Source organism: Haliotis rubra, unplaced genomic scaffold (assembly GCF_003918875.1).
Source record: "Haliotis rubra isolate DU_JTF1 unplaced genomic scaffold, ASM391887v1 Scf366, whole genome shotgun sequence".
NCBI classification, from domain to species: Eukaryota; Metazoa; Mollusca; class Gastropoda; order Lepetellida; family Haliotidae; genus Haliotis; species Haliotis rubra.
In genome coordinates this window covers 69,980-142,068 of record NW_025767042.1, presented here as the reverse complement: position 1 = coordinate 142,068, position 72,089 = coordinate 69,980, and the positions used below count along the sequence as shown (strand labels likewise).

Genomic DNA, 72,089 nt, shown 5'->3' with positions numbered 1-72,089 from the left:
CATGCTGTTGATCACTGGATTGTCTGGTCCAGACTCGATTATTTACAGACCGCCGCCATATAGCTGGAATATTGCTGAGTGCGGCGTTAAACGACAACCAAACCAAAGACTTTTTAATGATATATTTAGCAGGGATGAGTGTAACATGGTTGCAATAGTCCATGCATTCTGTGACAGGGGAACTTTCACGCACTGTAGCAACGCACTGTAGCAACGAAGCCTGTGCTGAAATGGCTAATCCACCTAATACTCCATTGCTATTTCAACGGGCGGAGGGTAGCCTCGAGCTTATAGTGTTGACTCATCACCTGGCGGACCCGTCTAGGATCTGATCCCACTATGGGAATGTCATGTGTACGTTGGTGTTCACAATGGATACTTTGCCCTGGACTTTCAAAACCAACTTAAAACAAGGGCATCCTGCAAATTATTAACGTGAATCTGTGTAGCTTTATGAACACGAGAGTTGAGTTGAAAATCTATATCTGTCACAAAACCGACGTTATTTTCCCTATCTCCATCAACAATCTTGTTCATGGTTTCCTTTGAACTGAAATCGGAAATACGTTTTGAAGACCACCCAGCAAGAGTTGTTTGGTTGGTTTGTTGTTTAACGCCGCACCCAGCAATATTCCAGGTCTATGGTCTGTAAATAATCGAGTCTGGACCAGACTATCCAGTAATCCACCATCCAACAAGAGTGAATGAGTGAGTGAGTGAGTTGGGAGTCAACTTGTCAGCTCAATTTAATCTTTACAGTTATGAGACACCGGATACGATCTTGCAAACCAACAATCTTAATTAGGTAGGTTCGGGAGTCGAAGATCGAATCCTGGTACTACTAAGAGATGCAACTCTGCATAAATCAGAGGCCTCTAGACTAACCGTGGCCCAAACGAATAAGGGAAGTTGATAGCTGATATACACAAGCCGAATAAAAGTCTACATCGAGGTTGTATTTGCGAGATCAAACGCAATGCCTTCGATACAATATTGACAGTCACCCGAGCAGCAAGAGAGACGGGGTGGGAAGTGAATGATATAGGTAGCGACAAACAATATTAGTGACAGACAAGTAAAGGTACAGTCATGGACAGACATACCTGAAGAGACACAGACATGGAAAGACAACACATCAGAGAAACAGACATAGAAATACATAAAGTAAGAGGCACAGACATGGAGAGCCACATATCGAGAGACACGGGCATGGAGAGAACACACCTAGAGACACAGACATGGAGAGACACATAGCGAGAGACACGGGCATGGAAAGAACACACCTAGAGACACTGACATGGAGAGACACGCAGCGAGAGACAGAGAGACATAGACATGGACAGAACGCAACAAGAGACAGACACGGAAAGACACACATTGAAAGACACAGACGTAGAGAGACATCCTTAGCGAGAGACATCACCATGGAGAGAGACAATCATTGGGAAAAGCGCAATGAGAGACTAAGCCACGGAGAGACACCCAGACAGGGACATCGGCCTGGAGAGACGCGCATTGAGACACCAAAATCAAACACATGAAGACATATAGGGAGACGCAGTAAGACAGGCAAACAAGAGAGACAGCCATCAAGTGGAGAGAGTAAGTGTGGTTTTACGCCACGTTTACAATAATCCAGCAACATCACGGCAGCTGACCCCGAAATAAGCTTCATACATTGCACCCATGTGGGGAATCGAACCCGGGGATTAGGTATGACGAGCGAACACTTTAACCACTAGGCCACCCGACCGCTCGAGAGAACAAAAGGAGGATGTGAAGGAAGACATTTAGACCCATTGGTCACGACTACCAGGAACTGTGTTATCTAAACTACACATACATCCGCTCACAAAGCCTCATCACCATGATCCGGTTCTAACGAAGCCTTGTCCCGCACAACAGATATCTACGTTCCCGACCTCAGGTCGTCTTTATTGTAAGTATGTACCTATATTCATATTCCTAAGTTGCATTTGCACGTTGTAAGTGTTGTAATCATATCTCAACGAACGCTGCAAGACGGATTATGCCACGTTGTAAATTGAAAATAAACTGACCATCTCGTGGGTTGGTAATGTATTCAGCATCAGTGTTGCAATGGATGAAATTAGCTCCGTCAGCGTGGCTAAATACTTGCTGTGTTTGACAGCTGGTTGATGAAAAAATATGATGTTAATCATGAGGTTTATATAATATATATATGTGTGTAAATATATCAATCAGTTTGTTTATACAGCATGTGTGGTCTCCGGCCCATATACAGATCATACAAGCAGCAGGTTGGAACTTGCAATTTACAAATTTGACGTCTCAGATGCATGATGCACATAAAGTTACAGATTAATGATAACATTTGTATCATTATATGCCTTTAAGTTGATGAAACTAGTTTTTTTATTATGGGATATACAGACGAACGGCATGTATTTAGATCTTAGGCTTTCATTAGCTCTTAGGCTTATCATAACAAAATGATATTCATCTTCGATCATATCTAACTTAATACTTTACACAGTCGCAGTGTTCTCATCACGTTATAATATCGCCCAGGTTCAACTTGTAATCTGACCATGCCAATACGCAGCTTCGTCAAGTCGCGACGATATAAGGCCGATATATAACAGTCACCATGTGTTAAATACAATCCCGGTTGTAAATTAATTTTAATGAAGAACAAGAATCATATCTGCTACTACTATAGATTTCCATTCCTGAGTTAAGATATCAGTAACACGTTGCTTAAATTCTGACAAGAATACTGCAACACTGCCATAGGAATATAGGTAAGGCACAAATATTACCTTAAATTATGCAGCTACATATGTGTGTGTGTATGTATGTGTGTGGAATCTGCGTGATTTAAGAACACATTTGTGCCTTACCTACTTTGTTACACACACACACACATATATATATATATATGTATGTGTGTGTGTGTGTGCGAATGTAGGTAAGGCACAAATGTTTTCTTAAATCACGCGCGTGTGTATTTATTTATTGAAAGGTTAATCTCAAAGATTTTCATGTAGCTCTTTTCTAATATTTCAACAGGAGTTTGATTACCCACTTGCTCGTACATGTAGTTTTAAAATATTCCATTAGTCTCTTCTAAGAGTAGTTTGTAAATTTAGAATATCCCTACATAATTTTAGAATTGTTACTTACAGGAGAAATAAAGACAGTGGTATAACTAGTTGTATCTGTATAAATTGTAATCTTGGAGCGATTGAAGATGAATACCATGTTTTTATGCGAATGTACAGAATATAATGAAATTCGGCAAAAGTACTTGCCACAGCTGAATGCCATGCCTCAATGTAAACAAAGCATGATAAAAGTATTGAACTCTAAATAAATGTTTAAGCATTATGTATGAAAATATCACGTGGCATTGTAAAATATTGTATCTTTCAATTGTATTATATGCCGTTAGGCCCGAATTACTGAATAAATATGTCTGTCTGTATGACTGTTATAAGACTGTTGAGAGCATAGAAAATTTGCCCCAAGAATTACATCGTTATGAGGTATAAATACTTATTTAGTGGCACAGTTTTAATTACAATTCTTTTTCGGTTTTAATATCAACATTTGCATAAAACATATATTTGTATAAAATATACCAGCGTGCTGACCGCGGTTTTAAACAATATTCATTCACTCCAGCTGGAGAAAATATTGATGATTGCGTTTTTAAAACGCAACAGAAATAGATAGAATAAATAAGTGTTTCCAACAAGGCGTAAAATTCCACAAGGAGGTCAAAATATAAATTCTGTGTATATAGAAATGAATTCACTGGTTGTACGAAAGCACATGGTGACAATTCACTTCCAAATCATTGTTAGTGTGTCACCGGAGAGCCATGCTGTTGTCGGCTGCAGTCGACCGCTTCGTAGAAACACGAGCAGGAAAACCTACTTGTGGGTCAGTGAATGCCGTTGGTTTCGTTTGTCTGTCGGGAATAAGTGTCATGGAACACAATATACATGTACAGTGAAACCCTTGAAATCCGGACCTCCTTTGTGCGGACCCCCGTTAGTCTGAAAACCCTTTCTTCCGGACAATCCCTGTTGGGAACGTTTGTTTCATGTAGTTGTGGTGCTGTGTGGTCCTGTGCATAGAGCCCAGTCACACATCAGCTGAAGTTAAGCAACGTTGGGCGCGGAGTGTCTTTGGATGGGTGACTGTGTTTGGCAGCTTGACTCCTGAGAGTTTCTAGGACTGCCCCACAGTGACACATGTGGTCTCACCTTAGGCAAATGAATTACTTCAAAACTGCCTCTGTTCACCCAGCAGAAAATGGTTACCCGGTGTTATATGTAATGTGATTATTAACCTTCTAGCGCCTCACAGGCAGCTCAGGTTATCTGGGGTAAAATTGTGCTGCGCTTTGATTGTTAGCACTATGATGGAGTTTAGTGCATTATAAATGCACTTGTTATTAGTTAAGGCCTGGTGACATTGGTGATTCCTTATTTTTTCGCATTTTTATTGAGAATACTGTACAAGTAAACTGTCGGAGAAAGGGAAGTGTGCACTTGCAAGTTTCACTTGTAAGCAACTACAAACGTTGTCAACACGTTACAGCCACCGACACACAGCAAACTATAGGTCCAAAATACACTTAGAAGCACACCTTCGATTAATCATTTTCCATTTGTGTCGATTATTATAGCCAACTTCAAGCTTTGGTGTATACTTTCGTTTATATTGGCAGTACGGAATTGCAAGAAAACAGGTTAGGAGAAAATATAAATTGAATCATTTATCTGTATTTATCTGAATTTTCTGTCCCTTTTGACACCGGTGTGATTGGCAAGTCTCAGGTAAAATACATGGCAAATATGCGGACCTCATCAAGAAAATGTCATGGCTGCGCGCCAATTACCAACTATTTCCGAATAAACTCTAGGAGCAAGAGGATCTCCTTGACGACAACCACGATGTATTTAACAGAATAATGAAGAAAAACGTTTTTCCAAAATGCCCAATTCAAGATCAGGATAATCGAGTTTTGTCCATGGTTTAAAAGAAGTACCGTATTTGAACAAATTCAGTACATCAACAAAAACAATTCAAAATGTATATTTCTGTGCCACATTTTAGTGAGTGAGTATGGTTTTACGCCGCTTTTAGCGATATCCCAGCAATATAACAGCGGGGGACACCAGAAATGGGCTTCACACATTGTATCCATGTTGGGAATCGAACCCGGGTCTTCGGCGTGACGAGCGAACGCTTTAACCACCAGGCTACCCCCATACGCCTCTGTGATTTACTTTAATATTGCTGACTACAGCCTAATTGGTGGGGACTATTTTAGTGGTCAATTTTAACGATTTGAGTGGAATGGAATCGTATCGCTTTGCATCAACATAATACGTTATGCTGTATGGTATTATATATGCACGTGCAATATTGTTAAAAACAAATGTCTAAGGTAATATCTCTAAATGGTAAACTGTTCAGAGTTAAGTCCCCTACTTGTATGTAGGATCCCAGTTCGAAACCCAGTTATCCCTAAATATAACCATTGATTTGTCAGAACAAAATTCGTGCTCACAGGCTTCACCAAAGAGATACAAGTATAACATCACTTCCTTGATAAGATCACTTGCTTGATAATGGTGTTGGTACCTACACCGAAATGTCGCACTCATTGCAGTAAAGAAGTTGACTATCCATAGAACTTGGTTTTCCCTAAGATCTGTAAAAATTTAAACGTGAAACTGACACACAGTGTTATGACTAAAATACTGTTCAATGTTAAACTCATGAATTACAGGTAAACTGTTGTTCTAACAGTCATTTCTGCTTTCAGGGTTAAAGGGCCCCGTGGACATCCTCTTGATGGAGGCAGAAACCGCCATCAGCAACATGACACCTTCTGAGCCTAACATATCATCAACAACGTTATGGACCAACGAGAACCCCGACTACTCGATCTCATCTATGAACACGACACCACAGACAGTTGGATCCTCCGAATATATGTTTGAAAGACACGGTGCAGAGATAATATTTCTTTTATCCATGTTCTTCTTCGCCATATTTGGTAACATCCTTGTCATCTACATCTACCACTTCCGGTGGAGGCGTTCCAACTTCAGCCTGTTTATTGAGGTGCTCGCATTTCTGGATCTCATCAACGCAAGCATTACCATTCCCTTGTTCCTGGTGATCACCTTTGACGAGAGTCGGGGCGATTTCGCTCAGCTGTGTCAAGGGGCGTCCTTTGTAGCGATTATGACTGCTATGGGATCGGGGGTGATTCTTGTTATCATTGCTTTTGATAGAAATCGTAAAATATGCAAACCTCTGAAGAGAGAAATCAGCCTTAGTCTGACTCGCAGATGCTGTCTCTTTGCCATTTTCCTGGGCATCTTATTAGCAATGCCATCCATCTTTATATACGGGGAAAAGGATATGCCTTTTGAGGTCAACGGAGTGAGACTAAATATCACACAGTGCTACTTTACAAAAAGCAGTGGCCCCCTATTTTGGTCATTCATGTCGCTCCTTGGATTTGTGTTCACAGTTGTCATGTTTGCACTGGGTGTGTTGTATGTGTCGATGTACAGGGCACTGAGGGTGCATCTAGCTCGCCGTGAATCTCTGGGGAGCTCCAGACGCCCGTCCACCACCAGCTGTAAGCCGAACACCATGAGATCGCAGAAGACGTCGGCGAAAATATTTTTCGCGGTGACAGTTGCTTTTTTCAGCAGTTACTTCCCTTTCTTCATCGCAGTGACAGTGTTCCTCTTCGGCTATCATGGCAGCGATTTGTCGCCTGGCGTAAAGGCTGTCGCTGACATCGCTAAGTTATCTCCACTCATGAGTAATGCTATCAACCCCATCATCTACAGCGTGTCTTCCCAACGTTTCAGGAAGGAGCTGGTCGATGTGTTCCGATGTGCAGCTCTGAAGCGAACACCATCGCAACGTGCGCGACAGATGGTGCATATCAAGACGCACACGTCATCAACAGTAGACTGAGGTTATCAACAATGGGAGCAACATGTGTGAAGTGCTACTGAGACTTTAGCTTAGACCGCATTGTCATCCAGGGCCCCATTGCACAAAGCGATCTTAACGCTAATGCCGTCTTGCGTCTGTGTTAGAGTATGTGAGTTACGATCATCGTTGATCGCTTTGTACATGATAGTCCAGGCCCCGATTTCTCGGAACAAATTTAAGTTTTTTCTCAAATTTTGACAATTTTGAAACAGCTGAATTTTTAACTCAACTGCATTTTTCAAATAAAACATCAAAACAACTTAAGTAATCTATCCACAAAACTCAAATTGACTTCTATGTTTAATATCACGTTCAGTTCATTCTGGGAAATGCAGTTTCTCAAATTTGAGTCAAAACTCATACTTAAGTTTGTTTCGAGAAATCAGGGCCAGATCAATTAATAAACTTTCAGGACAAAAGGGAAAGCGCACCCCTGCACCCCATCCCTCCCCCCACTTCCCCTCTCTGGATCCGCCTATGCCCAGAACCTGTGTCTTTGTATATAGTGATATTAATAACTGTATATTATAACTGCTTAAAATGAAACATTGAGGACTGAATAAATAAAATTGATGCTTTTCATATTGACTTTACCGCAATTTATGTCTTGAACTCAAAACTTTAACAAGGCTATCTCACTTCATTATTTAAGGGGTCAGTTGGATAGCCTTGGGGTTGAAGCGTTGGCCCAGTACGCCAAGGAGCAATTTTCTATTCCCAACATGGGTACATATGAAACGCATTTCTGGTGTCATCCCTTTGATTTGACTAGACTAGCGGGATCAGCACGCAATACCAACTCAATCCATTGAAAGTCTACTCAATAATTTAAAATATCTTGTTTCTAATATGTGGGCGGTGAGGTAGCCAAGTGGTTAAAGTGTACTGTCACGAATCTGACGACCATGTAGTGTCCAAGTAGGGGTACTGACGAACTATTGCTGAATACACCGAAGTTCCGGGTTCGAATCCCCACATGGGTACAATGTGTGAAGCCCATTTCTGGTGTCCCCCGCCTTGATATTGCTGGAATATTGCTAAAAGCGGCGTAAAACTAAACTCACTAACCCATTCACTCACACAACTGAGCGTTGTACACATTCTCGGTTTCTAAGAATTCTGTGTTTCCTAAGCACTTAATGGCGTGGCCTGAACGCCCTGCCTCTATGACATAGCGGAAATGGTGTGAGAAACGACTTCCGAATTGGGCTCTTATGCTAGGCGATTAGCTGCTCTTGATGCACAACGCTGTATTTCGCTCCTGGGAACCTTTGAATATTTCAATAGATGAAAAATACAAATGAGTTCAACGCCGCCTGTATGAACAATATTTCAGTCAACTCACCGCCGTCTGCTGAAGGGGGAATCATGCTTGTTCCAATTTTTGGTGGAACCCTAGATTAATGGTATGCTGGGATAAACCTGGAAACAATGAAATAAATTAGAGAGTATTAAGCATCTTCTGATTGTTCCATCTGTAAGTACGAGTACCTTTGAAGAAAGAACTTTCCAATTTGTTGCTCCCACACTGTGGAATCCACTACCAGACCACATTAAAATGGGACAATGTGTGAAGCCCATTGCTGGTGTCCCCCGCCGTGATATTGCTGGAATATTGCTAAAAGCGGCGTAAAAACTCACTCACTCACTTAACTAAACCCTGGAGCTACCACCACGGATCTACATGAAAGTCATATTATGCATCTGAGTCACCACAGATTTAAGTTCTGCTACGAATCTACATCCTACCATAGTTCTGAGTCTCAAATGAATTCGAGTCCACTAGACCAGAGTCGACGTCCAACCGTGTATCCAAACCCTGCCGAGGATCTGAGGCAAAAGACAGATCTGGTCCTACTCTGGAACTAACACTCACTACATATCTTGTTCCAATTTAGTCCCACCATGTAGTGAGTGAGGGAGTATGGTTTTACGCCTCTTTTAGCAGTATTCCATCAATATCATGGAGGGGGACACCAGACATGGACTTCACACATTTTACCCATGTGGGGAATCGAACCCGGATCTTCGGCGTGACGAGCGAACTCCATTACCACTAGTCTATCCCACCGCCCGTCCTATCTGAGCCCTTCTATACACCACATTGGCTTGTCACTCTAAACAACGTAAGACATTACAAAAACATCAAATTGAGCACTAAAACTAGTAAACTTATCATAAAGATACTCCTCATATAGTGATATTTCGTCACTGCCTTGTTCAGGAGCCAAACAGTCAAACAGACGTACATCAGTTCGGTAACAGGGTGAAGCGCTTCCCGTTAGGAAGGAAGGGTGAAACAGAGATAGGGACGTTGCCCTGCCGACTGAAACTGTGCTTTGTTTTGGAACCATGATATATCTGAATTGTATGATGACAGCTTTATAACGTTCAACAAAGTAAACATAATTGACTTCCTGTGACATTTCAGCATCTCTAACACGGAGATGTCATTAATTTGCGGTATACATCATTAACAAACATTATGTCTCATCATTGTGTGGTATATATCATTAATGTGCGAGATAGGTCATTAATGGGTGGTATACTTCATTAGCAAGCAACATATGTCATTACTGGGTGGTAAATGTCATTGACAAGCAGTATACCTCATTAATGTGTGGTATACTTGATTAACAAGCAGTATATGTCATTAATGTGTGGTATACGTCATTTACAAGCAGTATATGTCATTATTGGGTGGTATACGTCATTTACAAGCAGTATACGTCATTAACAAGCAGTATACGCCATTAATGTAACCGCCTCCGTGGTGTGGTGGTTAGAGCGTCCGCCCGGAGAGCGCGCAAGGTCGCGGGTTCGATCCCCGACCGCGCCATACCAAAAGATGTTAAAATATGGTACTTGTTGGTACCATAATGCGCTCGGCATTAATGGGTACAACAAGGACTGGTCGGCTCGGATTCAGTATAATGTGTCTGAGAGGGGTATTCATGCTTCACTGCGGCATGGTATCTCAGTGGGATACCACTATCAAACAAGCGTAAATCTGGGCAAGTACAAGCAGCCGCACATACACATACACACGCATGCACGTCGTCATATGAGCGAATTATTCTCAAGCAAGACGTAAAACCCAATTTCACCTCACCTCATTAATGTGTGGTATACTTCACTAACAAGCAGTATACATGTATATCATTACTGCGTGGTATACGTCATTTTCAAGCAGTATACGTCATTAATGTGTGATATGCTTCACAACAAGTAGTATATGTCATTACTGGGTGGTGCCATTACTGGGTGGTATACTCCATTAACAAGCAGTATATGTCATTACTGGTATACGTCATTTACAAGCAGTATACGTCATTAATGTGTGATATACTTCATCAACAAACAGTGTATGCCATTACTGGGTGGTATACTTCCATTAACAAGCAGTATATGTCATTACTGGTATACGTCATTTACAAGCAGTATACGTCATTAATGTGTGATATACTTCATCAACAAACAGTATATGTCATTACTGGGTGGTATACTCCATTAACAAGCAGTATATGTCATTACTGGTATACGTCATTTACAAGCAGTATACGTCATTAATGTGTGATATACTTCATCAACAAACAGTGTATGCCATTACTGGGTGGTATACTTCATGATCAAGCAGTGTACATCATTAATGTGTGGTATACTTCATTAAGAAACAGTATATGTCATTACTGGGTGGTATACTTCTTTAACACACAATATATGTAATTACTGGGTGGTATACTTCATTGACAAACAGTATATATCATTAATGGGGGGTACACTTCATGATCAAACAGTGTACGTCATTAATGTGTGGTATACTTCATTAAGAAACAGTATATATCATTAATGAGGGGTACACTTCATGATCAAGCAGTGTACGTCATTAATGTGTGGTATACTTCATTTAGAAACAGTAAATATCATTAATGGGGGGTACACCTCATGATCAAGCAGTGTACGTCATTAATGTGTGGTATACTTCATTAACACGCAGTATATGTCATTACTGGGTGGTATACTTCTTTAACACACAATATATATGTCATTACTGGGTGGTATACATCATTAACAAACAGTACATGTCATTAATGTGTAGTATTCTTCATTAACAAACAGTATACATGTATCTCATTACTGGGTGGTATACTTCATTAACAATTGCAAGTTGTATATGTCATTAATGTGTGGTATACTTCATTGACAAACAGTATATGTCATTAATGTGTGGTATTCTTCATTAACAAACAGTATATATCATTAATGGGGGTACACTTCATTAACACGCAGTATATGTCATTACTGGGTGGTATACTTCTTTAACACACAATATATGTCATTACTGGGTGGTATACATCATTAACAAACAGTACATGTCATTAATGTGTAGTATTCTTCATTAACAAACAGTATACATGTATCTCATTACTGGGTGGTATACTTCATTAACAATTGCAAGTTGTATATGTCATTAATGTGTGGTATACTTCATTGACAAACAGTATATGTCATTAATGTATTCTTCATTAACAAACAGTAATATATCATTAATGGGGTACACTTCATTAACACGCAGTATATGTCATTACTGGGTGGTATACTTCCTAACACACAATATATGTCATTACTGGGTGGTATACATCATTAACAGACAGTACATGTCATTAATGTGTAGTATTCTTCATTAACAAACAGTATACATGTATCTCATTACTGGGTGGTATACTTCATTAACAATTACAAGTTGTATATGTCATAAATGTGTGGTATACTTTATTGACAAACAGTATATGTCATTAATGTGTGGTATTCTTCATTAACAAACAGTATATATCATTAATGGGTGGTATACTTCATTAACACGCAGTATATGTCATTACTGGGTGGTATACTTCTTTAACACACAATATATGTCATTACTGGGTGGTATACATCATTAACAAACAGTACATGTCATTAATGTGTAGTATTCTTCATTAACAAACAGTATACATGTATCTCATTACTGGGTGGTATACTTCATTAACAATTGCAAGTTGTATATGTCATTAATGTGTGGTATACTTCATTGACAAACAGTATATGTCATTAATGTGTGGTATACTCATTAACAAACATCATATGTCATTACTGGGTGGTATACTTCATTAAGAAACAGTATATATCATTACTGCGTGGTATATATATCATTAACAAGCAGTATATGTCATTAAAGCGTGGTATATATCATTAATGTGCGAAGTATGTCATAAATGTGTGGCATATGTCATTAATTCTGGTGTACATCATGCGTCACTCATATGTATAGTACACGAATTGACATAGGGTACTGAACACATGCTTTGAACGTAATGGATAATAGGGGAAGCACATCTGAGCGTGCACGTCACGACAAGAATTCGACGTCTTTGACTTCAAGGAAGTGTACAAGCTGGACTGTTTGGGGCCTGGCGTTGTCATGCTGATGTAGGATACTGATATTGTTTACGGCGCCTTTAGCAATAAGACTAAAAACTAAAAATGGGACCCGAACCCGTGCCTTGAGTCCAACCCCCGAATGCTTTTATCACTAGGCTACCCCACCGACCCTTTAAAATTACGAATGTTGATCAGGTGTAGGTGAACAGGTGAATTTGTTTCTTCAATGTGCCCACGTGTTATTGACAAGATGAATGTAACGGCATCCTGTATTGAGGTAAAGGAAGGACTTCCATAACAGGTCTCGGTCAGACTCTGATGATTTCCAGTTATGATGTCCTGTCAGAAGCCACGTGCAAAGTAAGATCCGTGCAGTCAACGGGATGTAACACGTGACACATATAGACAGTAAACAATAAGTTCACAAAACACAGGTTTTCCAAGAAAATATACTCTCGCCTTTCGAGTAGGTTCGACTTGTGTTATGATCATACATTGTGTCCGATAGATGATACCGTTTTTCATTCAGCAAAATGTATTACACACAAATGTAAACCAATGGTTTGATGAGGTAAGTGTCTTTATAAAGAAAGACAGACTAATAAAGTCTCGCATATAGCAGAAGGACTAATAGCTCGAAAGATGACATCAATGCAAGAAATAGACTGACGCACAGTAGAAAGTGCTCACCTGGTATTTGGGGATTATTTTTGGGAATATTTTGAAAAGCGTTTTGATTGTGACTTACAAGTCCCAAACATTGTGCACGTGTTGCCAAAACACCACAGATATTGTGGATATATCTGTACATTTTTCAGCCTGTATACCATTCCAAGGAATTAACTCACCTGTTGCATTTAACATTGTAAAATGTGAATTTGGAAGACACGCGCTTTAGGTTGATACTCTGAAACGAGACATAAAATACAGTGGCAAGATAATGTATGTGTTAGACCGCGAGTATATAACTAGCAAATGTTTTGATATGATTTGATGAATGCAAATGGTAAAAAACACTGGAAATTGTACCGATTTGTATGGCAAAAACAGTTGGAGATATGTTTTCAAAAGAATCCTTCAGTAGATTCTTTGTCAAAGAACTATTTGGATTGAAAAGTACAACCTTTCATTGACCCACTATAATATCGCAGACATAATACCCGGCTATTGATCTCCAACAACTGAAGGTGGATGTAGACCATCATACTAATATAAGGACCATGATGACTTACAGTACTTTGACAGACAGACAGACAGACAGACAGAAGTTTATTCGTAATATCGGCCTCATGGCCTATAATACAGTAACAACCTTTGGCAGTTTCGTGAAACAGTGGTCATAATTTGTATTGGGATCTTACTTTAAAAACATCATGTAAACATAGTGCTGTGCAGTATATAACTTGGGGGTGTTTGGATTACAAAATTGACGGCAGAGTGAGTGGGCCTTTGTAGACATTTTGTAATTGTTTGAAGTAACTGTCTCTGTACCGCTGATATTTGTCACATCGGAAGAATACATGATTCTCAGTTTCTGTTTCTGCGGCATGACAGAATGAACACAAGTAGTTCGTACGTGGGCCATCTTTCAGAATGTCTCAGAATTCCTCCGTTACGAAACACTATGATATTTGTTTTGTTAAGATTCAGTTGTAGTCCCCATTTGATACAGAATGATTCCAGGATATTTAGTTGGCGCTGAAGACCTTTTACACTGGGAGCAAAAAGGACGATGTCATAAGCAAACATTAGTAGCAATAGATCTTGTATATCTTGAGTAACAAAAAAATCCATTGTTGCCTGTTTGGTAGAGCTCTGTCACATATTCATTAATAAAGAGAAGGAAGAGGAGGGGGCTGAGAATACACCCTTGTCTCACTCCACGAGAAGTATCAAAAGTTTCAGTTCTTGAGTCAATGTTCACTCTTACACTGGCTTTCACCGATGCGTACATACTTTTAAGCAACATAGTTATCTTTCCGTGACAGCCGCGTTGAATCAGAATATATAGCAGTTTATCTCATGCCTTTTTAAAGTCAATGAAACCGCAGTACAAACGACCTTTAGGTTTGCACAAGGAACTGATGTTCAAGGAAGTGTTTTACTTGTTGGTCAAACTCTGAAGCAGTTACTTCTATTTCAGGATTTAACAAGTCAGTAAAGTAGGCTTGCCAGTCAGCTGCGGAAATACATGAATCAATGTTTGTTCGGAATGCCTGTTTTACTTTACTCCAGAATTCTTTACAATCCCCACGCGCTGCCGCAACGGTGATGTCATCTGCAATTTTTCTGTTGTATCTAATTTTCTTAAGTTTACAACATTCTTTGAAGGCATGCTTTGCATCAATATAATAATTTCTGTTTTTATCACAATTAAAGTTTCTGAACTTGTGGAGACACCTGTATTTCGCCGTTTTAAGGTGTTGGCACTCAATATCAAACCAGGGAGGTTGTTTAGGAGCTTGACTAGAGTTTGAATTACGTGGTAATACTCGTTTTCCTGTTGCTGCCACAACGTCTGATAATTTGCTAACTGCACGATTTATATCCAAGTTTAAATATTCCAGAAATTCAGATATCAGTACATTTATCTTGTCGTTTGCAACAACGCCAGATAATTGTTCTTTGTCCGTTTTGCTGCATTTGTATCTGGGCATCGTGTAGACTGGCATGTCTATTCCAGACTCTGGTGCAGTATCATTCCTTATGACGTCATTAAATGTACATGCTATAGACATATGGTCAGATTCTGATCTTGGAATCACAGTCATGTCACTGATTTTAGGAAATATAGTACTTGATATTAACACGTAGTCCACCACACTGGCTCCTGCCCGCGATATGAATGTAAAGTTACCATGTACATCTCCCAATGTCCTCCCATTTACTATGTGGAGGTTGAACACTTTACACAAGTTTAGAAAACTTCTACCGTAGTTGTTGATTTGTGTACCACATGAGTTTCTTGGTATATCAATTACATCTTCTCTATAATCATCGTTAAGCGGCAAATAGTTCGTGTCGTCATTTATTATTCAATCTGTTTCATCTGCAGTTCGGGCATTGAAATCTCCCATAAGGATAAAACTAATATAATAATAATAATAATAATAATAATGCACATTTATAATGCGCCTTTTCCACGCCCTTGGGTATGCTCAAAGCGCTACAAAGATGAAGATGGGTGAAGTTATGAGAAGTATACTGAGAAAAGGTGGGTTTTCAGTTTTGCTTTAAAACTATCAAAACTGTCAGAGTCTTTGATGTCATATGGAAGAACATTCCAGAGGGCCGGTGCTGTGTAGGAGAAGCTGCGGTGTCCGAAAGATTTCAGTTTGTAGGAGGGTATCACAAGAAGATTCTGAGAGTTGGAACGGAGACTGCGGGCAGGTACATATGGGTGAAGCAGGTCAGAGAGGTAGGAAGGGGCCAAGCCATGGAGACATTTGTACGTCAGGGAGAGAATTTTGAAATCGATTCTTGCCTTGACTGGAAGCCAGTGGAGTTCTTTAAGGACAGGAGTGATGTGGACACGTTTAGAAGTTCTACTGATAATGCGGGATGAGGTGTTTTGAATCCTCTGCAGTTTATCAATCAGATTGGAGTTGATGCCAGAAAGAACACTGTTACAATAGTCGAGCCTGGATGTTACTAGAGCTCGAACAAGGGCTTGAGTTGCTGCAGAAGTCAAGTACTGGCGAATGTTGCTGATCGACCTGAGATGGAAGAAGCATGTTTTGCTCACTTGGTTAACATGGGCATTGAACGTCAAAGAAGAATCAATGTGAACGCCAAGATTCCTCAAACATCTGATGGACGGATATCCGCATCTGCAACTTTGAGGGTGACAGCATCCACCTTGCTTAGTTGTTGTCTTGTGCCCACAAGGAGTGCTTCGGTTTTCGTGTCATTCAGCTTGAGCTTGTTTGTAGTCATCCATGACTTTATGTCTAGTGTACAGTCAGCGATGCGTTGAAGAGACTCATTCAACTCTGATGGGTGAAACGATTCCAGAAGCTGGGTGTCATCAGCATAAACATGGTGAGACATATCATGATCACTGACAATGTATCCAACATGCCCTGTGTACAACACAAACAGAACCGGGCCAAGAACCGATCCTTGGGGCACTCCACAGGAGACAGCCGCAGTTGAGAGCGCTCTCTGCCCACAAGGACCGATTGATGCCGACCTGTCAGGTAAGAGGAAACCCACTGAAGGACAAGGTCACTCAGTCCATAATGATGCTGCAATCTAGTCAGGAGTTTAGGGTGGTCAACGGTGTCGAAAGCCGCGGATAAGTCCAACATGACCAGAGCTGAAATCTTACCCTCGTCAGTGGCACGTTGAAGTTTGTCAGTTACATGAAGCAGTGCTGTCTCTGTACTGTAGTACTGCCGGTAGGCAGACTGGAATGAATCAAGGAGATCATGACTTAACAGATGTTCTTTGAGACAGGAGTGAACTGCTTTCTCAATGATTTTGGATATGAAAGACAAGTTTGACACAGGCCGAAAGTTTCTCAGATCTTGAGGATCCAAGCCAGACTTTTTCAATAGTGGTCTGACCACCGCCCCCTTGAAACTGTTTGGGAACAGACCGTTCTGAAGACTTATATTGACAATCTTAGTGATGGGTGAAATCAGTAGGTCCAGATTCTTTATTAGAAGTTTGGTTGAATGGGGTCAGAGTCACAAGAAGTGGGTTTTGATGAACGAATGAGTTGTTCTATTTCCTTGGGACTAAATGTTCTGAAATGTGACAGGGGGTCACCTGCAAACATTGGTTCACTGTAATCGCCATCACAGGCAAGACCATGACGAATTTTCTCAATTTTTGCGATAAAGAAGGAATTGAACGAGTTTGCCAGTTCCTTCTGTTCCTCTGCTGGAGACTGAGTATCTTGTTCTCGTCCCTTTCCAAGCAGTTTGCCCATGAGCCGATAAAGGGATGCTGGCTTACCCATCTCCATAGTCTGACAGGATAAGCAAGAGCTTCTTTTCAAGAGCTGAAATTCCATCCTCATCTGCATTTGCATAATCCTTCGAATATTCGGGATGAATGTATACAAATAAAACAAATATGGTGGTAGGACACACTTTTGCGTTCAGTTTGAAAACAATAACATTTGCCCATTGATCATAGAGTCTCTGAAAGTCAGAAGCTACTTGGTGGTTAATGAAAACACTGATTCCTCCTGAAAATCTACCTCGTTCACTTTCTCGTTTAGCATCTACAATGAAACATTTATAGAGGTTAAATACATTTTCCAGCTTATCATATGCATCAGTTGCCGGCGGACACATTGTTTCCAGAAAGCAGAATACATCAAAAACAATTTACACTGTCTATGAATATCGTAATTTTCCAATTTTGAATGTAAACCGTGAATGTTCCAGGAAAGAAAAAATAAGACAAGCGAGTTAGTAGTCAGTTCGGTTCTATCGTTCTCCGGCATTAATGGGTACAACGAGGACTGGTCGGCTCGGAGTCAGTATAATGTGTCTGAGTGGGGTATTGATGCTTTACTGCGGCATGGTATCTCAGTGGGCTAGCACTATAAAATCAGTTTAAGTCTGGGCTAGTACAAGCAGCCGCACATACACATACACATGCACGTCGTCATATGAGCGTAATATTCTCAAGCACGACGTTAAACCCAATTTCACCTCACCTCACCTCTATCGTTCTCAGTGTTACAAGGTTGAGTATGATTTGAGTCACTGAGGTCACGGCCGGTATCCTAGCAGGGGGACGAAGGGGTTGTGTCGATGACGTAGGTCCCGATAGCTGTCGTCGCTCCCAGTTCTTCCTCTGTCCGACCTGTCTGACATCATCGCTAGCTTCGTCATACGCATACACACTGCCTTCAATGATAAGCTTATCATAACTCATAAACGAAAATTTGGCTTCGCTTCGGCTTTCTCCATCACAGGTAACAGTTGCGATCTTATCAATGGTACCCTCTCTGTAAGGTCTTCCGATACCCGATTTTGTTTGTCGCCTTTAAGTTTAAGCCGGGTCGACTTAGTTACCATCTGCTTATCTTTAACAATTATCGGTCGGTTAGTGCCTTTAGAGTTCAGTCTATGAGCCTTCTCGATAGAAACAGTATCACTGTCATCAAGTATGTCTCTCTCCTTACAGAATTCTCTCACTTTGGTTTCTGTCTGTTCCCAGGTCTCACCTCTGCTCTCTGCCAACCCGAAGAAGATCACATTATTGCGTCGTGAATGTGCTTCAAGTGTATCTACTTTCATTTCAAGAAAAACGACTCGTTCATTCAAACTCACGTTTTCACTTTTCAGACCATCCAGATATTGTCCTGTATCGAGCTCATGTTGATCTGTATCGCCTTGAGCGTTAAACCGAGGTCGTCCATTGTTGTTGAAATTTCTAACTCACAGGTTACAATTTGACTCCATAACCTGGTCTGAATAGAAGATTGACTGATGTTGGGTATCGTTTAGGTGGGCCGGGGTTAGACTCTATATCGCCTGCACATATCAGGAGGGAAACTGCAAGGTATAAGATGACACACCTGTTGTACGTTTACCACCTGGTAGCGTTATAAGGGGGATCGGGCGTGGAGTTCGCCTGCCAGGTTGAAAAAATGTTCCAATCCTCTGTGTCCATGCTTCTACAGACACCGACATGAATGAAAGAGTGTTCACTGTACCTTATATTACAGGAATGTCAATTCAGTTTTGGGTATATATGCTTGTTCAGTCGTTTCAGGCAGAAATGACCATAGGTAAACACAGGTGGGATCGCTCAGGTACACGCCGGAAGTGTATTTGTACAGTACTTATGCTTCCTGCATGGATCCTACCAGGATTTACATCATCACTTCAGCCGTTGGCGATTGTGCTCCATACAAAATGTATTTACCCAATGTTTTCAAGCAGTTCAATTTCTTTAAAAGGTTAACATTTAAATAACACTTAACATTATCAAAACGATCTTTGACTATTTTCACACTGAAATATTTATCCTTTGTGATGGAAAAATCAACACAGTCATGACTAATCGTGATTCTTTCATCACGGGGAATACACAAAAGGCGGCTCCTCACCTTTAATTCATACGTATTCGTGTGCATATCGTGAATGGCCAATACGACATCGTCGCATTATGACCTCTTTAAACCTGGGCTGACAACCATAGTAAGTGTAACCGATAGTTGGTTTCATGTCATGAAGCTTATTGATACCTGCTTGAGTGTTCCACTTCTCTTATTATATCCCCGTTACAAATGAGGAGGAATGAGCCGGAATGCTGTCGGATTGAAAATTCCTTGAGATTCCTGGAAATTCGAACTGCATTCTAAAACGTGTTACTGCATTCGAAATGCATTCCAACTATTCGGGTCAATTCTTGTAACATGCCGAATGTTTTGAGCATGTTCAAAACTTTCGAGGTACATTCGAAGTGGAAAAATATCGAACGGTATCCTACCTGCGTATTATGAACGTATTCGAGGGAGAATGGAAAAGCAAACCACTTCAAATCCTGCCAGAACGCCCCGAATGCTCTTAAAATGAGCCCTGACGCCATCAGAACACCGCCGTATCGCATAAAAACGTGTAACGAGTCGCCAGTAAAACGGCAGTCTTACAAAGAGTGAAACAATTGTTTATTTTGACATTCTCTCCCGAATGCAGTTCGAATTTTGGAAATATTTTTTTCTGGCTGATTCTGCTTGATTCCTGTCAATTCGATATATGTGTAAAGAGGCTTTTAGATTTGTCATATATCATCTCATAAGTGGCTTATAGTTCGTGGAGGGGATGAGAAGTGGTGTCACAGATTGGCTGAGTGTTGTTTTAGCACCAGCATTAGCCAGATATTCCAACATGGATGGGTAACCGACAAAAATACAAAGTACAAACACGGATACTGAAGACCAATTTAAGCAAGGTCTTTATGGGTTGTGTCTCTATATAAAAATCAAACTGTGATTCAGGAAATCGCTATTATAACGCGACATTTTCCCACTCAACGTGAAGGTTTGTTTTGGTAATCTGGAACTATCGACTACACTAAGTGATGCCTCAGCATATTTGATTGAAGACGGGTCTGCCATGGTTGTCCTGCCTGATTTCTACAATGGACAAAGGTCCAACTTTCACTTTCTTTACATATTTTCCTCATTCGTAATGTTCTTAGATGAAGATAAGAGGGCCCATGTAACCAAAGGCATCAGGATTCCTGCTGCAATTATCTCACAATATCTGACAACAGGTAGGGGCGGTGGGTTAGCCTAGTGGTTCAGCGTTCGCTCGTCACGCCGAGAACCCGGGTTCGATTCCCCACATGGGTACAATGTGTGAAACCCATTTCTGGTGTCCCCCGCCGTGATATTGCTGGAATGTTGCTAAAAGCGGTGTAAACCTAAACTCACTCACTCACTGACGACAGGTCGTTATGTATCCCACACAATCCATATGCCTACAGACTATTGATCAGGCGGGGTTCACTACCAATTGTGTTGATGTTCATGCTGTTGATCACTGGTTTGTTTGGTCAAGACTAGACTATTTACAGACCGTCGCCATGTAGCTGGAATATTGAGATCGGCGTAAACCAACAAACCAAACCCAAACCAGATGGCGTTGGGCATGACGTGTGGTGTTACACGAAGAAGTAAATACCTTCCTGTTTATATGGGAAACACCACACTTGCTCATTTCCACATATCGTGGCCTTTCTGTTAAATATTCGATCACATTCTGGGAAATCAATTTTAGTTAAAATGCTCGTTTAAAGAAAATGAATCATCAGTCTTTAGGGGACGCCCAAGACTATGTAAATGCTGTATTTAGGAGTTTAACTTGGGTTTAGTTTTACGCCACACTCAGCAATATTCCAGCTATATGGCAGCGCTCTGTAAGTAATCGAGTCTGGACCAGATAATCTATTGATAAACATCGATCAGCATCGATCTACGCAATTGGAAACTGATGACATGTGTCAACCAAGTCAGCGAGACTGGCCACCCGATCCCGTTAGTCGCCTCTTACGACAAGCATGGGTTACTGAAGATCCCTGTGGGTTACTGAAGATCCCTGTGGGTTACTGAAGATCAATTATAACCCGGATATTCACGGGTCGTGGTTAAAACAAGTTATAAAATCATAATAAATAAATTTGAATTTTTAAAACCTGTCAACGAAGGACAGTAAAAACAATCAAGAATATCACATATATAGATAGAAGACTAGTATGAAAATCTAAAAACGTTTAACCATAGAAGACAATACAACATAAAAACCGGCTATAGATTGCCAACAACTGAAGGTAGATCACCATGCATATGGACTTATAGTACATTTGCTTCCTGCCTGGGCCCAAGCTGGATTTACAAAATACCTATAAATTTTAGCAATTTAGACAAATTTAGCCTTGAATTAAAAGAACACAAATTCTACGATTAAAAAAGTAGTAAGATTAAATATACTTTGAATGTTTTAGGACGTATCCAGAGCAACGCATTGATGCTTACAACACATATAACATGACGCTAGATTTTGATCATAGAACGCACCCTCCATTTCCATGTAACTGTTTATATACGTGTGTACTTCATCTGTATGATAACAGTATCGACATGATGCAGCTTAAAGGTTAAGTGGAAACATCCCTCCATCTGCTAAAGGAATCCGGTCCAGTGTCAATCCACGTTATACTGTCTTGACATAAACACCGAAAGACGTCAGACACCGTTGGAGACTATATACAGCGACATCAGTTACGACTCTACAGTATCTCTCTTCACTGTACAGGTAGGGTACATGTATTGTTATTGTAAACCTATTGTTTGTGTTTGAATGCTTTGGGTCACTTATAGTCGTAAAGGTACATTGTGATTGTTATTTAATGCAATTCTGAGGAAAATGCCAGTTGTATGATCATGTCTGAATCAGACAATCCAGGGATTGATGTTAAGAGTGAGTGAGTTCGTTTTACGCCGCTTTAATTCCAGCAATATTACGGCGGGGACATCTGAAATGGGCTTCACACATTATACCCATATTGGGAATCGAAACCGGGTCTTCGGCGTGACGAGCGAAAGCTTTAACCACTAGGCTACCCCACCGCCTCTTGTCCGGTACAAAATCGAATATTTACATCATATATATTTAAATCAAATAGCTGGCATATTGTTCAATGCGGCGTTAAACACGCCCATGTAATACAATAGTTACTTTAATAATGGAACAAATATATAACTAAACGTGTGTTTCCTTTCATTGCAGAGCAGTGCAAGCCAAAATATGTTACCAAACTCAACCACTGACAACACTGATGTACCTACAAATACCGCTTCTTATATATGGAAATGGCACGGGGCAGAGGTCATATTTCTCTGTCTCATGTTTGTCTTCGCAATCCTTGGCAACATCCTCGTCATCTACATATACCACTTCCGGTGGCGTCGGTCTAACTTCAGTCTGTTCATTGAGGTCCTTGCCGTCCTGGACCTGACCAATGCCAGCATCACCATCCCCTCTTCCTGATCATCACTCTGAATGACCACCATCAAAAGTTCGCTGCCTTGTGTCAAACAAGTTCGTTCGTTGCCATAACTACAGTGATGGCTTCTGCCGTTGTGCTGGTCGTTATTGCTTTTGACCGAAACAGAAACATCTGCAACCCTTTGAAGAAGAAGATCAGTGTGAAGGCAGCTCGGACATGCTGTCTTCTGGCTGTATCCCTTGGGATTGTTGTAGCAATTCCCGGCATATTTGTGAACGGACGGAGAGAGCTTATGTTTGAAGACAACGGAGTACGGATCAACATTACACAGTGCTACTTCACGGAGGAGATGGACGGAACGGCATTGTTCTGGGTTTTTATGACCATCCTGAGCGTAGTGTTTCTCGCTGTAATGGTCATCCTAGGTGTCTTGTACGTTTCTATATATCGTGCATTGAAGATACACACAGCCAGAAGGCCTTCAACAACAATATGCGAGAAAAAGAATAAAATGTTTCGGTCTCATAAGACATCAGCCAAAATATTTTTTGCTGTAACGGTTGCGTTTTTCTGCAGCTACTTTCCTTACTTCATCGCAGTCATAGTTTTTTTGTTTGACGGGCAATTGAACGTGTTATCTCCAGGCGTGAAAGCTGCAGCCGACATTGCCAAGTTGTCTCCCTTGATGAGCAATGCCATCAACCCTCTCATCTATAGTGTGTCATCCAAGCGCTTCCGGAAGGAAGTGTTCGACGTCTTCCGGTGCAAAGTTTTCAAACAGACACGTTCGGAGCGCGATCGTACGGTGGTGCAGGGCACGGCGTCGTCCACGGCTGACGTTGAGACATAGACTTGACGACGTCCATAATGAGTATTAAACATGTACGTCCATGACTCTAAACATTTACCAAACATTGTTTATGTAACGTTAAGCTGTTGTATTCATCTATGTGTGATAAAGGAATGTGCTGTCCATGCTGTACAAGAGGGGTCGGGGTGGGGTAGCCTAATGGATAAAGCGTCCGCTTGTCACCATGAAGACCCGGGTTCGATTCCCCTCATGGGAACAATGTGTGAAACCCATTTCTGGTGTCCCGCGCCGTGATGTTGCTGGAATATTGCTAAAATAGTATTCATTCATTCATGCTATATTCATTGTCAAACTTATACAGTTTGTTGTAAAACGAATATTTAAGGTTTAATAAACCATATAACTCATGAACTGTTGGGTTTGGGTTCTATTTGTGAATCTGTTATAATACTTGACTGCCGGGTTTAATGTGTTCTCAATTCGTGGACTGCAGTTACTATTAATAGAAACTGACATCTTCAATTTGGAAAAAGTTCAAGTATTCCTCACTCTGTGAAAGATATTGATGAGCGAATTTCTTTGCAAAATAGCTGGAATCGACTTAAGAACCCTAATGGATGATATTGTTCCTTCACACGTATTTGCAATGATAGCAATCGTCAAACCTGTAACAGAACTCATACTACGCTATGAAACAAATATTTCAAACGCTATTATCAGTTTCCTTTTCTCAGAAAAAGTATTATAACTCTCTTAAAACAAAATAGTCTTTAATTAAATGAATGGCAATTGCATGAAGAGGGTGAAAGTACTGAAACAAATATCAGTTATTTCCACACCAACAATCTGTGTATTGTGACAACAGATAATGAGTTGGTCAATTCGAAACTTGACAGAACTGTTACTATTTTTCATCATTGTAATTCTGCACAAACGTGGCCTACTATATTGTTAAACTTATATAGAAATTCTACATCATATAAGAATATCGCTTATACATTGTTAAATATTATCTCAAATATAAAATATATTTATATTTATAAAATATAAAGTGTCATGTCATTTGACTTCAGAGCTGCCATACATTTGATGTCAATCACTGGATTGTCTGGCCCAGACTCAATTATTTACAGACCGCCGTCATAGAGCTGGAATATTGCTGGGTGCATAGTTCAAATGAACACAAATGTTAGCAGGTTATCATAATCTGTTAAAACAAAATGTGGAGATTCTCGGGATGATCATAAATTGAAACACAGTTTTTGGAAAGTGCCTTATCAATGACACATAAGAATTCATGCAAAGGCAAGATTAGCCAAGTACAACACAAAGTGACGAGGGACATTTAGCAGCTTTGGAAAATAAAAAAATGGAGAACATTCTCAGAGATGAGAGCGTTGATAAGGCTGTTTTTCTGTTCGACTTTTATATAATTCAGAGAAAAGAATAAATGGCCATAGATGTGTTTGTGCATATGACTTAAACTGTAATATCCTGGTTAACCCGGCTGAATGTTAAACTTGCATAGTTGTTGACTCCTTCTCCGACGAAGAATTGCATATTTTTGTGAGATAGACAGACCAGTGAAAAGTTAAAGACGTTTATTCACACACACACACACGCACGCACACACGCACGCACGCACGCACGCACACACACACACACACACACACTGAATCCTGAGGAAACTGTACCAGGCAAGATTGGTCAAAGGATAACCACAAAGCATCGCCAGTGAATGAAATGTACCCTCCGACATATATAGAGGATATTATATGAGTGCCCATGTCATACTATGTTCACAACACGAGTGCCCAAATGTTTGAATTTCCCGAGCAAGAGCGAGTGTCGTAAACATAGTATGATATGGACACGAATATAATATTCTGTCTATTACCGAAGTCGTCAAAATGGAAAATAAACCCAAATCTGCTTTCAAACATAGGCTGGCTACACGCCGTCAAGACGTGACGTCATAGCATTGTTCATGACGTCACGTCACCATGACAAAGTGATATTTTGCCCAAGGGTATCGTATGAAAAATATGGACCCCGATATTTTCGCCCTCGTAGGTAATAAACATGCATACATTCATCCACCTTTGAGTCCAAACTGGTTCCGACTTGGTTCCTGACTGTGGGCTGCAAACACCTGTGGGCTGCCCAAATCGATGCTTATGATGTCAATCACTGGATTGTCTGGTCCACACCCGATTATTTAGAGACCGCCGTCATACAGCTGAATGCGGTGTTAAACAAACAAATTTAAACATACAAACAAACAAACAGTATTGTCTCAACCTATTTGAGTTATTTCCCTTTATATGCCGTGTTGACGTAATCGACGTCGGCTTGAAAAAGCAGGTTATTTTTATTTACAGTGTTGTGATGGAAATCTACCCTGAAAATGGAGAATCCTTTGTCCTTCAGATTCATATAGGTATTGTACAACCCAACATATTTATCCGTTTTGGGGTAGTCCAAGAACAGGTGCCATTCTATCAGCAATTGTCTGACACTTGAGAGCACCCCCGACTCAACTAAATCCTTCACTGATGGCCACTCGCTTGTCTCTACGTCAATCTTGAGAACATCGATGGTTTTCTGAAGAAGAAATAACTAAAGGTAAACAATGTACAAGGTCTTTGAAATGAGTGAGTTTAAACATAAAATCGGCAGTAATTCAACCATATCGTCTCGACAAACTATACACATATAAGAAATACATGTTGAGTTCTTTGTTTTGTTTTTTTTCAGTTTAGTTTTACGCCGCACTCAGCAATATTCGGTCATACCAGCAAACCTGTTTGGTCTTTTGTAATGCCGAAATTCACTTTAAAGTTTATGAAATATCCCCTGTACCATTGCACTATGCTAACCATGCGCGGTACTAAAGGACGCCATTTTGTTTCCTACAGACGAAACCCGTGAAGGTCCGGGTTAGAATTGATCTTCAGTAAACCATGCTTGTCGTAAGAGGCGTCTAACGGGATCGGGTGGTCAGGCTCGCTGGCTTGGTTGACACATGTCATCGGTTCCCAATTGCGCAGATCGATGCTCCTGCTCTTGATCACTGGATTGTCTGGTCCAGACTCGATTATTTACAGACAGCCGCCATAGAGCTGGAATATTGCTGAGTGCGGCGTAATACTAAACTCACTCACTCACTTAACTATTGAATATTGGGGTAGTCCTTAACTTTTTTGGTTGAGTATAGTTTACATTAACTGTTGTCACAGCTAGATAACTTAGAACGTCGTTGCTGATAATCAAATATGTGGGCGTCGACAACTGCTCAAAGATTGCAGGTTACTGGTATTCAGAATGCTGTCATGTCATTGGGGGTCATGTCGATGGTCATTCAGCCTGTTGGCGAGAAAACATCAACGTTCAGGCCGACCACGAGTGCTATTGAGGATACAAACCTTCTTGAGCGAGTTTGGTTTTACGTCGCTTTTAGCAATATTCCAGCAACATCACGGCGGGTAAACCTTCTTGAATCACAAGAAGTCATCCGTTCATATCAAGACCGTGTCATCCATATTTTTGCAACATAACGCTCAGATCCCCAGAGCTGCACGACTAGCTTGGTGTCAAGGTCTGCGTCACTGGGATTTGACGTCATGAGGAAGAGTTCATTTATCCGACCAAAGTAGATTTCATATGTCGATTTCATAAGTGATGGCCGAGCTCGTGTTTGGCTCCCAGGAACACTGCATGTGTACGGAATATCTTGGAGCTATTGACCTTTGACAGGGGCTTTGACCATTGGTGGCCTGCCACGTGATTGTAAACTTGACTACCGGTATTGTCAATCAGACAAAATCTGAATGGACAACGGTATACATCACTTGCATCCTAGACAGGGTTGTTGTACCACACTTCTACGACCATCCTCTGAACACACAACCACTCTTCATGGACGCCAATGCTAGGCCACATCGTGTACGTGCCTTTGGTGATTTTGTACGTCAAGAGGAGTTCTACAGCAACTCTATCTGCCCGCCAGAAGAAATCTTTGTCCCTTACAACATGTTTTTTTGACATTTTGGTTCTCAAAACTATGATGTATGGGAACAAGCTCTCGATCAAGAATTCAACGCAATACCTCAAACGACCACAGTTATCATCCATCCAAGATGAGCCATTCTTTTGTCGTGTTTGCTTCTCTGAATGAAGTAATTTTTTTCAATCTTTTTGTACTTATATGTGCCATTTAATTATTCATTGAGGGTCATTTTATCCAGATTGTAAACTAAGTTAAGGTTTGGATAAGTCCATGGTTAATGATATTAAGACAATTATGGAGTGCTGAGATACGTTTTTTGTGTGTAAATATTAATAACAAAATGCCACACTCTACTTGATCGTTTTTCATATGTTAACACCGTGAATTAAGTATAAGTAAGCTTTATATAGAACAAACTCTATGGATAACAACTTCTTTTTATTGGTGAGTGCGACGTTTCGATACAGATTCTTGTACCGTTGTCAAGCATAATGACAAGAATCTGTATCGAAACGTCGCACTCACCAATAAAAAGAAGTTGTTATCCATAAAAGTTTGTTCTATATTGTACTTCCCAACTTCTAAAATGCCACTCAAAGAAGTTATAAGTAAGCTTGCTCAAACATAATATAAATGAAGTTAAGATTCGACCAACATGTCGAATGACATGTACAAACTGAGTGACTGGAGTAAGATAGAAAAACAAGATCATTTGCATGAAGAGTGTCTCCATGTTTACCGATATTACCTCGAGTTGCGGTTAAAAATAATGTTTCTGAGAGAAAGATGGAAACCTCAAACATCAAGGACATCAAATAAATGCCTTTAATATCCTCCATGCCAGTTCCATACAGCTAAAATGGTAAAATTGAGAGGGCAATTAACTGGACCCCTAATATTTGAGAAAAAATGCGAGCTTGTTCTGCTTCATCGGTAGGCATACTAGGCACAAATATTTCCATTAAAAAATCTATACGAAAAGGGATAAAAAGGTTGCTGTACTTACATTTGCATGTCCAAGCATTTTCTTGACAGACTGGACGCGTCTCATTTTCCATATTTGTCTGTTGTGGACGTAGACATCCTTTCTTGCCACAAAGGAGTCGCTGTCAAAGCCTGAGATACCGAGGTTGTGGAAATGGACGTTCTTGCTTCTGTCAAAGTCTTGTTTTCCTATACTGAGAGAGGATGTCGGTTAATATAATACATTCATACTGACGATGTTTCTCATCATTGTGTGACAATGAGAGTAAGTGATATCTCTTTCAGCTCATGCTATAATATAAATGTATATAGTTGTGGAGAACGTAAAAAATACCGTTATAGATAAACCTTTGTGACCAGATGAAAGATAAACGAGAATAAGAGGAGAAACAAGTGTTCACAGTCAGGTCAGGTAGTATTGAAAGAACAGTTAGGTAGTATTCAAAGAAAGTCAAGGACTATTCAAATTTGTCTTGTTTATTTCTTTGTTGTTTAACGCTGCACTGCATATATTCCAGCTATATGGCCGCGGTCTGTAAATAATCGAGTCTGGACCAGACAATCTAGTGATGACTGACTGACTGACTGACTGAGTTTGGTTTTACGCCGCTTTTAGCAATATTCCAGCAACATCACGGCGGGGGAAACCAGAAATGGGCTTCACATATTTTACCCATGTGGGGATTCGAACCCAGGTCTTCAGCGTGACGAGCCAACGCTTTAACCACTAGGCTACCCCACCGCCCGTCGCCTCTAACGACAAGCATAGGTTGCTAAGGACCAATTCTCAGCTATTGAGAAAGGTATTGTTAACATGAATATATACTACTCACACTTTGCTAAGGATCACAAAAATTCCCAACTTCACTTAAACATAGATTTATAATTTGAAATTGTATCCATTTAAAGCTAGATAAATAATGATATGGTAACCCCTCTTTAGGCAAACAGCCACTTTAATGTAACCTTATGCACTTGATACATGAGTAACATAAAAATGGTTTTCATGGCACCAATCAACCATTAAGCAAATCATGGAACGAGTCATTGACAAATACACAACACCTGTGTATAGCAGGTTTAGGATCCTCAAAATGCAGTGACATACTGAAACCTAGGATCCATGCTTACAATAAGCTTAGATATTTGAACCAAAGTAGACCCTACATCATAGTTTTCTGTTGAATCAATGATTTGACCCATATCAAAGTGTGAATAGTATATAAACACTTCTGGATTTTGTCTTTTCGGGGAGGTTCCTTATAGAAATGACAAGCACAAGGAAAGGTCCTGTGTGTTAGTATTCCAAAACTACTGACACCATCACCACACCTTAAAAATATCACTGGTCCCCGAGGAAAATGATATGACTGTAATACCTTTTTAATTAATTAACGGGTTTTGCGATATTCAAGGAAATAGGATAATTATTTCTACAACATTGTACATAAATTGTAGGTTTGCCCATAAAAGATTCATACCTTGGATCAAATGAATGGACCTCACATCCGAGGTTCCCCATTGCGTCGTCGAATGTCCAGTCGCCACTGATCCTGTCAAGCACAAATTACAGAACTACAGAACTTACATTTAAGAGGGGCGGTGGGGTAGCCTAGTGGTTAAAGCGTTGGCTCGTCACGCCGAAGACCCGGGGTTCGAATCCCCACATGGGTACATTGCGTGAAGCCCATTTCTGGTTTCCCCCGCCGTGTTGTTGCTGGAATATTGCTTAAAGCGGCGTAAAACCAAACTCACTCACTCACTCACATTTAAGAAAATCTGATTTGCGTGTTTTATTTTACGAATAAAGGTTTTCAGTATCTTTTGGTCAAAGTATGTAACATATTTTGTGATATTGTAAGTGCCAAGTGTTTTTCGGGGCATAACACAAATACAGGAACTAACAAAATTGCTGTCGCCTCCGAAAATCAATTAAAACATACATCTCTGAGAATCAGTCTCAAATTTCACATGGGAGACTGTATTTTGTACATAAGGACATCATTTTTGTTTGTTGCTTGTTGTTCAACGCCGCACTCAGCAATTTTCCAGCAATATTGAGGTATGTAAATATTCGAGGCTATACCACCGAATCCAGTGATCAACAACACGAGCATCGATCTACGATGTGATACGATGACATGTGTCAACCAAGTCAGCGAGTCTGACCACCTGATCCCACCTCTTACGACAAGCCTGTGTTACTGAAGGCCAATTCTACCCGGATCTTCACGGGTACATCAGATAGAGGTGAGGTGAAGTGAAACTTGGTTTTACGACGTGCTTGAGAATATTTCGCTCATATGACGACGTGCATGCTTGTGTATGTGTATGTGCGGCTGCTTGTACTAGCCCAGACTTAAGCTGGTTTTATAGTGCTAGCCCACTGAGATACCATGCCGCAGTGAAGCATGAATACCCCACTCAGACACATTATACTGACTCCGAGCCGACAGTCCTTGTTGTACCCATTAATGCCGAGCGCCAGGCAGAGACCAACAAGTGCCATATTTTAACGTCTTTTGGTATGACGCGGTCGGGGATCGAACCCGCGACCTTCCGCTCTCCTGGCGGACGCTCTAACCACTACACCACGGAGGCAGTCACATCAGACAGAAAGGGGCTACAAGAAAAGATATACATACCCAAAGGAATACACTAAACAGGGTGGCTTGATCTCATATGGTTTGTCCATACACACATGCCAGTTTCCCATGGCAACCTTTTTCTTGCAGTCGTATTCCATTGGTTTCTGCCACTCCCTGAAACATCATAATAGCAACTGTTACCATACAATTGATGATAGGATTCGAACCATTGACCTTCTCATCCGCAGTGTCCACGTAAGAGGTTAACCCAGTCAGCAACCTGATATGATATATTTGTTGTTTAACGCCGTACTCAGCAATATTCCAGCTATATGATGTCGGTCCGTAAATAATTATGTCTGGACAAGACAATCCAGAGACTAAAATCAAGAGCATAAATTTAGAAGATATACGTACTGTGTTTGGAAATTAGGTGAATGTTAGACCGAATTGATAGTTTCTAAATTTCGTTTGAGACCGAACGAGTAGCGTGAGGTTTCAAATCATTGACTGTAACGAAACAAATATATCGTTTACCAGGTAGGCAAATGTTACTAACATTTTGCTGTAAATTTTGTATAAATAGGGATGTATTTTTACAAGGCTTTCTGATACTGTTTGTTTATGTTTGGGGATGTACATTGTAATTGAGTTTGACTATTTTCATAATAGAAGGTAATATGATAGTGAAGTTCCCTAATAACTGTCGAGGAAAAATGATATAACTGTAGTTTTAGAGTTTTAATAAATGTTTTATTAGCATTTCCATCACGTCTGTTATATTCTTTATTTCAGTACTCACAAGGCCACGGGCCTATACTACAGCTCATTATTAATACAACATACAACTTCATAGAACATATACATACTTACATTTAGCCATACCCTGTGTAGTTATTAATTTATTTGTTTATTTATTTATTTTTTTCATTTATCCAATTATTCCTGCAAGAAAAGGCACAATATATAAATATTGATACATTTTTACATTTGGGTTTGTTAACAACAGTGTAAATTTAGTGGAGTTTGGGTACTTATAATAATATGCTGGGATATATTTTTCTCTAAGTGATAAGTATAATGGACAAACAAGTAAAAAAGTGGTATTCATCCTCAATCAATTCTAAGCTACATAGTTTACAAATTCTTTTATCTCGCTTGATGTTTGTGTAACGGCCAGTCTGTTGTGTTGATATTAGCCATGCTTTGGGTCAAGCTGAAGTTGTGCGGTAGTGTTGTATACGTGCGCAGTGAAGCGGTCGTGAAATCAGACGCATTTTCAATCCAAATTGTTAGTGTGTAATTTTATTGATTGTCCAATCAAATTCGAGTATTTCACGTAGTCATGGTAGCATACCCAATTGGGAATCGATGACATGCATCAGAGAGCATACCCACCCGATCCCGGTATAATTGTCGCCTCTTAAGACACGCATGGGTTGTTCTACCCTGGATCTTCACGGGTATATTGACATGGTGAGGACGCCATATACAGGACAACTACACACTCAGTTACATTCTCCGCGTCAACAGAAGACATGTCCCGGGCCGCAAGGCAGGGTATAAATATTCATCCCTTCACCGGGCGCAAATGTATCGGCCATAAAATGTACTAAGCTCGTGGGAATCGATCACGCACCTTTTAATCAAACATCGGATGCCTTGTCCATGATATTTGTTTCTCGTTTGCAATTCGGACATGAAGAATAAAATAGCAGTTACGGTCAAAGGGAAGCTACTCTGCAGAAAAATACATGCATACTTTTCCGGAGCACCCACTTTGAACAATCTTCATTTACCATTCTGCCATTACACCATATCGAGTCCAGGATCACAGGGCTACATAGATATTACGTAGCTATTTTATTAAACCTGATCTGTAAAAACGATCTTTAAGGGTATGTCTCTTAGAGTTATTAGTAAAACACTAACGTCCTATTTTTTGAAGCGCACATAAAATATCAGAATCGTAAACGCACAAAAGAATAATACATAAACACAGTTTGGTTTGGTTTATTTGTTGTTGAACGGCGGACTCAGTAATATTCATCGCTCTGTAAATAATCGAGACTAAACCAGACAATCCAGTGATCAACAACATGAGCATCGATCTACGCAACTGGGATAACATGTCATGTGTCAACCAAGTCAGCAAAGCCTAACCACCCGATCACGTTAGTCGTCAAGACAAGCATGGTTGCTGATGACCAATCCTGAGCAGACTGTGAGTCACACATCAAATGACAGTTGTAACAAATACTATCTTGTTGTCCTATTTGGAATCTGGGACCGTATTTTGAGTTAGTTACATCCTTGTTAGAATATTTACGTCAATACAAATACTTCCTTAGCATATACAGACAAATTACCGACATACACGTCGCAATACTGGCCTACCGATCCAGGAACTCTGTCCTCGTTGTTTTAATTGAACTTTGTATAATTTGCAAATTTCAGGAATAGAACGAGGAAAGAGTTTATTAACTTCCTGTACACGTTTAAAAGAATACGAAAACCCGTCGGAGCAATGACTCTTCGGCCCAAACTAATATTTTATGGCACACCGCTTTGTTCGGAATAGCTCTACATGATTGTTCGGAATAGCCTGACCCTGACATTCAGGCTAGTTAACAAGAGTACGAGAAATGAAAAGCTAACTTTGTCTAATATCTAACAGCAACAGGATTAGTGGACAGGAATTACTCGCCTTTGTGAGTGAGTGAATTTAGTTTTATGCCACTTTTAGCAATATTCCAGCAATATCACGGCGGGGGACACCACACATTGCACTCATTTGGGGAATCGAACCCGGGTCTTCGGCGTGACGGGCGAACGCTTTAACCACTAGGTTATCCGTAATATCAATGGATAACCCGCCCCATCTGTAGCATCAGCCACGTTCACAATTTGCAGGCAGGGGACACCAGAAATGGGCTTCACACATTGTACCCATGTGGGGAATCGAACCCGGGCCTTCGGCGTCATGGGCGAACGCTTTAACCACAAGGCTACCCCATCGGCCCACGTCCTTTGCTATGACCTGAATGTCTATATGCGGATGCAGTCCAAGCTTTATTTCGTCGGAGTTTATTAGTTTATTAGTAACATGATTCCAAACCGATGTGTTTAGTTGTATCGATAGGAATATCTCGATACAACTTACTTGCCCGCCAGTAAGTAGTGACAGGATACATGTGTTTTGATGCTGTACCCATCATGATGCAACTTATTTCATTCAAGGCTGACTGTTTATGTCGCAAAGCATTTCATCTCTTTATGTATTAAATATAGAATACGGATTCAGAAATATCATCCTGACATCTAAACAAAGCCACTGACGTTTTCTACGGAAAGGTTGTCAATGAAAAACAAACATCGATCCGTTTTCATCCGTGCAGGTCGGTTCTATCAGATCTTCTTACACACAGAGCGCGTATATGAGAACAAATCATAACTCAGCTCAGCTCATAACAGCTCATGAGTATCAGTTCATGAGAGATAAGTCAGACAGTATGAATCCTCAGAATAGACATTTACTCCATAAAGCATCGCCACATCTCAAGCCTCATGTTGTGAATAGTTTAGCATCCATCAAAACATTGCCCAGTAAATCGCCAGCATGTGAAGATCAGGGTTAAACTTGGTCTTCACATACTTGTTTAAGTCCTTATATGTAATGCCTATGCGACGTAAAATTTGTAAAATATTGAAAAGAATTTTCTAAACCCATGAATCCCGAACTATTCTTACACAATTCTATCAATTTAAACCCAAAGCTGTTAACCCCATCTTTATCTTGTGTGTACCTCTGGTATGGTAGGCTCAGTTTGTCGAATATATTCAGAGGGTTAATATCATTTTCAAGTTGTGGTACGTCCATTTCGAAATCATCAACAATGTGCTTACCAAGTAAAAGGTAATCACACATAGTGATCACTGACAGATAGATAGTGTAATAGGGATTGTTCAATCTCATTAAATGCGTTACAATTCACATACTTAGAACCTTCAGGTGGCAGATATACAATACCAATGTACATATCCTGATCAATCTGAAACACAGACTTTGATATCTTAATCCACAGAACATAAGTGCTTTCTTCTTCTAGACATGTGACTAAATCTAAAGTATTTCTGATTACAAAACCAATACCACCTGATTTTCTTAAGGACCCAGACCTGTGATGAATATGTAATTCATATCCATCTAATCTTAGATCATCAAAGATGTCAGTTTTGGTTTCTTGCAGACCAATAATGTCATACTTCTCAATAAACTCTGTAAATTCGGCATATTCAAGTCTCTTTCTTAGACCACACACATTAAGATTTAAAAAGCTTACGATCTGTTGACTATAATCATTTGCAAAAGCATCATCTTTGTTATTAACATCATCATCATTATCATCATCATCATCATCATCATCATCATCATCAAGATCACTATCACCATCAACATTACCGTCCGCAGCAGCAGAAGAAACACAATTATTATTAACACTTCCCTTATCTATGACGTTCAAGGAATGGTCATGTACAGTTTCAAATGTTGCCTTGGTTGCACAATCAGTTATAATTTCATTATCCATGATATTCAGGGGAGTATTGTTTACAGTTTGCATGGTGGAGTTATTTGAACAGTCAAATGCAATTTCTTCATCTGAGATATTCATATAGTTATCATGTGCAAATTCTAATGTAGGGTTGTTCGCCCATTTAGATGCAGTTTCTTTATCTGATGTATTCAGATAGTTATTACTTACATACTCTAATGTGTGATTGTTCACCCATTTAGATGCAGTTTCTTTATCTGATTTATTCAGATAGTTATTACTTACATACACTTATGCATGATTGTTCACCCATTTAGATGCAGTTTCTTTATCTGATTTATTCAGATAGGTATTACTTACATACACTAATGTGTGATTGTTTACAATAACTCAGATGCAATTTCTTCATCTATGATATTCAAATAGGTGCCATGTGCAGATTCTACTGTGGGACTTTTCACCCATTTAGATGCAGTTTCCTTATCTGATTTATTCAGATAGTTATTACTAACATACACTAATGTGTGATTGTTTACACAATCAGATGCAATTTCTTCATCTATGATATTCAAATAGGTGCCATGTGCAAATTCTACTGTGGGACTTTTCACCCATTTAGATGCAGTTTCCTTATCTGATGTATTCAGATAGTTATTACTTACATACACTAATGTGTGATTGTTTACACAATCAGATGCAATTTCTTCATCTATGATATTCAAATAGGTGCCATGTGCAGATTCTACTGTGGGACTTTTCACCCATTTAGATGCAGTTTCTTTATCTGATGTATTCAGATAGTTATTACTTACATACACTAATGTGTGATTGTTTACACAATCAGATGCAATTTCTTCATCTATGATATTCAAATAGGTGCCATGTGCAGATTCTACTGTGGGACTTTTCACCCATTTAGATGCAGTTTCTTTATCTGATGTATTCAGATAGTTATTACTTACATACTCAAAAGTTCTGGTGTCCCCCGCCGTGATGTTGCTGGAATATTGCTAAAAGCGGCGTAAAACCTAACTCAGTCAGTCAGTACATACTCTAATGCGTGATTGTTTACACAATCAGATGCAATTTCTTCATCTATGATATTCAAGTAGGTGCCATGTGCAGATTCTACTGTGGGATTTTTCACCCATTTAGATGCAATTTCTTTATCTGATTTATTCAGATAGTTATCACTTACATACTCTAATGTGTGATTGTTTACACAATCAGATGCAATTTCTTCATCTGTGATATTCAAGTAGGTGCCATGTGCAGATTCTACTGTGGGATTTTTCACCCATTTAGATGCAATTTCTTTATCTGATTTATTCAGATAGTTATCACTTACATACTCTAATGTGTGATTGTTTACACAATCAGATGCAATTTCTTCATCTGTGATATTCAAGTAGGTGTCATGTGCAGATTCTAGTGTGAAAATGTTTATGCACTTAGATGCAGTTTTTTTATTCTTTCCATAGTCAGATGCAATTTCATTATCTCTGATCAAAGGTGTATTGTTTACATATTCCACGGAGGAATTTTTCACTGAATGTGACATATCTGCGATATTCCAAGTGGGAGCATTTAAATATTCTAATGTAGACTTGTTCACATAATCAAACTCGGTTTTTGTATCTGTGACGTTCAAAGAGTTATTATTTACAGGTTTTAGTGTGCTATTATTTGCACAGTCAGAACTAGTTTCATCACCAACAATATCTAGAGAATTCTTGGCATTTTCTACGGTGACATTGTTAAAACAATTATCTTCACTGGCACTGTGTACAGTTTCTGTACAGATAGGTGCATTTTTCTTGTTCGTCGGGTCACTGTTTCTCGGATGAGTGATTTTTAGCTTGTGCACTGGGCAACATGCATGGGCATGTTTAGCTTTACTGTGAGTGCACAGTACAGGCACATCCTCGTGACCACCGTCTTTTTCCTATCTATGAGAGGTGTTAGGAACATGCTGTTGTACCCGGTAAGGCGGGGGTGGGGCCTTTTGTAACACATTATCTACGTAGAGTTTATCAACGGACATGTAGGCTGTTTTATTGTTCTTTCTTGCATCCCTCAGCAGAGGTAACAGTACTTCTCTTCTGTAACTACTGATTTCTTCAGGAAATTGTTCAGCAATTGAAAAATTAGTTCCCTTTAGTTCTCTGGCAGCTCTCTTAACAGAGTCCCTCTCAGTTGTATATATGAATTTAGCAATGAGGGGGCGTGGTTTCACTGTATCACCTGGTCGTTGTGGACGACGGGGGCGCCCAATCCTGTGTACTCTTTTGAATTTTATATTCTGGCTGTTTAGGTGCAATTTGGATTCGATGAACTCTCTGAGTAACACTTCGGAACTTTCAAAAGTCGGGGTACTTTCTGTTTCTGGGATGTTGCCAAAAATCAGATTATCCCTCATCGATCTACATCTTTGATCTATGGTGGATTCCTTGAGTTACAAGTTCTCCTGACTAAGTTTACCAAGAGTGGATATGTTCGCCGTAACTTGATCTTTTAGGTTATTCAGGTCACGATGAATATTAGTTTTTTCTTTCTTCCAATCTTCGTATTGATCGGCTACAAACTTTACACTTTCCTCTACACCTGAAACACGACTTTTCACATCGTCGACTTCACCCACTTTTAGCTCGAGTGAAGCGAGCGCCGAAAAGCATTCGTGAGTCCAGTCCCTTCTTATTATGAATATGCGCGTTTGATTACAAACAAGAGAAAAGTCCGGTAACGTGATATGCAAATTAGCCTGTGGCAGTGATGTTATGTTAAGTCATCGCTGTGCCGGAATGTGTAATTCACCCATCATCCTCACCACTATCCTCGTCAAACTCTGGGCCATTACTAGTTGCAGTGAGAAACAGAGAAGCATAAACAAAATCTTCTTCCTCACATCACAGGCAACTGTAGCGCAAATAAGAGTGAAGGAACAGGGGAGTTAACTTTAACTATACTTGTTGAATCATGGAAAGTTACCTCCCTTGCTTTCATTCACCCGCTACGTCAGAAGTGTTTTTTTAGAATAAATGTTACGAAAATTCTGACATTAACGACGGCAGATAAGATAAATAATCTTCAACGGTTTAATGATGAAATGAGGCAATATGATATTTATTTTTAATATCTGTTTATTCTTATTTTGGTTCTCCGTTGAACCGGAAGCTGACAGGAGTAATGGAGGCGAAGAACGATTTGATGTACCACGAATGGCGCTTAAAATGTTGAATGAAATATATTTTATGTGAGTAGTTATTCCATATCACCATCCTTCCTTAGGGGTCACGTGAGAGAGACGCGCATGCGCACTAGTCAGTAGCGAATGTGTTCCTAGTTGTCTTGACAAGTTTTTATAGAAGATTCTTCCAACATCGGATTATTTTCACAAACGGATATATATAGTGTGTTTGACGTCGTCTCTACATTGTTCACGGATTTCGGATGTGTATCCCAGCGTCACGGATATAGCGGTGCTGGAACTTTCCCGTACGAAGGACAAAAATCCTAGTGGTACTGACAATACTTGGAGCTGACCAATATGGCGTCAGAGCAATGTCCCCTCGCAGAGGGAACAAGTCGGGAGAGAGAGAGCAGCAGCACCTCTCCCAATGACGATGCTCTAGCAAAAAGTCCTTGCTGCGCAGCAGCAACAGGCAGAGTCCATAAAATTTTTGACGGAAACAATCATTCAAATTGGGGCGAAAAGAAAACAGGTTTCTTCCCCTGTCATAGAGGTCAGCGATCAACAAGCTGGGCCGAGTGGTCTTGGAAAGGGCGGGTCACTGAAGCGTAAAGCCAGTGGCGAGTGCGACTCGCAGAAGCGATGCCGACTTACTGCTGATAGTGATATGTCAGACGCAGAGGACAACGATCCTTTTGATGACATAGTTGACACTTTACAAAGTGATCATGAAGCAGAAAGTGAGAATGAAGTTGACGCAGTCATCTTCGAATTAAATGCTTATTTCAACAATGATGACAAATTTGGTCCTAAAGTGAACGAGGTTCTGGGAAGGACTATAAATGAAGGGCTGAGATCGCAGCTGAATCTCGAAGCACTGAATCAGACGAAGGATAAGTATCAGAAGCCAGAAAACTGCCCTAATCTGACTGTTCCGAGAGTGAACAATCAAGTGTGGAATCAGGTCAAACCACAAACCAGATCCATAGATTCCAAGCTACAAAATGTTCAAAGCCTCTTGGCTAAGGCTTTTTGTCCTATTCTGGAGCTTACTGATGAAGTTATGAATGCTTCTAGAGATAAGAAGCAACAGATCAATTTAAAAACTTTGGCGAAAAATTCTTGCGATTCTCTACGCCTCTTGTCAGCTGTGTTCGTAGAACTCACAAATCACAGGAAGGACACATTCAAGCCGGAGCTCAAAGGAGCTTACAAACAGCTGTGTGCACATAACAATCCTGTCACTGACCAGCTTTTCGGCGATGATCTTGCAAAACAAATAAAGGACATTTCTGAAGCTCAAACCCTCTCTGCCAAATTAAGCGGTGGCGGAGACAGGCCAGGTCAGTTACCATGGAAACAAACCCGAGGTGGAAAGCCCAGTTACGTAAGACGTGACACTCACCAGCATCAGGGCCGGAACGACCGAGATCGGCGTTTTTAGGTCAGAACCGCCGGAACAACTTCAAAAGGAGAGCGGCTACCAACAACAGAAAAAGCAGTAGAGTGCACTCTATCTGCCCCAACTAAAGAGGTGAGAGATCTCTGTGACACCTTAACGCATACACCGGATAATTTTAAAGCTGGTAATACAGCTTCCTGTTGTTATCAGTGGCAAAAACTAACGTCTGATACGTTTATTTTGGGATACTGTCGGTGATGGCTATATAATTGAATTTGACCAGCTACCTTCACAAGATCAATCCCCAAGGCCGATTCAATTTAGTGAAAATGAACACGTGGCTATTACCCAACAGGTTGTCCATATGACCATGACAGGTGTTATTCAACATGCAGAACCGTGTGCAGGTCAATTTATCTCAAACATTTTCAGCAGAGATAAAAAGGATGGAAGTATCCGTATTATTTTGGACCTAACAGTGCTAAATAAGAAAGTGGACAAAGTGAAATTTAAAATGGACACTATAAAAACAGCCATAAATTTAATGAAGCCAGATTGTTTCTTTGCTAGCGTGGATCTAAAAGACGCATATTACACGATCCCAGTGCACAAAGATTACAGGAAATTCATGAGGTTTTATTGGGACGGGCAGCTTTTTCAATTTACATGCTTGGCTAATGGGTTAACTTCTGCCCCAAGAATATTTACCAAAGTGTTGAAAGTTCCATTCGGAGAATTGCACAAACAAGGCCACACGATATCAGGATATATTGATGATAGCATTCTTGAAGGGATACTTATTCTTTGTGTCAAGCAAATATCACAGCTACAATTCAACTTTTTGACTCCCCTTTGGTTTTACTATACATCCTCGCAAGTCAAGCCTTGTTCCAACGCAGGTTATAACGTACCTCGGATATGTTCTGAATTCTCGAGATATGACAGTTAGTTTGACTGAGGAAAAACGGGGAAAATCAAAAATGCTGTGTGGAATTGACTAAAAAGAACACTGTCTCTATTAGAGAACTGGCCTCCTTGATTGGTAAATTCGTTGCCTCGGAACCAGGTATGAAGTTTGCTGTGCTGCATTATAAACGGTTGGAGATAGAAAAGAACACGTTATTGTCGCTGAACAAGGGCAATTTTAATGCAATTGTGCAGGTTCCTGCCGTCTTTCTATCTGAACTCAGCTGGTGGATACAAAACTTAGGTAACATGCCTAAACCCGTGTACACTCCCGACCCAGATGTCGTGCTCACATCAGACGCTTCCCCGACAGGCTGGGGTGGTGCCTGGGGAGCCCAGTCCACGGGAGGAGGATGGTCAGCGCTGGAGAAAAGTCACACATTAATTGCCTTGAGATTCGGGCCGCCAAGCTGACTATCCAGTCTTATTGTGCCCTCATTAAGAGATGCACACGTAAGGGTGTTAATCGACAACACTACCGCCGTAGCCTATATCAATAAACAAGGGGCAACAAACTGGACTGTTATTTGCAGGTCAGGTCACTTTGGGATTGGTGTATTGAGAGAAACATTTGGTTTCTGCTGCATATCTCCCGGAGCTGAAAATACTGTCGCTGATCGCGAGTCACGTGATACTAATTGGCAAGATAAAGAATGGTCACTTGCTGATGATGTGTTTATTGAGATTAGAAAGAAGTTCCCAGATATACAACGTGATTTGTGTGCTTCTCGACTTAATCATAAACTTCATAACTATGTTTCATGGCGCCCTGACCCCGGTGCCTCAGCAGTAGATTGTTTTACTGTTAACTGGAGTTCTCACAACAATTATTGTTTCCCTCCTTTCAGCATCATCCCACTGGTTCTGAAAAGATCGAGCAGGACAAAGCAGATGTGACACTCATAGCTCCGATGTGGCCAACACAAGTGTGGTTTACCAAGTTACTGGAGACTAACAGTAGACTATCCTCTGATTCTACCTGTGAGGAATCGACTGCTACATCTACCGACAGAACCAACCTTGCTGCATCCGTTGAGGAGGAAATTGAAACTAACTCTTTTCAGATTATCAGGGAATGCTACAAAAAAGAAACCTTTCAGAGACAGTTACAAATGTTTTGCTTTGCATCATGGAGAGACAACACCAAAAACAATATCGGAGTTATCACAAAAGGTGGTTGTCGTTTTGTGTCAGGGGAATGTTGATCCCCTTCTACCATCTTTGAACCAAGTTCTGGAATTCCTTGGAGAACTGTACCACAGTGGATTAGGTTATAGTGCCCTGAACACAGCCAGATCGGCTCTCTGCCATCATAACTGTTGAAAATATGCCAGTAGGGAATCACTCTCTAGTTAAAGAGATTCATGAAAGGGGTGTTTCAATTACGCCCAGCCCTCTCCCTAAATATTCTGTTACGTGGGATGTTAGTAAAGTACTCACCTCACTAGCGGAATATGGAAATACTGATACTTTATCTCTTAAAAGCTTACTTTCAAATTCGCAGTTTTATTATGTTTGCTTTCTGGCCAGAGAATCCAATCTGTCCATTTGTTACATGTAGACAATGTAGAATTTAGAGATCAACATCTTGTTATTAGAATAGGAGATCTTGTAAAACAATCAAGAAGAGGTTTTCATGTTGGGGAACTAGTTTTCTCAGCCTACCCACATGATGACAGACTGTGCATTGTGACAACAGCCCGTGCATATTTAAATTGTACCAGAACGCTTAGAGGAAATGAGAACAAACTGTTCCTAGGACTGCAAAGACCCCACAAAAACCAGTGACTAAAGACACTATTAGTAGGTGGGTGAAACTGACACTTGCTGGAGCCGGTGTGGATGTGGGTATTTTCAAACCGCACAGTGTACGTGCTGCAGTGAGCAGCCTCAGCGTGCAGATCAAAGGTGCCGCTCCATACGATTCTCCGCACAGCGGGATGGACTCAGGAGTCGACATTCCGGAGACATTACGATCTCCCGCTAACCGTAGACACAAGAGTGTGTGATTCTGTGTTAGCAGCAGTTAAACGCTAACTGTTTTATATCATCATTTACGCATTGTACCTTTTTTATTCTGCAAGTTTCTATAAACCAATTCTCAAATCATCCATATTGTTTGATATTCTGTCTTATTCGTGGAATGAAAAATGTTTCCTCTTCTCTGAAGCTCTCACGTGACCCCTAAGGAAGGATGGTGATATGGAATTATACAATTAAACGAGACCTCTACCTGTAAGGTGAAGTTTGAGTGTAATTCCATGAACCATCTTCCCGACTTAGGGTTACGTGCCCACCCTCCTTACCCTCGAACAATTGGTAAGATGAAACATTTTTGCTCAAGACTGACTAGTGCGCATGCGCGTCTCTCTCACGTAACCCCTAAGTCAGGAAGATGGTTCATGGAATTACACTCAAACTTCACCTTACAGGTAAGTCTCGTTTAATTGTATAATTATAAATGAGGTTGGAAATCCGAGAGCACAACCCCGTCAGGAAAGGGGTGTCTACCTTTGATGGTGGCGATATGTTTGTTTGACATTTGTGTTATGTGTGTAAAGTGAAGACCTACCACATATATATGTATAATAAGTATAATTTTGTCCTACATGCATAGAACTTGAATGGTTTTCCTTATATAAACATCATCTGCAACAACGTGAACAAACGTCATTGGTAAGTATAATAACATGTGGCAATAATTCGTTGCTGAGGCTGTTACTATAAGTGACACGACATCCTCTTGCAAGTATTGTGGCGGTGGGGTAGCCTAGTGTTAAGCGTTCGCTCGTCACGCCGAAGACCCGGGTTTGTAAAGTGTAGAGCTAGAAATTGCAAAGGATAAGGCTACTGCGCATTGTGAGAAAATCTCAATCAGAAGATCGCCTAAGGCATATGCACATACCTATGTCAAGGGGAGATAATTGACGTAACAATATCACGTTTTTGGGGGGAGACCGCCTTAGGCTGTTGACAGGGTCGGACGTGCTTGTCTGCCGCTCCGCTGCTAAGGGCCTGTGTTATCAAGAATTTCATATTCAGTTCTACGTTTGGCATATATTTTGTGTATTATCATTAAGGTAAGTGACTGTAGGCTATCGAGGGTCAAATATTGGCTTATTTTGCCATATTTGTGTGTTTTGTTGGCTCGCGGTGACTTACCGCACCACGTGGCCTCGGTTTTCGCGCATTGTGTCTGCGTGAAATTTTTCATTTCGACTTGGTCTTAGGACTATTTGGGTATGGAGAGCGACACTGATGGGGATGGGGATGATAATATTCACGCTACCTCATTTGAGGAAACCTCGACAGATGCTGAATTTGCAGAGAAATACGTGTCAATGATTTCCAAACGTTTGAAACGAAAACATGAGGATGACCGAGTTGTAAATGATACGACATCGTCATTACCTATCAAATTTTGTTGTCATTCTACTTCTGTTGACCCAAGATTACGTTTGACAAACTTGAGTCCAATTGCTTTGGCTCGGGATATCCATAAAAACATTGGCGATGTGGAGTATATGAAAAACTGGAAAAGGAGATTTAGTGATACACTGCAGGTCTGCTGAGCAACTTAACCTTGCACTGAATGTAGCGTGTGTCTGTGACGTTCGTGTCAAGAGTTCTGTCCCTAAGAGTCTTAGTGAATCTAAGGGAGTTATTTACAATGTTGACACAGATGTAAATGAGGATGAGATAGTTGAGCAATTGAGAAGTCAAAAGGTTAAAAGTGCCCAAAGACTTTTGCGTGGAAAAGAAAAGGAACTTACTACTTCCATTCTTCTTACTTTCTCAACCCCACATTTGCCTGAACGTGTTAGGATGTATTATCAGTCCTTTCGAGTGCGTCTGTATATCCCACCAGCTATTAGATGCTACAATTGCCAGAAATATGGCCATGTTTCAACACGATGTAAAAAAAAGCCTGTATGTCCCAGGTGCAGTGGTGAGCACAAAGTAGAAAATTGTTCGGAAACAGTATCGAAGTGTTGCAATTGTGGTGGTAGCCACAGTGCTGCCTACAAGGGATGTGAGAAATACAAGGAGGCAGTATCTGTGCAAAGGGTACGAGTAGAGAGTAAACTGTCTTATGCTGAAGCAACTCGTATAGTCAAGTCCACTCCAGCTCCATCTTATGCAGCTACTGTAACCGCCGCTCAGAAATCACGATCTGTGTCGGTACAAGCCTCCTCACAAACAACAGTTGGAACCCGTCCTGTTCCTCTTGCAGCTACATCTGGGTCTAACCCTACCTGTATTTGTAAATGTCAGTCACGAGAGTCAAATTTAAGCCAGAGTGTATCAAATCCATCTGTTACAGCTCAAGTCAGCTCTCCACAGGTAGCCAATCCATTTCTTAGTACTTCTCCTCAAACCTTTTAACGTTCTTGTTTGAGGTGATTTCAGATGCTTTAATGCAACAACCAAAGAGGAACAGATTAATCGTCTTGTGTCGGCGGCAAAAAATACATCTTCACATCGATGTTCCTAGTGATCTGTTGACTGAGGTACATGTGGAGATGAATGATGGATAGAGCATTAGTATTCTTGACCATAATGCAAATGGAATGCACAAAGTCTCGTAGCACATGGGAATAATTTAAAGCATTTTCTATCAAATAGGTCACCACTGCAAGATGTTATTTGTGTACAGGAAACTTTTCTTTTGGCCAGAGAGTCATTTTAGAATTAATGGCTATTTTGGTCTACGTCAGGACAGACTAACCAGCAATCCGAATACTAAAAAATCCTCGGAGAGGTGGTTGCGCTATATTTATTAAGACTGATTTGTCGTATCAGGTTCAAGAATTACCAAATACAGTGTATGAGGCTAACACAGTAAAACTTCATTATGAGGAAGATAAGTATTGTTAATATTTATAATACAGGTAAGCCAAACGTAGATGAATATCTGAAATTAATTGATCCCAATGGAGGCCCATATTTTATATGTGGGGACTTCAACAGCCATAATATGTTTTGGGGAAGCAACAAGACGGATTATAATGGTCGGATTGTTGAACAATGTTGGAGATGAAGCAGATCTTGTCCTTTTAAACGATGGTAAAATGACCCGCATGGATCTGGGCAAATGGACTTTTCTCCTTTAGATCTATCAATGATATCATCACACATAGCCAGTAAGTGTAACTGGGATGTATTTCAGGAAGATGCATTAGGTAGTGACCACTTTCCTGTTTTACTGAAATTCAGGTTCGACCATATCGTGATTCTTGTGATAAAGTCCCTCGGTGGAAATTCAAGAAGGCTAATTGGGCAGTTTTTCTCTAGTCTGTGTACTGAACATATCACACCCGATCTTATAAAATGGTGATGTTAATATGTCTAATGAAAATATCACAACACAATTAATAAGAATTGCAGAAGAGTCCATTGAAAATCGTCTGTTAAGAAAGTGGCATTCCCGCCAAAGTCCTGGTGGAATGACAGCTGTGAAAAGCCAATATCGCAAGGAAAAAGCATATAATAAGGTTCGCCACTCGTCATTGCCATGTGATTTGGCTGATTTTCGTAAGAAACGAGCTACGTTCCAACGTATTGTACGGATTACAAAACGGTTGAGCTGGAGGGAATATATTTCTAATATTAATAGATTTACATCATTAACTAGTATCTGGTCCAAGGTGAAAACGATCGGTGGAAATAATATTCGTTCACCTATACCGGTAATGGGAGAAGCTGGAGAACTCGTATCAAAAAGTCAGAAAGTAAAATGCTCTGGTGAAGCACTTAAATCTGTTAGCAGTTCTGAAAATTACTGTCATGAATTCAGAGAATATAAACAAGTTTTTGAAACAAATTTTATTCCTGAAATGTCTTCTGCCATGTTGGAAAGTAGCTTGGAAATCAATACAGCTATCACTCATGATGAACTTAAGGCAGCCATATCAAGAACACATAATTCGGCACCAGGCGCGGATGAGTTGTGTTATGAAATGTTTAAGCATATGCCAGATTCTTCTCTAGCTGTTATTCGGGAACTATTGAACTTAAGTTGGTGTTCTGGATCCTTGCCTACGACATGGAGACATGCAATAATAGTTCCAGTGCCCAAAACCAGGAAAAGATCCATCGCTTCCTGCATCATATATATAGACCGATTGCTCTCACTTCTAATTTATGCGTAAAATCACGGAGAGAATAGTTTACTACCCGCCTGAACTATTATCTTGAACGAAATGAGCTTCTACTCACATCCAGTCAGGATTCAGAAAGGGCGTTCATGTATAGATCAGCATGTTCGTCTGGAAACTGAAGCACAGAAAGCTTTATGCAACCAGGAATACATGTTGTGTGTATTTCTTGATATCGAAAAGGCTTATGACATGATTTGGAGAAATGGTTTGCTTTTTAAATTGTGTAAACTTGGAATTAGAGGCAACATGTTCAAGTGGATATGGTCATTTTTGTCCGACAGAACCATTCAAGTTCGCATATGTCAAGAACTGTCAGGCGTGCATGTGACTGAAAATGGTACCCCACAAGGAAGTGTAATAAGTCCAGTTTTATTTAATATTATGATCAATGACATTTTCGAGGACCTGCCTCTAAACATAAATGCAGCACAGTTTGCTGATGACGGATCGTTTTGGAGACGCTTTGGTAATTTTCAGTTTGTCATAGAATCTATACAAAACTGCTTAAGTAAAGTCAGTACATGGTGTTCAAAATGGGGGTTTAAGATTTCAAAATAAAAAATCAGTGGCAATGATGATCACAAGACGTAAGATCCCTCATGATATCAGTTTATCTCTTGGACATCATAAACTGAAATGGTGTCAGTGTTCAAATTTCTTGGTGTGTATTTTGGTCAAAGATTAACATGGTCTCATCACATCACACATTTGTATAACACATGTAACAAGATCATCAATCTATTAAAGTGTATTTCAAAACAAAGTGGGGCGCTGATAAGTCAACTATGTTATTGCTGTACAAGGCCCTTATCTTGTCCAGACTTGACTATGGTTGTCAGGTGTATATGTCGGCGGCTAAATGTCATCTTAATAAGCTTGATAGAATTCAGTCTAAAGCTTTGAGAATATGCACTGGTGCATATTGTACAACTCCAACCTCAGCTCTTCAAGTTGAGTGTTCAGAAATGCCCCTTCACCTTCGAAGACAACAGGTATCTTTGAAATATTTCTTGAAAATGAAAACCAAGAACAAACACCACGCAGTCACTGAGATTGTTAATGAATGTGTGGAATATGTCATGTGACTGGACTCATGGCAAATTACCCTTTTGGCTTGAATATTCAGAGATTAGCTGATCAACATGGTATCTACAACTGTAACCCAGTTGATCCTTCTGCTCCGCCTGTCACACCTCCGTGGGTTCTGCTGAAGCTGGATTGAATTCGGGAACTCAATTTAATCGTGAATAAGAGAATGGACCAAAACATAATAAAAGTGATAACTCAAGACTTTCTGTCTGAAAATTATTCTAATTTCACACATATATACACTGATGCATCGAAAGAACCATCCAATAATCGTACTGCTGGGGCTTTTGGATACCCAATTTATCGATCGCTAAGGTGTTCAGATTCCCTGATTATCTTTCTGTTTTTGCAGCTGAACTTTTGTCCATTTTGCAAGCATTGAGATGGGTAGATGAACATGACCATGAAGCAATTATCTTTACAGATTCTATGGCAGCAATCAAAGCTATAGAAGCTGGTGCAAAATGGATCTAGAGATGACATTGTGCATGAGATATTAAAGTTGGATGGCCTGTCCCCTCATATCGCCTACATCACCGTTTCCTGCCTACAGTCTTATCAAAACAACTTTATGCACCATTGCACACCATTTCCCGCCTATGTTACCCATGGAATAATGGACCAGCCTAAGGGATAAGAAAAACAAACAAATGTATGTGATTCACATTACTTTAATACATTAATAACTTTGATTTTAAATTAAAATAAATAAAGCACTTCATTGTCATCAGGAGCACACAGAGTTATGAGTTTGATTGAATTGAGTTCTCAGTTTAGCTTGAGGATGTGGCCAACAGCATCAAGGAACTGCATCACAGACTTCACACCGGTGGAAAGCTGCACCTTGAGTCTCTCGATCCACACGTGCTCGTGGTCTCCTTGCTCCTCAAGTCCAAACTGTCGTCTTGTGCGCCTGTCTGCCTTCTCGATCTTCTTGAGCTCCTTTACGAATTGGTAGATGCTTGGGTGTGATCGGGGTATGCGTTTCTTCAAGCCAGAGTGGAATCCCTCAAGATGGTTGTTTGAGCGCGGGCCTGTGTTTTCGTGCTGGTTCCAGATGTGTGCTGGGAACTTGGCATCATCTTCAACCCAGGTGCTGGTGACGTAGTCGTTGAAGTCTGCGAGACAGTCCCTCTCCAAAACTTGACGCCACAAAGCTTGAGAATAATGGAATAGGCAACCTCGGACGGAACTGTCGGGGAAGACTTCACTAATAGCACTGATAACTGCTGCTTCATAGTCGATCTGGAATATTTCTGGTGAAAGTTCGATGCCGTCGTCTCACAACAATATCCTTCAGCAAAGTGAAAAGCCTAACATACGTCCGCTTGGTCTTGTTGGGAAGCAACGCAAAAGCGACAGGAAACATTTTACCATTCACCAGACAATGAATGATGTACACTTGTAGCCACAGGTTAGACACACAAAGAATACCATCCATAAAGAGAATGTCAGCGTCGCTCAATAATTCCAGCATCTCGGTTGTAGCAAACAGCAAAAGTCTGTCATCTTCACCGTCGTCTACTACAGAGGGAACTCTCGGCCATCATCGGTCTGGGTCCATATTCCTTCTAGAGTGACGCCAGCCCTGCTCTCAGGCAGTGGTGGGATGGACTTGCTCTGTGTCTGTACAGTGCGGCCTGAATATTAGAGTACGTGGGTGCAGTTGCGGCATCATCTTCATCAAGGAGGTCGAGCTCGTTGTTGTAGATCTGCAGCACCGGTGAGATGTCAGTCTTTACACGCTCTTTTTACACGGGCGACGAGTCGGATGTGTTCTCCATTCCTCAAAGGGTGGGTGGCTGTGAATAGTGGAGGACACCACGTGGTCTCCGATGGTGCTGCTGCGACCATTGCATCCTGTGAGGACACACTTCCAGTGTGTAAGCAACCTGTCGCTTGACATTGAGCCTGTACCGGTAGCCTGCATACAGTAACTGCTGTCCACCTCTCTGTGAAGTCACGAACTCAGCTCTCTGGAGATTTGCCATTTTGATACCGACTAAAGATCAGTGGCATGTATATATACTTTGAGAAAATTATGTTGAGATGACCCCTCATTGCAACCACAACAGACCTAATATAATCTTTTACTTTTATAAGATAAATCTTTTGAAGTATTAATTTAATCAAAAACAATGGGATTATCTCACCCAGGGGGGTAAGCATAACCCCTTCACTAATATCCTTCACTGTATACTTAAAACAAATCATGTATCAATAGTAACTTCTCATAGTCTTCTCTCCCATTTAGTTGCATTCGATGAAACTACAGTGGAATAGGGCCATTCCATTCCCTGAACAGGGTAGATGGATTTGACAGGATGTTTATATAAGCTGTAGGCGAAATAGTGGTGTAGGCGATATGAGGTCAAACCAGTTGGATACATCGTTAAACATGAAGTATATTGCATGCGACATTGTGTGGGTCCCAGCACATGTTGGAATACATGGGAATGAGATTGCAGATAATTTGGCCAAATCCAAGTTACAGTTTCCTGAAGTTGATTTATTTAAATTTCCAAACCAATCCCTAAAGATTATGAAAATGTTTTATCGAAATCTGTTACAAAGAGTTGGCAACAGCTGTGGGATACAGGTACCTACCGTCCGACATATATGTACAAACTTAGACCATCACTAAAATCTGGTCATAAAATTCGTCGTCGTAAAAAGGCGTGATGAGGTTATTCTTTCACGTCTAAGACTTGGACACTGTGGGCTAAATGCCTACAGGAGTATTATAGATAAGACGGTCTCTTCTAAATGTGGCCATTGCAATTTGAGACGCCTGAAAACATCGAACATTATCTAATTACATGCCCTGGCATAACAACATAAGACAAAAATCTCAGAAGTGCTGTAATTTGAGGTTGATGATGTATTCTCATTAGAAAACAGTTTTGGGCCCAAATATCATGTATGGGTCTGTGCACGGGCAGTTTTAGATTTTGTCTCGTCATCTGGAAAATATGATGTAATCTAGACAGGCTCTCGAATGGCTTAGACAGATGTAGTTCTGTGGTTTTAAATCATTTTAACACTCTGTCATCTGAACCTACTGCTTTTTATTGAATGAGTTATTTCATGTTTCAGAAATGGAAGTGATTACTTAAGGTTTTAATCCGTAACACGAAGCAGAGGTTATTCCATATATGTATACATCTATCCAAATTAATAGTGTTGTCGTTTATTTTATCTTAGCTAAACGATTCCTTTAGCGATGAAATTACGTATGATTGTTTATTAAATCAAGTCAATGTGTTGGGCGCAAATAGGCCTCTTATTGGCCCGTCGCCCTAAAACTATAAAACCAACCAACCAACCATCACGTTTTTGGGCGTTGATGGAAGACCTTCAGAAATGAAGCATTTAAAATACCTTTTGATTTTACGATGATGATAATCATTGATATGCCTTGCGATTATATCCACAAGTATGCACGCTTATAGGTCACATGAAACATGAAATCTGCAGACAACTAATGTCAGACTTATTGTATAGGCGGTTAACCATACGATGATGTCATTGATATGTCGTGCGACATATCCACAAGTACGCACGCTCAAAGATTCACATGAAACATGAAATCTACAGACAACTAATGTAAGACTTATTGTGTGGTAGGCGGTTAACCATACGATGATGTCATTGATATGTCGTGCGACATATCCACAAGTACGCACGCTCAAAGATTCACATGAAACATGATATCTACAGACAACTAATGTAAGACTTATTGTAAAAGCCTTTAACCATACGATGATGTCGCTGACATGTCTTGCAAGCAACATGTCCACTTAGGCATAGAATCATAGCCGATCCAGAGGGTGGGTGTAGGGGGTGCAGGGATGTGCAATCAACCCCCTGCCCTCCTTTGTCCTGAAAGTACATTAAATCATGACTATTGAAACTCGTGAAAACGGGTGAAAATGCAGTGTGCAGTCCCTTTTCTCAAGAGTGTGCAACCCACCCAACCACCACCCCAACACCCAAACCTACTATCTCAAAAAAGCTGTATCCGCCCTTGTTAGCACCACATGAAACATTGATTCAGTTCTGGCATCTACAGAAACCTACTGCGATGCCTTCAATGTGAAAAGATAACTGGATGTTGGCATGTCGTTAACATGATCAATCATTTCCGGCAGGCACACCACTTTTGAGGCTATCAGTCCTCCTTACATGCTCAATACTGATTACAGTGAGTGAGTTTAGTTTACGCCGCACTCAGTAATATTCCACTTTATATGGCGACTCTCTGTAAATAATCAAGTCTGGATTTGATAATCCAGTGATCAACAGCATGAACATCTATCAACACAATTGGGATGCGATGACATGTGTCAACCAACTCAGCGAGCCTGACCACCCGATCCCGTCAGTCGCCACTTACGACAAGCATGGGTTACTGAAGATCAATTCCAACCCGGATCTACAAGGGTGAATCACTATGAAATGGCGAGGAGTGAGTATGGTTTTACGCCGCTTTTAGCACTATTCCAGCAATATCACGGCAGGGGACACCAGAAATGGGCCCACACATTGTGCTCATGTGAGGAATGGAACCCGGTCTTCGGCGTGACGAGCGAACGCTTTAACCACTCTAGACTACCCCACCGCCCCTCTGAAATAATGCTGATACCAGGTGTTCGCGAAAGGGTGAGCATACCCCGCCCAACCGGTAGCACAGTTAAAGTAATGCCATTAGATGAGTACTGAATGTTGAAATGTGGCAGCGCACAGAGCACTTCGTGATTGTGAATTTCTGCGCTGTATAAATACATCTATATAATAGTTCACACACGCTTCCTTCGCGACAAATCAATATTTGCACTACACGGTCACAGATTAGAAACTTGAGACACCTTGTCAACGAGATCAATACGGCTTTCATCGTAATTACCGATTTTCGTCGACATTGCTGAATTATTACAGCCACCGAAAGGATCTATGAGAAAGGTGTGGAAGAAATTTATTGATTGCTACAGAAAGCTTATTGTCAGGAAAAGGATGGTTTTAGTAATGGGTCACCGCCTTCGTTTAGTTCTCAAAGATTGGCCGTGGGGAGGATATTCTATCTTGGGTACATTCTCTAAGTAATTGCGGTACATTTCCTCTAGATGAAACAAAAGCCGGATAATTGAATTTATATTGAGTATTTAACCCAGAAAAGGACTGAAAGCATTACAATTTTCTTGTAAAAGGACCCGTGAAGATCCGGGGTAGAATAGGTCTTCAGCAACCCATGTGCTTGCCGTAAAAGGCGACTATCTTGTCGTAAGAGGCGACTAACGGATCGGGTGGTCAGTTTTGTTGACTTGGTTGACATGTCATCGGTTCCCAATTGCGCAGATCGATGCTCATGCTGTTGATCACTGGATTGTCTGGTCCAGACTCGATTATTTACAGACCGCCGCCATATAGCTGGAATATTGCTGAGTGCGGCGTAAAACTAAACTCACTCACTCACTCACTCTTGTAAAAAGATTCCATTTTCACATTCCCACATACATGGGCTGGTATTCTTATTGTACCGAACTTTCAGGTCGCAATTCTCAGTGCCAAGCCACTGACAGCCTGGTTCCCGTTGGCTCGTCACGCCGAAAACTCGGTTCGATTCCTCACATGGGTACCATTTCTGGTGTCCCCAGCCGTGATATTATTGTAATATTGCTGAAAGCGGCGTAAAACTAAACTCACTCGAATTCAGCGAAATCTTGGGCACTTGACCAAGTCACTGTTTATTACAACAACCGTGGTTAGATGTACGCTATATTGATGCCTTGAAAGTAACTTTAGCTGACAGAAGACAAATGCATTTATCATAAATACTTTACTTTGGTTCATTTCAAGTAATATTTGTTAAAATTTGACTATAATATGTCAACATGACGTTTTCACGATGGTGAACGCGGGAGGTACTCGCCGACTTGTCAAATATATTCTTTGATTTTGCGACTAAAATAACACAATATTGAAATATATTTATCCTGATAAAATGACATGGTCATATACAATATTTCCGATTTTGGCATCAAAATTGTTTCTGAAGCTATTATTTTTCGGTATGTTAGGACCGACCGTATTCCCGGAGATTTGGATATGCACAGCTGATTGCAAGTTCCGGCTTAGTTAATTAACGGTACACTCAGCAACATTCCAGCTATTTGACGGCGGTCTATAAATGATCGATTCTGGACCAGATAATTCAGTGATCAAGACGATGAACATCGGTCTACGCAATTGGGATACGATGTCATGTGTCAACCAAGTCAGCGAGCCTGACCATCCAATCCCGTTAAGATCGCCTCTTACAACAAGCATGGGTTATCAATTCTATCCCGGATCGTTAGTTTACGAGGACATACACACTGTATATAAGACAAAGCCTATCAGGTCAGCAGATGTACTAATTAGTGTTTAATTCATATCGAAATCTGTATGATTAGGCATCATGACACGGCCTTGAAGACATGTTGTATCAAAATTCAGTTCACAAATTCAGTATCATGTGTGTCCACCATTGGCGTTGATGCAGGCTGGACAACGTAGATGCATAGATGACACTAAGCGATGACACTTGCGCTGGTTGGCTTTTGGTTGTTCTTGTTGAAAAAGCTTGGGCAATGTTGTTCCATGTGAACCAACGCTGATTCTTGGCTTGACGTAAACGTCTATCAATTTCATCCCACGCAGGCACGATAGGGGACAGGTCCGGAGAAACAGCTGACCAGGGAGTACCGGAATGTTCTGCTGTCTCAGGAATCTGTCAAAACACGACCGACATGTTGACGGGCATTATCTTGCTGAAGCGTGAAGTTACGTCTCTGTCCTTTTGAATGAACGGCTGCACATGAGGCCCAATGATCTCATCCTTCTATCGCAGACCTGTCATATTGCCATTAATAATGACAGCTTGTGTCCGACCATGCGATGTGATGACTTCATACCATAATGCCGCTGATGCCACCAAACTGTCGACGTTGAACAAAGCACGCGTCAGCATAACGTTCACCCCCTCCGTCTGTACACCCTTTGCCCTGTCATCTTAGCTGTCCAAATGAAACCTCAACATATCAGTTAACCATCACAATTTTGTCTTCTGTACTGTAGATGCTGTCTGCACCAGGTTAAATGTGCCAGTCGGGGAAGTTGGAGCAAAATGGGGCGTATAGCAGGTCGTCGGGTGTTGTGCTTCCTCCGCCGGTTCCGTACAACCCTTGAAAGCGTAAGCCAGGAATGGTCCGATCAGTCAAACTGGCAGTCCTTATTTTGGGCTGTTTACGGCACAGTGTAAATATACGAGGTCTTTGTGAAACAGGGTAAAAGTAAGAGGTGGTCTACGACCTGCTTTACGAGGTCGTACCGGTAGGGCTTTTGTGAAACGGGCCCCTGGCCCGCGTTTCACAAAGCCTCCTAAATTTAGGAGGTCGTAGCCCATACGACCTTGTTTACGACCCTCTTCCGACCTCCTCCTTTACGACCGTTTCACAAAAGACGTCATATCCATGTCGTACGACGCGGTCCTAAATCCATGTCGTACATTGTATAAGAGGTATTTTGTTGCATAGCAACGCATAAAGCGAGACCGAACTGGCACCTGCTCATCTTGTTATTCCCAAAGTATTTCAAAATAGAAATACAGTTTGAATAACACTACAAATGTTATGTTTTAATTCAATGTACAGGTTATCTTATCGTAAAAAATATCAATAAATGAATTATTTTAGATTTTCAATTGAAAATTACAAGATAAAATGTATAAATCATTTCTATTAACATTATCAGTTTTACTTACAAGGTTTGAATTAAATCGCTGTCCATTAACTTGTTCATATGAAACCGCAATATTAGTCCCAATGTATTGAATATTGCACACTATAGGACCTAATGTCAGTGTTGCAGTTATGGCTACGCTTGATCTACTAACACTTGTGTAAAGGTTTAAAATATGGTGTGATACTCTAAATGTGTCAATTTCTTTTGTAACTTTTATTCAAAACCATCAAAACTTTCAAATAAATATAAACGTATACCCTATATCCACGTATGATGTGATGTTGAACAAGGCTAAATGTAGGTACTGAAATTGGTTTCATGAAAAAAAATATCTGAATGATACGCAAAATATACATCATAGTACTGAAAGTGTAATCAGAAGGATAGGACGGTTGTGTTTACTTTTGTTTTCATCCGACCTTCACCTCAAAGATATTGCCTAATATGTAGTACTACAACAATGTTGACGTGTGACATCACAACCGATGACCGATTTCTTACAAAATGGCGGCTCCGCTGACAAGGGTACACAGGATTTTGCGATTTAGGGATCGTTTGTACATAAATATGAAATGTAAGTAATCAGAGTGACTCTGACTATCTGTGTATTGTTATATGTTTTCTTTGTAGGTAAGAGAAGACGCCAGAAATGCTGATAATTATCGTTGTCGTTCTGCGTGATTTTGCGTCTGTTATAGCGTCACGCTGCACGGAAACTTTGACAATTTCTTATGAAGTATTAAATCTTTGCATTGTGTTTAATTTCCTCTTCTTGCTATGATCGATACTCTTTCCATACATATTCTAAATGTATTGAGCCATTGCAAGCAATGAATAGCCGGATGCTACGCAGCATTAATCGGGTCAGCCGAATGGTTGTCTTGTTGACGTGACGTCACGCGTGAACGACCGGTCCGAGGCAAAGCTCGTGTTTCCATTATCTTGAAAACGTCTCCATAGAGATGAAATCGTGTTTCGACGGACTCCAAAATGTCTGACCACTTCTATTATTACCATTCCAGTCTCCAGCATACCCCAGGCTCGGACACGCTGATTTTCTGTTAGCCGTGACATGACGTATGCGCAGTTTGTATGTTTTCATTTTGCAAGGGGTACATGTAGGCCATCGGCCCATGGTACATAGAACATCTGTCCACGGAGTTTCAGTATTTAGTCGCACATGTTATAGTCGGTGCAACACGTTTCATATTTTAACATTAGTATACATACATAATTGCTCCATATAGTTTCAGTAATTGCTCGCACATAATACAGTGTAACACGTTTCATAATTTTAACATTGGTATACATACATCATTGCCCACTAAGTTTCGCTGGTTGCTCGCACATAATACAGTGTAACACGTTTCATAATGTTAACATTAGTATACATACATCATTGCCCACTAAGTTTCGCTGGTTGCTCGCACATAATACAGTGTAACACGTTTCATAATTTTAACATTAGTATACATACATCATTGCCCACTAAGTTTCGCTGGTTGCTCGCACATAGAACAAACAAAATGATTGCAGCACATTGCCCTTCAAAGAAGTCCAAAGCAATATACTGTTATCAATTCTGTCAATGATGGTTCTTCGTAATTCTGCTGAAAACAGCTTGTTTCTCTTTAATGATACATTTATAACGTGCCTTATTTCGTGGCTTTTAATATACTCAGCAGCAAGAAAACCGTCAGTACCAATTCAAAATAAGATAGGCACTGTAATCAAATCATTACAGAAATTAACATAATAAGCGGATCAAAAACATTTTTTGTGTACAATATCTTGACTCATCAATGAATAACTCAGCATAATTTTAAGATATTACGTGAACGTTTGCAGTCCATTCAGACTCTTGACTTCAGTATCTAGTTTGACCACCACGAGCGGCAATAACTTCAGCACAGTGTCTATTAATGGAGTGCACCAATCGATTGGTGAAGGCCATTGGCACCTGGAACCACACTCTGAGAAAGGCCTGGCGCAATAAATCGGCTGTGTTCGGCCTTGGTATGACATTACTCAGTCTCCTCTGAATTTCATCCCAAAGATGTTCAATTGGGTTTAAATCGGGACTAAGGGCTGACACCGTTCTGCTGTAGGAAGTCCCGTGTAGCTCTGGCAGTATCTGGGCCCGGGCGTTATCATGCTGGAAAATGTTGTTCCGGTGACGTGCGAAAAGTGGTATGACGTGGGTCTGAGAGCTTGGTCTATGTAGCGCACCGCTGCGATGCCCCCTCCTCTCCCTGGACCAAGGTTCTGGAACACCACAGGACCCACTCTCTGGTTCAGGCCTATTCCTCCCCATACCATGATGCTTGCACCTCCCCATGAGTCCTTTTCCATAACACATTGGTCTGAGTAACGCTGGCCACGTCGTCGCCATATTCTTGTTTTGCCGTCTGCAGTTGATATGCAGTACCGACTGTCATCTGTGAACAGAACAGTTCTCCATTGCCTGTATCGCCAGTTTTGGTGTTGGAGGGGAAACCTGTAGACGTTCACGCTGATGACGAGGGGTGAACATAGGTCCACGGTAAGGTCTAAGGCAAGGGAGGTTTCCGCTGTTAAGACGTCGGCGCACTGTATCAGTACTGATTGGTCTTGCGTGTGTTCCCACTGTCTGGCGTGCAGTTTCGGATGCCTGCATGGAGGGATTCTGCGGTCTTGTCGTCTTGTGGTCACCCTTGGTCTGCCAGTACGGGGGCGATCATTTGTTGTGTTGGTGGCCCGGAAACGTTGCCGCAGCCTGTAGATGGTCCGAACGTTGACCTGGAAGTGATTGGCAACGGCTTGTGCAGTGTGGCCAGCTTCAAGTCTTCCTAGCGCCTGGTTCCTCTGAGCTGTCGTGAGTCGCGTCATCCTGCTCACGTTGTAATGTGAATGTTTCAACCAGGCATGAGTTGCATGCAAAACATGGAGAACACCGTCCCATCTCCGAGATCAGGTTGCGTTTTTGAGACCATTTCCAGGATTCCATTCTGAGTTTGGGAAGGAATATCTTTGCTCAGATAAAGTTGGAGATGTTGTCAAAAATATACAATCAAAACATTATTTGAGTTTACAGTTATCCGTTTCTGCGAAGGAAAATTCCAAACTGACGTTTCTTTTGCTGCCTAGTATATATGTGTAGGTTAGCAGAGTTTTCATGCATCCGGCAACTTTACACAACAAGGTTGTTATAACATGCACTGCAGAATCAATACGTCCAGAGTAGATAAAGTCAATGCATTTATCAAACACGAATGCCGAGTCGAATGATAACAAAAAGTCTCTAAAAATAGTCTCTATGTTCTCTTTCCACACAAAGCAAGGACGAGGGCCACGCTTGTCGTGGCCGTGCTCGCGGTAGTCACGTGACTGAAATCGACATGTGATTGGCAAGTGTTCTGAATCTGAACTAGACACAACATCAAAATGGGTACATCATAAAAACAAACATGTTGCTGATATTACATAGTCAACCACGCTTGTGGGCCGTTTGCATTGACAAGTCTGAAGTCACCTTTCTCTGTATCGGTGCCTATATACTGAGTCAAAAAAGAAACTTCACATTCTTTCTTCAGGGCACTATAAAAGAACAAGAGATGGTAAGATGGTTAAATTGTTATTATTTCATTGCTGAGATCTGTGTGATGTACTCGATACACTGACAGTGCCATAATCAGTTCCATTAGGCTACACCGCCGTTCCAAAACATGGGTATACAGAATGTCAAGTCACAAGAATAAAAATGCGAAATTTCTCAGTTCAATATCGTATGGCCGCCCCGCGCATTCACCACTGCCAAACACCGTCTCCCTCATCGACTGCCTGATGCTTGTGAACACGTGGTTGGGGATTCTGCGCCATTGCTCTTGCAAGGCAGCGCCAAGTTCCTGCAAATTCTGAGGTTGGTTCCTAAGACCACGAAGCCTTCTCCCAAGTGCATCCCAAACGTGCTCTATTGATTAAGGTCAGGGGACCTCGATGGCCAGTCCATGACGTTGATTCCAGCGTTTTGAAGGAAATTTCGTGTCAACATCGCGGTATGCGGCCGAGCATTATCATGCTGGAACTGTAGACCTGGGCCATGAGCCGCCATGAAAGGAACGAGTTCAGGGGTGAGCACCTGGTCGCGGTAAGCAGCAGCTGTGAGGTTTCCACGGATGACCAGAAGTCGGGAACGGTTGTTCCCACAGAAAGCACCCCACACCATGCAACTTCCGCCCCCGAATCTGTCGACTTCCTGTACACAACATTGGGCATACCGTTCACGACGTCGTCTCCAGACTCTATGCCTGCCGTCCGCGAATCTGAGGGTAAACCTGATTCATCGCTAAAGACGACTCGATTCCAGTCTCTCTGGGTCCATCGGAGGTGACGTTGGGCCCACAGCAGACGTTGACGTTGATGAAACGGCGTCAATATTGGCCCACGATATGGACGTCGAGAATGGAGATTGGCAGCCCGCAACCGATTTCGAATGGTCTGTGAGGACAGTCGACCTCTAAACATCTCAGCCCTGGTTCGTGTAGCCGGCAGAAATCTGTCACGTAGGTGACGTAGGACGATTTGATTTGGTCTTCTGCTCGTGACGTCACACGTGGACGACCCGACCTTTGGGCGATCAGAAGTGGTGCCAGTTTGTTGTAGACGACCTCGCAAGTCATACACAGTACGACGGCTGCATCCCATTGCTCTTTGCGACGTCAATAACTGATCTTCCCGCTTGCAACATGCCAACGGCACGTTCACGCTGCACATTTGACAATCGTGGCATTTCAAGCACCGTTAGAACTGTGGTTTAAAAAGTGTTTTTCAATTCTTGAGGCCAATGCAAACACGTGCATATGAAGAAAACTTCGATGCGAAGATCACGTGATCGACTGCACGTGCAAAACCTGATTTGGCACTAACGTCATTTGCACGACGAATGGATGGGTTTGAGTGGGTTTTGCTAACGTTTTTCTAGAGTCGAAAGATAGGGATCCCATTTCGATACATAGATGTATCATCAGAGAAAAATTATTCATTATTTTTCAAATTACATTTTGTGAAGTTTCTTTTTGACTCAGTATATAAAATACTTATGTGGTATAAACTGTTTTCTAAAATTACTGTAAGCGTTACATACACGTAGAATATGACATTCATTTTCGATATTACAGCTATTACAGAGTTTACAAACCCTTTGATTTCTTGGAATATTATGATATCTTCCCGTTTCGATGTTTAAAGAATGAGAACTACAACGAAAACGAGCCAAAGCTGTTCTCAACTTTTCAAGATTTAGTGATAATAAATATGATTCAACAGTGAAAACAGTCTTAAATTGAGAATACAAACACATCTTAGGGCTACTCACCAGAGCAGAATGCCAATTCTGTTCGTAAATGGTTTTTAATCTAGATTCCAATTCTGCCAAAAAGGAGGTAAGGAAATCTACACTTTGGGCTTCCCACATATAGCCAAAACCATAGGTGTAGACTGAGCGAAGATTTAATTTTGGATGCCCAATTAGTCTTACCACGCGAGGTCTAGAGAGACATCACATTATACCCTTTCCTAGGAAACCGAAAATATGGCATATTCAAAAGTTTACACCAATATAACATACAACGTTTGAAGACTGAAATATAGAGGGGATATCTTCCACACTCACCGTGAACGCAGTGGTCAGCGGTAGAAGATTTGACTCCTAACAATAACTTGCATGCCAATAAATGAACTGATTCAGTTTCCTCAATATTATCTAATCCCCATACTTCAGCCCCGTATAAAAGGATAGGAACAACTTTCGAGTCAAATACGCTCAGTTAAGGTTGAAATCAATTTTCCACAACATTGAGAGGCTAGAGAATAATCAACCGTTCTTCAATTTTCAATATCGGTGAGTGAACAAAAAGTGAACAAGTTCGTTGTACACGCGCAATATGTGACATCAAAGTTAATGCAAATAGCTTTGCTACATGTATATATAGGATTATTTTTATAACTTTTCAAATAATCTGTATTTTATCCAATTTTATGTTATGCACAGTTCTTTTTTCGTTAGTATAGAATTTAAATGGAAATCATTATATTAAACATCCGCCATGCGCCATGTGTGATTGGTCTGCGCCATAAGGTGTTGTTTTCAGTGCGCCATTTCATATTTGAATGCGCGTATGGCTCAAGGGCGCGGTCTAAAATGATCTCTGGAATTGATAAAGTACTGTCGGAAATAGAAAAAAAAACTGTATTTTCTCATTTGTCTCTACAATTTATGTAGTTTATATGTGAAAGTGTGAAATATCTGTTAATCAAAGTTCGGCCTAACTACAGTCTCAGTGGTAGAGAGATAGGAAACGGAGAAAAGGGACTTTACTGAGGGGAAATTAGTGCAGAAATGAGCAATGCGGTTTTTTTCTAAGTCCAAAAAGACTTATTTGGAACATACCATGGCTTTATGCAAATTAGTGTGCGACGATATTGTATTACAAAGGACACTTTTTAAATGCCCAATTTGAAATTAGACGTAGATCCATTATAAACGATAGCTGACGTAAAAAATAATAACTTTTATGCCGAAACTATTAAGGATGTAGCTACAATGCAGTCTCACTGTCGCTATAAAAAGAAACAGATAGGAGGGGTCGTCTCAAAGCAAAACATGGGGTCGGGCTTGGGGATAGAGATATCAGCTAAGATAAGATAATCCTTTAGGGCAATTATACTGGGGAGGTACACGGCACGTCATAACAATTTACAAATAATATCCAGTCCTGTCGATCTTCGGGTCATGCCACCTATATACTACGATGCGTTTCCATGGTTTTCGGGTATCATACTCTTTACATATCTCAACATAAACTATATGAAACTATATGAAAGAAAGACACGTTAGATGTTAATCAATAGATGAGACATAGTCAACACACATGAAAAAGCACAAAATATCTTTGAGATGACCCCTTGTGCCTGTAGGCAGCACGTGCATTCCATGCCAGGTGAGTCGATTTGTCCGTCGTCATACCTGGCTGAGCGACCTAATTGCCATCTATAGTCTGATCTATTGTTTTCAGCAGGTATTCGTTTTTTTCTAAGTTTTGCCCGATTTTACGAGTAAACATGCTTTTCTGGATATCATTACGCATCCCACTGAACGCCCAGTTAGGCCGAAGTGGGTTATTTCAACATATGCTATTTGCAATTGTGTAAATGTTAGGGATACAGAGTAACAGCCTATAAACAGTTTTTTTCTATTTCCGACAGTACTATAGTATGTAATTTATTGGGACCTTGAGCATCAGTGAGGCACTTATACTACATCACTGGTAATCATTACAGTTTTAAAACAATAACCATAGTAAGTTCAAAAAGTTAAATGTGTACCTGTTCAAATATTTTATCATGGTCACAAGCTGTCAGCTTCCTCCTAAAAGTCATCATCTTCTTCACTGTCAGTACAAACCTCTTCAGCGACATCGGTTTCCGACGTATTTTGACAGGAGTACAATAGACTCCGTACACTTTACTACATGTGCCCTACGCTCAATACAGGTGCACTCAGAAGGAACACGTGCTTGTTGGCGTGAAAACGAGAGGAGTTCCAGTACTACTTCAGGAGCAGTGAGTCTTTTGATCCAAAGAAACAATCAGGCCACCTTCACCCAGAACGTCTGAACAAGAACAAAGACACTGCTTGCAGAGGAGCGAATTTGTAAGGGCAAGCATAGAGCTGCTGTGGCTCCAGCTCTCCCCATTTGTGATCTGCTTTGGACCACTGAGAGCACAAGTGAAGGTTTCAAGCGCAGAACAGAGATCTGCTGACCTATTCCACTTTTCTCACAAACTTAACTTGTAGAAAATCCATTCAATTTGCAATTTGTTGCGATCAGTAATAGCGCAGAATATTGCAGCCTGTACAATCATGGAGGCCTACCAAGGCTGAACACAGATTCTTTCTGAGTGATATATTTGTACCTGATACGCTGTTGAGTACCACATGTCGGAAAACCTTTCCATCTTCCCTCTACTGGCAAGGATCTACCGTGAGACTATCACTGTATCTATCACTGGAAGCATGCGGATGATGGAGCAGGCGACAAGCGTATACCTCTTCATGGTAGCACTCCAGAGAATTGACAACTTCAACACGGTTTTCAGCGATAATATGGCATTCCTCTTCATATGCAACAAACAACGCCTTCCCATCCAGCTGTTTCCTGTATCTTTATATTTTCCACTCGTTGTATAGGAAGAACATCAACTGAGTCTTGTTTCTTGATCCATATGAAACATTTTTTTCTCTGTTACATTTTGTGATTTCTCATGATATTATTGAGCTGTGTTGCTTCAGATGAACTGATGTTATCTGTATTCTATATTAATTCATCAAAATATACATACAGACATGACATTATTCTCATAACATCTCTACGCGTGAAGATTCGGATTAGAATTGATCTTCAGTAAAACCATGCTTGTCGTAAGAGGGACTAACGGGATCGGGTGGTCAGGCTCTCGCTGACTTGCTTGACCCATGTATTCGGTTCCCATTACGCAGATCGATACTCATGTTGTTGATCACTCGATTGCCTGGTCCAGACTCGATTATTTACAGACCGCCGCCATATAGCTGGAATATTGCTGAGTGCGGCGTAAAACTAAACTCACTCACTCAGAGACCTACATCACTCAGAGCGCTTTCCAGTGAAGGAAAGTAGGGTGTAGATTGTGTGAAATATCCTAAGTCGCACTACAAGGCGTCTAAACTTCACTTCATGGCATATATAGCTTGATCGAACAGTTATTGATTTCAGTTTCAGTGTATCTTTGAGGATCTCATGTGCATTTGATAGAATGTTGCTGAGCATTAGTTATTGGGAGATGTCCAACCCACTTCTTGAACTATACCGACATTGTTAGTATTTCTATATCGAATGATGTGCAGCTTGTAACTGTGAGGTTGGGTGGGTCAAGTTGACGTGCATTCCAAATGAACGGATCCACATAAATCCTATTGACAACTAGGTGTTCAGGTTGTTTTCCAGCATTGCTTCTTGAGGAAGGTTAAATGATTCCACATCCAGACCTTTGCTGTTTGACTGCTCAGGAGTTGTACTGAGACGAGGATAAACACCTTGTGGAAGCCCATCTCCATGCTGAGCAAGCTTCCTAACCTTCTACTGAGTTTGGAATATGACATGCCACGGTCAAGACAGTTAATTGACTTTATCAGTTTCAGCTGCCTGTGAGGACGTGACTGCCATTGGAAGATTCATCACAAATAACACAGTAGGAAAATCTTGAATAAATTAATTAATGTGCCTTTGTACTCTTTTTTTGAAAATTAAAACTATTGCTTGGATTATTTTTAAACTTTCTCCTTCTCGTTGTCATAGGATAGGTGTAGTGCAAGCTTCTATTTTGATATCTTAATTTATCTTGAATTATCGCAAATTCAATCTCTTGTATTTCCCACGTCGAATTTGTTCAACCACTAACGATTGTTTTTAAATTTGGGTAATGGCTTCTTTGTTTATATCAAAGGTGCAATGCAAAGTTTATTACAGATATTATGTTTTTGTCAAGAAAAATCGCATAGATACTACGAGCAATTAAAACAACACCGCTGACCTCAATGTCTGTCATGCCAACATGTCTCACTAGAAGGATAAGTTACGTGAAATATAATAATCTTTTGTCCCTCAAGGTGGTACTGCTGACCCCTTCTGGCCTACAGACTAATAATTGTATCCTGACCAGTTGCGTTGATCGATGCTCATGATGTTAATCACTGGGCCGTCTGGTCCAGGCATGATTATTTACAGATTGCCGTCATATGGCTGGGACATTGCCGAGTGTGTCATGAACAAACAAACAAACAAACAAACAAACAAACAAACATCTTTACACGCATCTTCTTACCATCGAAAGAGAGCCGACGCTTGCCACCATTTCGTCAACGTGATATGCGAAGTTACTGAAAAGTATGATTGAACAAACATTACAAAAATAACCATAGTCATCATATTTAGGAGATAAACATACTGTGTTGGAAAATCAGAGGTATATAACGAAATTATAATAGCTCTAAATTTGATTTAATACCGAACGCGTAGCGTGAGGTTTTAAATAAAAAAAATTACCATCGAATTTTGTTACGAAATTATAATAGCTCTAAATTTGATTTAATACCGAACGCGTAGCGTGAGGTTTTAAATAATTTTTCTTAGAGCTATTATAATTTCTAGTACTATTTGTTATATACCTCTGATTTTCCAACACAGTACGTTTATCTCCATTCTACCATGACCGCGTTATTAAGATTTTCAAAAATACATACTGTGTTGGAAACTCAGAGGTATATAACGTGATTATATACCTCTTAATGACTTTGATTAACCAATCACAATCCAGTATTTACTGAAGTCATGGTATAATCTCTTTTACCATGCAAAACTGGCGGTTACATAAGAAATCATTTAGGTGAATTGGATAATTCCATGATGAGATATATTCGTTACGATAGTGTTACTGAAATACACAATGCCATTTTAGAAAGTGGTCAAATGTAAGTACTAGAATCTCTACTTTACTGAGAAAGTGTAATCCCAAATATAACATATGTTACATTTGACCACTTTCTAAAATGGCATTGTGTATTTCATAGCTTTCGGCCGTGGGAGGCGTATCAATTTACACTTATCAGAGGGGACACAAAGTCCGCAGTCTAGACTACCAGTTGTCCGACTTCCATTATTGTGGAAGCCGCGGTGGCTGAGGGGTCTAGGCGTCCTGACTTTGTGTGCTGGCGATTAGGTGCCTGACTCTGAGGGTGTGGGTTCGAATCCCGGATGGGACTCAACCAAAACAAAGTACTAGAATCTGTACTTTACTGAGAAAGTGTAATCCCAAATATAACATATACTAGATAGTGTTACAGTTAGACAAGATCTACTGAATATACATGCATCGCAAACTGTTTTATCTTTTGAAACTTGATTGCGCCACACTGGAACGAACGAACGAACGAACGAACGAACGAGCGAGCGAGCGAGTGAGTGTACGCTGCACTCAGCAATATTCCACATACATGTATATGCCAGCGGTCGGTAAAATAATCGGACAAGACAATCCAGTGATCAACATCTACGCAATTGGGATACGATGACATGTGTCAACCAAGTCAGCGAGCCTGACCACCCGATCCTGTTAGTCGCCTCTTATGACAATCATGGGTTACTGAAGATCAATTCTAACCCGGATCGTTAGTTTATGAGGAAATACACACTGTATATAAGACCGAGATCAATTCTAACCTGGATCTTCACGGGTCTCACGTGGTGCGAATAGGTGAAAAACGGACAGTAAAGATATTCAGTAAAATATGCAATGTCCTCTGACAGCATAATAACATAGCTGTCCTTTTCTGTGTGCTCGATGAGCCACACCCTTACAGCACGCTGTCTCAGAAAAGCCTCTCATGCATTGAGAAAAGGAATATAATGTAATCCACATATACATGTTCTGCCTTTAGCAGGTCAGGGTAACTTGTCGTTATACACGTAGCCTATCATGTTACTGAGAAACTATTTACTTATGTGTCGGTAAGGCAAATATAGAATCGTCAGTAAGCACAAACCTACTCAAAAATTGAAATAATGGTCCGAAGTTTAATATAACATCTTAAAAATACTTTGGCTATGTGTATTGATTGTAAAAGGAGAATCTGTAAACACGCGATGCATTATTTGCCCGCGTTCGCGTAACCATGGCGCTGACCCAATATTAAATTACATTTGTGACGTCATTCCATTGTCTGTTCGCTCCGTTACTTTTCAGGAATGGAGCGATGTGTACCAGTTTCAAAATAAAACCTTCATTATGTCATTTTGACATTTAATTTTGATAACAGAAATATTCCCAATACTTTGAATGCAATCTAAGTAGGGTAATATCCTCGTAACTCGGACATTACCCTCTACAGAGAAGACATCCGCTCAATCGCAATGGCCTCAGCTCACAGCTGGAGTGATATATTTCATAACAAGAAATAATTGTTACAATAAAAACTATGTCTTGGCAGGACTATGATGACTTACGTTTTAATCTTTTGCAATATGTTTGAATTTTTTAATAGTTCATAAAAAGGCTATAAAAAGTTAGGGCAGCTATGCTTTTTAATATGAATATCTGCGAAAAATAATCCCAAACTACTTTTATACCTTACAACGACCAGGAAAAACGTCTCACCACCGATCGTAAGATATTATAAGGTTGTACATTATCTTCTACTAAAGTCTCTCATAATTCCACAAGGAATGATCCATGCATGTTAATGCAAAGTTATTATTTTCATGTAATATTTCTGTACATTGGGGAGGCTGTTTAAACATAATAAACATTTTAAAATGAGTATAATAATAATAAACAATCTGCCCAATAAGTTATCGATAAATCGGTAAGAGTCACTAATTGTGAGTGCATTTATAACAGGTACGGTTATTAAGTTTGAGATAATATGCTACTGCCATTTTACCTTTCCCTTACAGCTTTTGAAGCTTGTCATTTGTGATATCATTCAACAAATCTTGACTGTTGCAATCTGGAGCGGTATTAACATGAATTCTTATTTGTTTACAATCCAGTGGATATTTTCTGTGAAATTTATATGTCTGCCGGGCTCATAATGAACCGTTTTCAGAACCAACCCTTGCTATCTTACTATTGTTCGCAGTAAGAGTGAGTGAGGATGCTTCACGCCGCTTTTAGCAATATTCCAGCAATATTCCAGCAATATAACGGCAATGGACACCAGAAATGAGTTTCACACACTGAACCCATGTGGGGAATCGAACCCGGGTCTTCGGCGTGACGAGCGAACGCTTTAACCACCGTGTCCCGTTCACGGACATGTTCTTGAATGTAAGATGTAAGAATTAATGAGATAGATCAGAATTTAGAATGCGCACTAATTAAATTAAGATAAAATATAATGTAAATATAAGGCGTTAAGCATGATCGACAAGCGTTGTTCAGGCACAGATAAGCAAATAGAATTGGTACAGCAAGAACTATTTGCACTCTGTGGCTGGAGTGGTATTGACATAAGTTATTTTTTAAGTCCAGTTGCAATAATCATGATAATAATGAGGATACTTGTACCGCGCAATACTCCACGCCACAAAAGGGCATGCTGAAAGCGCGCACAAACAGCACAACATTATTATCCCAGATAACCCAAGCTGTCTGTTTGGCGCGAGAAGGTTACAGTCATATCACTTATCCCATCGGGTACCCATTTTCTCTGGTGAACAGAGGCAATTTTTAACAAACTCACTTGCCTAAGTATATGTTCCAGTTACAGTCTTGCCGGGTCATAATGAACCTTCTGCAGAACCACCTTTTACTATCTTAATCTTGCCGTCTCATAATGAACCGTCTGCAGAACCACCTTTGCTATCTCAATGTTGCCAGCTCACAGATATGGGGTAATTGTAATTTGTAATTGTAATTGAATGTAATTAATTACAAAATCTATGTAATTGAATGTAATTTGTAATTGAATGTTCAAAAATGTAATTTGTAATTGTAATTTAATTAATTAATATCTCAATGTAATTGAAGTGTTCAATTACTTTTTCAATTACATCAAATTACATTTCACCTTTTCTTATTTTGGTGGTCACGAGGCAACCTATGCAATTATATTCTGTACAATAAGGAAGATAAATTAGTGTTTTGATTAGATGCTTGCTGCCAGTATATACTCTAGCAGGTGTTAAGTTTTGAAAGAGATTTGAATGTCTAAGCCTTTGAAGTTTTAGAACAAGACATTGTTTTCACAGCAGTTTGTATACCGAGGTATCCGCACTGGCTTTGAACATTAGATAAACACCCTTTGTTATTTTGAGCTGTTAACTGCACTCATTGTCACACAAATGACCTTGTTATATTCCAAGCCTGGATCACAGGCATTTGCTACACTAATTCTATTAGTTAAACATCATTATAGTTTCTGCTGGTGGTTTGTCACAGAGTTGAGTTTCCTTTAAACAGTTTTTACCATGTCAAGTAAACAGAGTGTAGTTAGGGAGGCTTTTGAATTTCCTGTTGATGGCATCCCTTCTCAGACTTTTAAGGCCAAGTGCAAGACATGTGGTTGTTTCATATCTGATCCCTTAAAGCTACTTCCAACTTCCTGACTCATCTGCAGGTAAGTGCTTTGCTATTGTTTTAATTTCACAATTCATGCAATTTCTATAAAATCTAAAATGTTCTAATAAATATTTTTTACACATAATATTTATATAATATATATATTAAAAAATAACAATTATGTACAAAGTTGCTGACCCCCTACCTCCCTAGAACAAAGTGGGTGACCCACCCACCACAGCCATAAATTATGAACGATCCCTAAGCTCAGCGAGTCTTGACACATTCTCACAAAATGCTTGCACCATCAGTATTTGCACTAATTGTAGCTTGTCATTGACGCCATCAGTCTTTACATCGTGACGAGCCCCTCATGTGTAGATATAACGGGACTTACTGGTGACGAAAGAAATGTCAACAGAGTCCAGATAGTTATTGACTTTAAGTAACTAGTGGTATTCCTAAAATGCGACAATATGCACATTAAAAATAATGCTTAAAAAAATGGCAACATTACCCGCTTCCAAAATGCACCACACAACCTCTGTTATGTATCTAAGCACTTTGTGTATTTGCATACATTGATACAATGAGTTAGAAATGGGCAAGGTTCAATATGGCCAGGGTGCTGAATCCATATCCTTATATAAAATAATATCTAATCAGAATACCAGGAAAATTAATCAACTGTACCTGTCTCAGGAAACCTGTCGGCGACATTGCTCCATGAAATTTCTTGTTTTTGTGAAAAATAGAAAACTATTAACATAAGCAATAAGGCACAGACGACAGCTACCCAATACGTTACCCGCGCCATGGTGGTTGTCACTGAGTCACCCGTTCTCGACTTGTGCGCATGCGTAAACACAAAAATCCATAGTGGAGTAGGCGGTTTGTGTCTTTCAGTATTCATTCGATAAATGATAGCTTTGTTAATGGTACTGGGATCCCGAAACCGGCGGTGTTGACCTGAGTGGAGTGTCATTTTCAATGGACATGCAAGCATTGGGCAGGCTTTTGTATCGTTACCGGTTTATAATTTTATTCAATAAAAATGTTCTGGGTTCTTATCAATGTCAATGTGTGGACAGGTTAACCGAATTTATACGTTGACGAAGACGAAACAATCCGTTGAGTTCAAATTTCTTCAGTTGGCCATACGATACATGGCAAACAAATTCAGATGAGAACAATGCGCTGGATTACCGTCTCAGGTGGATGACAGGAGCTTAGCTCAATCTCTGGGCGTTATCCTACTGCAGTCATGTACACAGGCAGTCGGAATACCGGACAGGTCACAATATATATAGAGTTATAGACAGTAAGGGACAGACGAAGAAAGAGACAACAAGGGGCAGGTTAAAAAACAATTACATTACATTTGATTTATTGATGCGATGTCATACACGGCCAAGGGGATGACCAGTTAAGGTTATAAATGTCATACACAGTAATCAATGAAAGTGAATGGCACGGGCTGGCTGACAGGACAATCAATGTA

The 72,089-nt window shown here is 40.4% G+C and overlaps 3 protein-coding genes across 5 annotated transcripts; 2 read left to right on the top strand and 1 right to left on the bottom strand.

The window, feature by feature from the left end:
• The first annotated feature begins 1,715 nt into the window (after positions 1-1,715).
• Positions 1,716-7,605, top strand: LOC124285693 (rhodopsin, GQ-coupled-like). Of its 2 annotated transcripts, none has more exons than XM_046721969.1 (2): positions 1,716-1,939; positions 5,828-7,605. In XM_046721969.1, exon 2 carries the CDS (start codon positions 5,857-5,859, stop codon positions 7,000-7,002), a length of 1,146 nt encoding a protein of 381 aa, XP_046577925.1. In that variant the 5' UTR covers positions 1,716-1,939; positions 5,828-5,856; the 3' UTR covers positions 7,003-7,605. The 2 variants fall into 2 exon arrangements, with proteins under 2 accessions (XP_046577925.1, XP_046577926.1); XM_046721970.1 differs by having other exon boundaries at positions 1,716-1,943.
• Positions 7,606-22,046: 14,441 nt separating this feature from the next.
• LOC124285684 (QRFP-like peptide receptor) lies at positions 22,047-24,142 on the top strand. The gene is given in 3 exon segments (XM_046721955.1): positions 22,047-22,226; positions 22,701-22,944; positions 22,947-24,142. Coding segments are annotated over 2 exon segments (1,050 nt in total). The 5' UTR covers positions 22,047-22,226; positions 22,701-22,718; the 3' UTR covers positions 23,771-24,142.
• A 1,878-nt stretch (positions 24,143-26,020) lies between these two features.
• Positions 26,021-71,438, bottom strand: LOC124285685 (probable methyltransferase-like protein 24). Of its 2 annotated transcripts, XM_046721957.1 has the most exons (6): positions 71,282-71,438; positions 66,356-66,410; positions 31,370-31,486; positions 30,206-30,277; positions 28,747-28,918; positions 26,021-26,335 (listed from the first exon to the last, which is right to left on the bottom strand). In XM_046721957.1, exons 1-6 carry the CDS (start codon positions 71,403-71,405, stop codon positions 26,042-26,044), a joined length of 834 nt encoding a protein of 277 aa, XP_046577913.1. In that variant the 5' UTR covers positions 71,406-71,438; the 3' UTR covers positions 26,021-26,041. The 2 variants fall into 2 exon arrangements, with proteins under 2 accessions (XP_046577913.1, XP_046577914.1); XM_046721958.1 differs by lacking the exons at positions 66,356-66,410; positions 71,282-71,438 and adding an exon at positions 63,818-64,064.
• Between the last annotated feature and the right edge of the window lie 651 nt (positions 71,439-72,089).

Coding starts and splice junctions, on each gene's coding strand:
- LOC124285693 (XM_046721969.1), top strand. CDS start 5,857: ATGGAGGCAGAAACCGCCATCAGCAACATGACACCTTCTGAGCCTAAC.
- LOC124285685 (XM_046721957.1), bottom strand. CDS start 71,405: ATGGCGCGGGTAACGTATTGGGTAGCTGTCGTCTGTGCCTTATTGCTT. Junction 31,487..66,355: donor GCGTCGGCTCTCTTTCGATG/GTAAGAAGATGC, acceptor ATGATGTTTCAG/GGAGTGGCAGAAACCAATGG. Junction 30,278..31,369: donor TGTTTAGTGTATTCCTTTGG/GTATGTATATCT, acceptor TGTGCTTGACAG/GATCAGTGGCGACTGGACAT.